The sequence below is a fragment of the Eschscholzia californica genome, unplaced genomic scaffold, assembly GCF_041429995.1.
Source record: "Eschscholzia californica isolate CP2 unplaced genomic scaffold, dmEscCali1.0.p SCAF_2, whole genome shotgun sequence".
NCBI lineage: Eukaryota > Viridiplantae > Streptophyta > Magnoliopsida > Ranunculales > Papaveraceae > Eschscholzia > Eschscholzia californica.
This window is the reverse complement of record NW_028238309.1, coordinates 35175442-35246805: the sequence shown is the minus strand read 5'-3', so window position 1 is coordinate 35246805 and position 71364 is coordinate 35175442. Positions and strand designations below refer to the sequence as shown.

The window sequence follows — 71364 nt, the reverse complement described above, 5'->3', positions numbered from 1 at the left end:
ATAAAACTAAAATCAAATTAAAGTAATGCCTATGGAAGACTATGATCCTTCTCGAGCCATCTTAGCAACTCTTGCCTCGTTTGCTTTTGACAGGTTCATCTCTTCTTCAATTAAATACTCGACTCCCACTTGCTCCTGTTATTCACAATGCTACGAGCATTAGGTATCACGTACTTAAAAGGGAATGTATTTGATTGAATCAACTTTTAACATTTATACCTGAATCGGAACTCTCAACTTCAATTTAGCTCTTCCAAGTAGTGTGGGTAGTTTCTTATCACATGAGATGCATCACCACAAAAGAAACAATTGCCATCAGCGAGGATATTTCTGAGTTTGGCAACTCGTTTGCCTCTTCTTCTGCCAGATTGTCTCCTTTTCCGAGAGCATCCCAGATTGTCGTCCTCTTGAAAACTATGAATTTCTTCATTAGTCTCAGGTACGCTGATTTTACTTTCAGTCACTTCCAGAATTGTGAGTAGACATTCCAAGGAAATATTCCCAAACTTTTGAAGGTCGATGTTATATCTTCAAAACCATCATCCAATGAGAGTAAGATTATGTCAACTGCCAAATTGACATCAATAGGAGCTCTAATCCATTCTATGTACTTAAAATGATCAATCATCTCTAAAACATGAGAACAGATAGGTTTCCCTTTTTCTAGTCTTTTTTTCTAGTACAACCTTAGAGATCCTATATCTCTACATTCGACACTGTATGCTGAATAAATCCCTTAGTTGTCGAATGATAGTGTACATCCATGTCAATGCATCTTTCTTGGTATCTCTTATCCATAGAAATTAACACTAAGCATGTTACTGGTGCAGACTTTCTTTGGATAATGTCTACTATCTCACGCTCCTCTTCGGATGAGATTTCTGAAAGTACCGGGATTGTTGTGTCTAGTACTTCTGCTTTTGTTCTGAGAACCTTTCTCAGATTTCTTTCCAATTGAATGAAGTTGGTGTCATTCAACTTTTTAAGTATTGTGTGGAGGTTGAAGATTTCTTTGTTTGTCATAATTAAACTATAGGAAAGAAATGCAAAGAGATTTAAACTTGTTATCTTAGCAAATTCTAATTATGCCACATTATTCAAGAAATTGTGTCCCTTTTTGAATAATATGATTCCAAGATCCAATTTTTTCGAGGTTAAGCATATTAGGGCACTGCTATTAACCCTGTCGTCCTGGGTGAGTAAACTCTTTACTCATCATACTCCTATGATTCTTGGTTGATGAGTTTCACATCTATGGGTCAATCTCATCATTTGTCGCAAAAATTCAAAACCCTTTTGCTAATTCGTTAAAAATAACCATTTAAATGCGTAGACCTTTTCATAGGTATACCCATATTGTCCCGAGGTAAAAGATGACACTCTGTGGATGCAGACCCACCATCGATGAACGAGGGCTCAACAGGTGTCTTAATCAGGCTAGGCTTAACTCAAAATTCTTTTTAGGGACTTTTACGTTCTTATCATGCATGCATTACTGTGAAATCTAATATAACCATTCACGACAAAAAACGTAAATAAATAAGTAAATGCGCACGAGACAATAAATCAAGCAGACTAGATCCTAGTATGACCATTAACCTAAAAGATCTAATCTTCTTAGGTAACTTCTTGTCTCGCCTTTGCTTCGTCTGGATCTCCATCCTTGAACCTCCGTTGATTTTTCTCACTTGAACCATGATCTCATCCTTCGATTCTTCAATGGATTTAATAGACCCTATACTCTAAGTACAAGACTCAACGATTCGCAGATCGTATAAAATTTGAAACTAATTATTACATCAGACACACACTTGTGCTTAAAAACAAGAATAGAGATTTTTATAGCCATACTAGTCTCCTCATTCACAAACATACATACAATAATATACATTTATAATATGATTAAGTATGCATTCTAAATTCGTTTCTAAAGTTGGAATCTAGGTTCGATATGGTCCGTATAGCTATTCGAGGGAAATTATTGACATCTATATGCCAAACGTGTACTTAATCCTATTTTCGTAAAATTTGGACTAATGGCATGTTTTGATATTATCCGTAATGATTTCTAAAAACAATTTTAGGAAAAACTCTGTTTAGGCCTTCGGATGGTCCGGTCATTATCGGAAAAATATGTGTGGAATTGGGAAGAAAAACACGAAAAACTCCCACTCGGGTTAAAGCCCAAAAGGGCCCGAGTCAAACTCAAAATACCCAAGTCAAACCTTAGTCAAAGCCTATGGACTAAGTCTCGGGCAAGCCCAAGATATGTCATGGCATGGGCCGGACACAGTCCGGACCAGGGACAACACATTCTAAACGTGCCCACCCCTTGGTCCAGACGCGTCCTAACCCTAGGTTGGACGCGTCCTACTGTCGTAGACGCGTCTGACCAAGGACGGGTCACAGGCCATCTCGAACACGAAGTCCAAGATGCCTTGAGACGTGCCAGACGCGTCTTATATCCGTCTGGACTCACGGCAAAAGTCTCGGCCCAAGGCCGAGATATGTTGGGACAGGCCTATGCCAACGCGAACATTAAGTCCGAGATGCATTAGAACGTGCCAGACGCGTCTGGTTTCTCGTTTGAAGTCTCGGCCCAAATCCGAGACGTGTTGGGACTCTAGACGTGTCTACGATGTCCGAGACTTTAGTGTCTCAAACTTACTGGTCCGTCTCGGACTCCTAGTCCGGTTGGGATTAGGAATCCCAGTCTGACTTGGACTGGGATGTCACAGACCGATATTCCCTCGTCTGGGGATATCCCCAAGACGTGCTGGACTGGTTCAGACGCGTCCTGGGTGGTCCGAGCAGTTTCTAAAAATTGTTTTAGAAGTTTCCGACCACCCATGGCCATTCCACCCTTTTTTATTGTTCCAGCTGCTGTTTGGTGATGATTCAACATAAAAAAAACTCAGATTTTTAAACTCTTTTAAAAAATCTTAAAATTTTAATCTTGTTTTCGAAAACTATTTTAAAAAAACCAAAAATCTAAGGTTTTACACCATTGAGACTTTTTCAAGTTCTATTTAACGATTAAGCCTAAATCCTATTCAACCTAATCAAATTTATGTTCGAATCTCTATTCAAACTTATCTATCTAACTAAATAAGTCTAAATCTAATTCGTCTAGTCAAAGTTAGTTCGTGAAAGAGGCTCTGATGCCACTGTTGGGTTTTAGTGTCACCTAGTGTTGTTAGTGGAATCTCAGACATTTAGTATGTTTAACACTAGTTTCTAGGATTACATGCATGAACTAATTATGAACTAGAACGGGAAGAAGAATACATCATTCGCTTTCCCTCGAACTTAGATTTTGTCGCCTTTTAGGAAGATTAAGAGCTTCAAAAGAGTAGTTCCTCTAATTGAGACACCGAGTAGGTTTACTTGAACTCCCTTCATTTAGTAGTTAGGACCTTGATGAAGGTTGAGACGAAGAACTCCTTTTTTACTAGATAGATAGAATGAGAGTTTTTTCTCTAAAATCACTCTCTCTTTAGTTGTTTCAGAGATTGATTTTCTCTTCAGAAAATTCCACACCTTTTATGTTTGTCTAACTGGTCCATATATAGAGAAACCGCAATAGGAATCCTATTCAGATTAGGATTTAATCTTGATCATAGAAAAGTTAAGTCTAAAACTCTTTCTGAATTGGGAATCCTAGATGGGAGGGATTCCCATCTATGGTTTTCTTTTAATGTGGTGGACCAGATCAGCCCATTAATGGGCTTGGCCTGGCCGACCATCATATGGACGACCCCCTTTCTTTCCGGGCCTCCCTTTCAGGCCCGATCCTTTCTATCTTTCTTTAGAGTTTTTTCGAATCTTTTGGGCCTATCAAACTGGATCATATCCATCTATTGGCTAACTCCCACTAGTCAGTTCTCTCTGTTCAAGCCACCACTCTTATGTGTAACCCGTTGTAGGATCTGGTCTATGTTAGCCGCGGATTATCGAAGTGATCTGGCGATCGTAAGCGGCTTCTAGCTAAGCATTACGATCCATAATTCGACCGGACTAGATTATTATCCGTATAAAGGTCACCGCCGTCTTATCCGCCAAATGCATTTCCATCTTGGTCGAAGGACACTCCTTCAGAAGGAAATTCCTTCAGACCAAAAGGACATATCCTTCACACCCATCTGTGCTTAAAACAAGAATGAAAGAAAATAACTTTTTATGGCCATACTAGTTTCTGCATTCACATCACATGCATTCATATAATATTCAAGGTTAACAATTATATATGCATGATTATCCGGGAGATACTTTTGTCGATAACTCTATGTCACATTCGAACCTTAAGTCTATATTCGAAGAATTTGACTAATGGTGCATTTCGGTTTTGACTTTTATGATTTTCAAACTCAATTTTAAGAGAAATTTCGTTTGCGCCCTCGGATGGCCCGGGTCAATTTCGGAAAAATTTGGGTGGATCCGGGAGAAAAATCGGATTTTAGTCGCAAAAACTCCTGCTCGAACTAAGATCTATAAACGAGCTCGAATAGGCCCGAGACAGGTCTTAGTCAAGGCCCAGGGGCTTGTCCCGGCCTAGGCCAAGGAAGGCCTTTAGCATGGACCAGGCATGGCACGACCCTAGGTCAGCATGTTCTGGTCCGAGCCAATCTCGGCTAAGTCGCGTCCTAGTCTTAGGCCCGGACCTGTTCAGGACGTCTCGTGTAAAGCCGAGACGTCCCAGGACATCCCAGACGCGTCTGGTCGAGTCCGAGATCCTAGCGTCTCAGTCACTAAGATCGAGACCTACTCGGATGTCCGTAGAAGCATCCGCGTCTGCCTAGGATGCGTCCCAAACGCATCCGGGCAAATTTTTAGAAATTTCCCGAATTTCAAAAGCTTCCCTTTTTTTCTTTGGTTTTCCTTCCATAAAATGTTGTTCCATTGATTCATGAAAACTGCTGTTTTTCTCATTTTCAAGACCAGAATTTCATGATTTTGAAATCTGATTTCCAAACTTTTTTATCCGTTAGATCCGTTTTCGAAAACCCTTCCCAAAAACATATAATTTTGACTATTCTATGAATTGAAACCCTTTCAAATACATGTTTGAAAGTGTTTTAAAGCTTTTCAAACTAATCAAAATTTCGTCCGAATCTCTTCTCAAAATAATCAAGAACATGTCCGAATCTTATTCAAACTATTCAAGAATGTGCCCGAATCTATATTCAAACTAATCTATCTAATCAATCAAGTATGAATCTAACTCGTTCAAGCCAAAACTAGTAACATGCAAACGCTCGTGATGCCACTGTAGGGTTTTGTACGTATCTAATACATACTAATGATCTAACTTGTGTTGTAAAAGGAATCTCAAACATCATATGTTTAACACTAATTAACCAGGATCATATGCATGAACTAATAATAAACTAGAAACTAAAAGAAGAATACCTGGATTCGCTTTCCCACGAACTAGATTCCAATAACTTTATCCCGAAGAAGATGAGAGCTTCATATGTAGCTCCTCTACTTGAGACACCCGAGTGAATAACTTGATCTACCTTCTTTATTGTCCGCTAGAAATCCTTTGAAGGTTAAGAAGAAGAACTATTCTTCTTTTGACTCCATAGATTGATTGGGAGTTTTTTTCTCTAAAACCCTCTCTCTCCATTAGCTGTATATTGTGAGAGAGATGAAGTTTTCTCTTGAGAAAAATCCACACCTTTTCTGTTCTCATAAGTGGTCTTATAAAGGCATTACCTTAGTACAGTTCTACTCAAATAAAGAATCCTAAAAAGTCCCTCAGAAAAGATAAGCACAAAAAGGAGTTTAAGTTATCCGAAACTCCTAAAATAAGGGGAAAACCCTAATTAGGGTTTCCCCTTGATGTGGTCGGCCAGAGCAGCCCTATATGGGATTGCTCTACCCGGCCCACATTCCACTAAGGGTCGGCCAGGGATCTCCCTCTAAGGGAATCCCTTGGTTGCTCTTAAAAGTGGGTTTTGCATTTTTCAGACTTTCTTTTCAAGCCCGATTCTTTCTATCTTTTTGGCACTATCAGGCTGGATCATATCCATCTATAGGCAAGTTCCCACGAGTCAGCTACCACTCTTTGGTGTAACCCGTTGTAGTATCCGGTCTATGTTAGTCGCGGATTACCGAAGTGATCCGACGATCATAAGCGGCTTCTAGCTAAGCATTACGACCCCTAATTGGACCGCACTAGATGATCTTCCGGATAAAATCATTGTCATCCTAACTGACAAATTTTACGCATTGCCACCTTAGTCGAAGGACACTCCTTCAGAAGGACAACTCCTTCAGACCGAAGGACTATATCCGTCACCAAGATCATCATGCATAAACTAATAATCAACTAAGAGTTAGAGATTACCTTAATCGCTAGTTTTCCCTAGAACCTTTCCAATCGCTTTGAGAAAGCCACGATCTCCAATTGTAGATCCTCTACTTGGGACACCAAATGGTCTAATTAATTTCCCACCTTGTAAGCTAGCTAGAACTCCAATGGTGGTTTGGTAATAAGAACAACTATTTCTTCTATATTTGACTAGTTGATAGCTTTTGGGAATTAGCCCACTTTCTCTTCTCTACTTGATGTTGTAGAGTAAGAAAACTCTTAGAGAAATTCCACACCTTATTCACTGCCCTGAGGGTCATTATATAGAACCATAATAAGAGTCCCACTTAAATTTGGTTTCCTAAAAGACCCTTTTGAATAAGATTAAGGAAATAGTCGAAAATAGAAACTAGTTTGTATTTGGGGACATTGAGTTCCCTAAAAAAAATTGAGTTTTGGTTAAAAAAGATTTATCAACTTTTTATAGGCTTCAGCTCCCTAGGCCATTTTTGTAAATCATCTAATATAGAGAAAAGACGAAACTGACCTTATTGCAAACCAAATTGCAAACTAGTTTGCAAAGCTCTGCAAACCAGATTGCAAAGCTTTGCAAGACAAACCAAATTGCAAAGTTGTGCAAACTAGTTTGCAAAGCTCTGCAAACTAGATTGCAAAGCTCCGCAAACCATATTGCAAAGCTCTGCAAAGTGTGTGCAAATTCATTGCAAGGCAAACCAGATTGCAAAGCAATGCAAACAGGAATGCAAAGCTCTGCAAACCAAATTGCAAACCAGTTTGCAAAGCCCCGTAAACCAGATTGCAAACCAATGCAAACTAGTTTGCAAAGCCCCGTAAACCAGATTGCAAAGCAGCGCAAACCAGTTTGCAAAGCTTCGGAAAGTAAGATTCTATGGCAATTTCGGCATTAGAAATGGGAGTGCTTTTAGAATTTTCCTTCAAAGACTATTTCCAAACTATATATGGGGCCTAAAAGGACAAAAAGATAATTTGTCTTTTTGACAAAAAAAAACATGAAATTGTGCCCTGTTCTATTTTCTCAATTCCTTGATGAGGGGACGTCCAAACAAGGCCGAAATTGGCAGATCTAACCTTCCCATTTAGGGGAAACCGTCCCTCCTATTTTCATCCCAATCTGAGCCCAAAAAGTCTCCTTTTTGTCTCCGGTCCAAAACCCCTCTTTTGGGCCTTTTGTACTATCTTTGCCTAAACTTGTTTTAGGCCTATGAGATATATTTATGGGACACTCCCATGATTATATATCTCATTCGCTCTAGTTATATCATCCTTTAAATAGCCATTCTTATATGTAACCCGTTGTAGGATTCGATCGAAGTTAGCCGCGAATTACTTCGTAATTCGACGATCGTAGTTGGTTTCTAGATAAACACTACGACCCCTAAATCAACCGGACTTGATGATCTCCTTCAGTTCGGGGTGATGGAGAAAATTCTACGGTCTTTGATACTTAAATTTGATAATGTTGTTATTGTTGTTGAATAATCAAAAGATTTGGAATCCATGACGGTAGATGAATTGATGGGAACCTTGCAAATCCATGAACAAAGGGTGAATAGAAACCTCTTCAAATTGTTCGGTTGATCAAGTACTTCAAACAAAACTCACTTTAGAAGAAAAGGAGTATACACCCAAAAAAAAGACTATGAGAGTTATGGTAGGGGTTAAGATAATCGTAAATGAGGCTATGGAATCCAAAGAGGAAGAAATTTTTTTAATAGAGGAAGATGTAGAGGAAACTTTACTAGACCTTATAATAGCCAAGGTAGAGACAAAGGGGATATTGAATGCTATAATTGTCACAAGCTTGGGCATTATAGTAATGAATGTTGATATAAAAATGAAGTTAAGGAAGAATCAAACCTTGTTGAAAATAAGTAGAAATTAATGTTGATCCTACAATGTTATTTTCTTGTGATGGTCTTGATGGATCACAAATAAATACTCCCTCCGTCTCATATTAAGAGTCCCGCTTTGGAACTTCAACTTCTTTTCATATATTTTGTTCTTCCATTTGTACCCTTATTTATTGTATAAGAAAAGTCTAAATTAAAGAGAGTCTCATTTTTCCACCTCACTAAACATTTAAGTGCTTTTATTGCAAAAACAAATTCCAACAAACTATAGTTGACTCAATGTAAGGAAAGGAAGCGGGACTCTTAATATGAGACATCTCTAAAAGGAAAGTGAGATTCTTAATATGAGACGGAGGGAGTACTTGGTATTTCGATACCAGTGCGAGTAATCATATTTGTGGAAAAAGAGAATTATTTGTTGAAGTAAATGAAAATGTAAAAGGGAATACAAAATTTTGGCGACTCCTCAAAGATTTTGGTGTTAGGAAAAGGTAATATTCTCATTCAACTAAAAAACGACAAACATATCTAGATCTCCGATGTTTATTATGTTCCCGATATGAAGAATAATATTTTGAGTTTGGGGCAACTATTAGAGAAGGGATATGATATTAGATTGAAGGATTTTCATCTCACTTTAAGCGATAGAAGTGGAACTCTTATTGTTAGGGTAACGATGGCAAAAAATAGATTATTTCCTTTGAACATTCAACATGGTGATGTAAAATGCTTAAACTCTATTGTGAAAGATGAATCTTGATTGTGGCACTTGAGACTTGGGCATCTAAACTTTGACGGGATGAAGACATTGGAGAACAAGAATATGGTAAGGGGTTTACCATGTATTGATCACTTAAACAAAGTGTGTGAAGGATGTATCTTTGGCAAACATCATCGAACAAGTTTTTCTAAAGAAGAAAGGTGGAGAGCATCTAATATATTGAAGCTTGTGCATACCGATGTTTGTGATCCATTGAAGCCAATGACAAATGGAGGTAATAATTACTTTCTTACTTTTATTGATGATTCTAGTAGAAAAACATGGGGTTATTTCTTAAAAAATAAATCTGGAGTATTTGAAGTATTCAAAGAGTTCAAGAACATGGTTGAGAGACAAAGTGGTTTTATGATAAAGAAACTAAGGTCCGATGTAGGTGGAGAATATACCTCAAGAGCATTTGATATGTTTTGTAGAGAAAATGGGATTGTTCATGAACTTACTTCGCCATACACACCACAACTAAATGGAGTTACCGAAAGGAAAAATCGCACGATATTAAACATGGCAAGAAGCATGTTAAAAGAAAAAAGTTTGCCTAGAGAATTTTGGGGTGAAGCCGTTGCATGTGCCTTGATGTGACACTAAAATATCACATTTAGAGAGCCTAACTTCGACTAATTATTCCTTTTCGAGTATTATCAATAATATTTTATGTGTTTTTCATGTTAGGTACCTATTTTGGAGTTAGACATGAAAATCGGAATAAAGGGAACGAATTGTCACTATCATTTCATGTGCCGAAAACGAGAGAAAAAGACTTCAAGCAAATCAAATGACAAGAGGAGTTAATGACGAGTCCGGCGGTGAAAACGAAATTCAATTCGGAGTTCGGACGGGGAAGATGTGAAAGATAGAAGCTAGGGTCTTTTCTTGAAGGCACCCCCTTTTTGTTCTAAATGTAGAGACAAGATGAAGGCACTCGCTTGGTTTCTAAACCAAGCCCAAAGCCCACACAAGCCCAAAGAAGAATGACAAGGAAGAATTATATGAGCACTCTCTCTTTATGGATTAGAGTCAACAAAGTCTAAATGAATTGACTAGGTCAAGGGACTCTAGGGTTTTAATAGTTTAGGCTACTATTCATCATCTTCTAGCTTGGAATCAATCAACACACAACTTGGAAGAGAGAGAGAGGCTAAAGGGGCTAGGGTTCTTCATCACCAAAAGAAGAGTTTGAAGAGAAAGACAAGAGAGAAGAAGAAGGAGGATCCGGCCAAAGCATAGGCCGGCCTAGCTTTGGCCAGCCGAGCAGCAGCTCAGGCTGCAGCACGAGCAGCTGCTCGGGAGCTGCTCGGGTCTTCAAGGTAGCAGCCGAGAGGAAGCACGCACAGGCACGAGAGCAGCAGGAATAGCACGGGAGCAGCTGCAGACGCGACCAGCAGCAGCTCCGGGACGCATCTGCAGCTCGGACGTCAATGGAGGATGCGGCTGCTGTTCCGAGACGCATCTACAGCTCGGACGGCCTCCACTTTCTCGGAACAGCAGCGTACGGCTCGGGAAAGCTTCCCTTTGGCCCGGATCTAAGCTTTTTAGCCTGAACTTCATCTTTTTGGCCGGATCTTGAAGCTTCTTTGGCCGGAATTATCTAGGGGTTCCGGCCACTTTCTTGGCCGGAAACATTAGGACTTTTACTCCCCATCATCTTGGCTAGCTTCCCATATGGTTTGATTTGATTTTGGGTTACAAATTTCTAGAGAGAGAAAGCTAGGGTTAGCTTTAATGGAGGTTGTGTTCTGAATGGAGAAGATGATGGTGGTCGCTATGGGGAACCCAAAATTTGCTAAGGGGAGATCGACTGAACCTTAAAGACTCATATTTTCCGACGATCTTAGCCTCGAATCACATCGAAAAAGGGGAATTCTCTCATCATTTTCTTTCCATTTCTTATTCAATCACCATGTTAGCTAACTTTAGTGTGTCGATTATATGAGATGAAATGTGATGAATTCGTGATTATGTTTAATATGATTTGATGTTTTGATTACAAATTGATGTTCATTTATTTCGATTATCGTTTCGCTCGTATTTTCATGTGTCTTGTCAAGCACTTCGCATAGTTAATAGACGAAACGAAGTATTCGATTTCGATCGTAGTCTAAGTCATAATTTCATGTGTCTTGTCATGCACTTCACATAGTTAGACGACTAGACAACACCCTCGATGACTCGGGTTTAACCGATTATGATGTTTGTTTGACTAAGTATGATCTCCGGATGTACGTAGTACTTAGAGACATCTACTTTAGGAGTCGAACATCGATTATACTTCGACACATTAGATTGGATCATACGTAGTCATAGGTTTATTATTATGGATTCCCGGACTTCGACACCTTGCTCACTTATTTGTCTCCCGACTCTTGTTGCTTCCCGACTCTTGTTCCTCCGTCTCTTCTCTCGAATCTCTCTCGCCCAATTACATTAGATTATCTAGTTAGCTTTACTTGTTTTCTGCTCTTATTACTTATTGATACTAAAAACCCCATTTATCATTGTTCTTTTCTTTTTAGTCTAAGGTAGCTTTTAATATCTAGACCGAGGGATAATACCCTTCGATATCTAAACTACCTTCCTATCCTTGGATCGATCCTGGCTTTGCCGGATTACTACTTGATACCTCCACTTGGGTGTGCAACCTTTTCGGGTGCATCATGCCTTATACTTGTTAAATAGATGTCCCACTAACAGTGTTTATATGAAGACACCGCAAGAGGCATGGGGTTATTATAAGCCTTGTGTTGCTCATTTAAAGGTATTTGGATGTATTGCTTATTCAAAGATGCCGGAAGCAAAAAGAACAAAACTTGATGACAAAGGTGAGAAATGTATTTTTCTTGGGTATAATGAGTAAACTAAATGTTACAAGTTGTTTAATCCAATTGTCAAAAAAGTTCTTTTTAGTAGAGATGTGGTATTTGAAGAAGATTTGGCATGGGAATGGAAAGGAAAAGAAATTACTCAAGTTGAACTTAGAATTTAAGGGGAAGAAGAAGATGCACCACTAAGAGAATTTCAAAGAGACCCACAAACATCATCATCCTCATCTCCATCATCCTCATCTCCATCATCCCCATCTACATCATCCTCATCTCCATCATCCTCATCATCGGGAAGAAGTTCTAATGAAAGGCCAATGAAAACTAGAGAGATTTATGAAGTTGTGGATAATGAAGAAGAATTAAACTTGTCTTGTTTTCTCATGGATTGTGATCCTATTAGTTATGAAGAGGCCATCCAAGAAGAAAAATGGAAAAATGCAATGAATGAAGAAATTAATGCAATTGAAAAAAATGATACTTGGGAATTGACAAGTTTGTCAAAGGGATACAAACCTATTGGTGTAAAGTGGGTGTATAAGACATAGAAGAACCGCAAATAGAGAAGTCCAAAGATATAAAGCAAGACTTGTAGCTAAAGGTTACAAACAAAGAGTCGGCATTGATTATAGTGAGGTATTTGCTCCCGTTGCTCGTATGGAAACAATAAGATTGTTAATCTCTATAGCGGCTCAATATTCGTGGAAGATATTTGAACAACCTTTGGGTTATGTTAGAAATGAAAAAGAAGATAAAGTGTATAAGTTGAAAAATGCCCTTTATGGGGTAAAGCAAGCTCCACGTGTACGGAATGCAAGAAATGATAACTATTTTCAAGAAAATGGGTTTGAAAAGTGTCCTCATGAGCACACTTTATATATGAAAGTGAAAGAAGAAAGAGGTAGGTTATTTGTTTGTCTCTATGTTGATGATTTGATATTCACCGGGAATGATTCAAGACTATTTATTGAGTTCAAGAAGAGCATGGTTAGGGAATTTGATATGACTGATATTGGGATGATGGGTCATTTCCTTGGTATTGAAGTGAAGCAAATGGAAAATGGCATATTTATTTCTCAAAGTGGATACGCTAAGGAAGTCGTTAAAAGGTTTAAAATGGAGTCATGTAATCCGGTAAACACCACTCTTAAAAGTGGAGTGGAATTGAGAAAATGCACAAGAAGAAGTGATGTCGATCCTACATATTTCAAAAGTTTGATTGGAAGTTTACGCTATCTTACATGTACACGACCGAATATTCCCTATGGAGTTGGGCTAGTGAGTAGGTATATGGAGACACCGGATGAATCTCATCTTAATCTTGCAAAGAGGCTCCTTCGATATGTTAAAGGTACGCTCAATGATGATTTATTTTTCTCTTATGAACAAGATTTTAAGCTTATCAGTTATTCCGATAGTGATTGGGGTACAGACTTAGATGAAAGAAAGAATACACCGGGGTTTGTATTTTTTATGGGTTACATGACATTTACTTGGTCTTCCAAGAAACAACCCATTGTGACTTTATCTACTTGTGAAGCGGAATATGTAGCCGCTAGCTCTATAGTTTGTCATGCAGTTTGGTTAAAAAATATGGTGAAGCATCTTCAATGCCCTCAAGTTCGTCCAACCGAAGAGTCCCTTGATAACAAACCGGCTATTGCTTTAGCCAAGAGTCCCGTTTGTCATGAAAGAAGCAAACACATTGATACACGCTACCATTTTATTCGTGAGCATGTTAAAGAAGGTGATATTGAGGTGATGTATTGCAAGTCTCAAGATCAAATAGTCGATATATTTACGAAGTCCTTGAAGCATGATGTATTTGAAAGATTGAAGTGGATGTTAGGTATGAGAAGCTATGGAAATTTGGTTTAAGAGAGGATGTTGAAAGTGTGCTTTTAAACAAAATTTGAGTTTGGGCATAATATGAAATGTGGGCTTGAGTAAAAGTTCTATCAAACTAGAAGGAGTAAAGAAGGAAAAAAGACTCCTTAAATTAATTAAAGAGATGTAGTAGAGTTTCTCATGTCTATCACTTGAATAAGCTTAGAGAGAGAAAGAACTAGGGATTTCTTTGGAGAAGGTCATTTGTGAAGAAATTTGATGTAATCAATTGGTATGTATCTATAACTATTATCTAATATTTTTAATGTCTCTTTTCTTTATTAATGAAAGGAACAACAACAATGTTAGTGTTTATGTTAAATGAAGATTTGTAATTGAAGGATAGTTAGTTTGAGCATATGGTGTTAGATCCTTTATGTTATAGTTGTTATCTTTTCTTAAACCTCCAACACAAACTTGGCTAGTCAGGTTTTTTTTAATCTATCTACTTCATCTTCATATAAAATACTGATCATTAACTATTTCTTTGATCTGTGTTTCTAATTTTGACTGCTAGCCAATTAAAATTTGTTTTCATTACCTAAACTTTCATGGTTGCTTTTCCGTGTCATAGCCTTACTATAGGATTATCATCACATTTTTCTATTGTTTAACATCAAATATTTTTAATCTTTGTAAGTTTTAATTAATTCCATGATTACAAGAAATTTCAGTTTCAGAGCGATTGTTCAGACATATAGTAAACCAATATCTGGTGGACAACCATAGGTTGGAAAAGTTACCAAGTTGGTTTCCGCGGTTGAGGTCCTGGGAGACACGCGTCATACCCCTTAAAGTATGTTGACAATTACAGAATAAAAAGAACCCCAGTGTCTAGAAATAGTGTTTAATGACATTAAGCCCGAAATCAATATTTTTTTACAATTTTGTGAGAAGCCCAAAATTTCTCAGTAATGGTATCAAAGCCCTGGATATAACAAGTTCCGGCGAATAGTTTTTCTAAGTTAAAACCATTATGTGAGGGGGAGTATGTTCGAATAATTCCAAATTGGTTGGGGAAGGGGCAAGAGGTCGGTTTATAAGTAAGCCTTACTTCGTCAGATGGCTTTTGTGGTGGGGGTGGCCAAAAACCACTGTATTGGTATCAGAGTCAAAGAACAAGTCTTAGCAAATAGTCTACTGAAGTTAAAACCAATATGTGAAGAGGAGATTGTTTGGATAATCCAACATTGGTTGAGGAGAGGGAGCGCAGAAAGAGTGGGGAAGAAAGTGATTTTCCCAACTATTTGATGGTAAAAAAAAATTACAGTATTTTCTGTAGACGGTAAAACGTCTACGGGTTGGAAAGTCTGACAGTCAACGGGTCGACAGTCAAAAGTCTTGTCGGGTCGGGTCGGATGCTTCGGGGACCGGCTACGTGTCGAAAAAAACCTGCACGCAAAAAGAGAGAAGAAATCGTGAAGCCTCTGGGACACCGGGATGGTACCGGCCTTAGGGGGCTCTGACGGTCAAGTCAGGTACTCGATCAAATATAAATAAAGTGAAAGTGGGCGATAGGGAGGTAACCGTCGTCGGAGCGCTTAGGTGTCGTGGCTCGTGGAGTTGTCGGAACAGATCCCCACGGTAATGATATACTTCCTGTAATTAAGAGGGTGATGGTAATGAAGTATTGTCGTTAACTCGCTGGTCGTAAAGGAGACTTGCAATAAGGTGCTGGTCGTAAAGGGATCCGCAATAGGGTGATGGTCGTAAGTGGATCGGACGGTGAGGATCGTTGGATGAATGAAGGCGATACGCCTAGCGTCTTATCGCTAGATCAATGATGCAGTAAGGAGGTGGTGGTATTGGGATGGTGATACGGCCAGCTAGTTACTGCTGGATGGGTGTTACCGTCAGCTCGTTACCGTTGGATGGGAGATGTATCAGACCAGAGAGCTCTTATGCAATAAGGTGGTGGTCGTATTGTGTTGATACGGTTAGCTAGTTGTCGTTTGATTTGTGACTATCAGACTCTTATCTCCCAACTTTTAAGACAATGAGTCAGAGACTTTGAGAGGATTAGAAGATCTTTGAGATGCTTATGAAGAGCAAGTGAGTAGAGAGAATGGATTAGGCTACTAGAGTACTGTTGTCGAATATGGGATGCCTTGTCTGAGTGTTGCTTCTCGTATTTATAGTGGTGGGGAGAGATTGCCTTGATGACGACCAGCTAGTAACCGACGTACTTATTTCGTGTCATTACTTCTGAGAGATACGTTAGGGGCTGGAGGATCTGACCATCAGATGAGTATTTGGATTCCTCGAGGAACGACCAGGATGTTGCTGCGTGTGCGGTAAGCTACTGGCCGGTAACGCCCGTCTTTAAGTGGCAGATACGGAATACTTATCACTAGTGCGGTTATGGATTGCGCAATGTTCCTCTGGCCGTAAGATTGCCTAGTACCGGTGGGTGGTTATCGCGTGACACGTGTCAGATACGCTTAGTGTCAAGCGGGTATAGATTCGGTGACCGGAGTAGCGACTTGGGCCATTATCGAGCCTTCTTATTTAGCCTCGCGGGTTTTACCCTTACAAAGCGGTTGTTCCTTTATTCTACAGGCACCTCGTGGGGCGGATATTTGCCCATACAATTTGCCCCCCACTCTCTAAGTCTGTATGCCGAGTTAAAGAGTAGTGAGGTACGACCGTGTCAGCGGAAGAGTGCGCATCTCAATCATATTTTATTAGCGGGAGTGCCACTTTTCATCGTAAGGATGGTCATTTCGAAGTTGAGTGCCTTGCCCGGATTTTTGAGGCGCTAAGTGCGAGTTTTCGGGGCGTGTTCAAAACAATATTCCGGAGACCGTCTTGAAAAATCAGAAAAAAAAAAACACACAAAGAGGGACGCAATGAAGAAAAGGACAGTTTTGGTGCCCTTAACAGGAACGTCGGGCGCCCATAGCAGGGGTGCCTGGCGCCGGGACGCCCAACGCGTTCCTGCGCGAAGGCACAGGAGCGCGCCACATGGCGCGCGTAGGGCGTCCTGTGACGCCCAGCGCGTTCCTGCAACATTGCGCAGGAACGCGCCACGTGGCGCGCTGCTGGGCGTTCTATGACGCCCAGCGCGTTCCTGCGTGAATGCGCAGGAACGCGCCACGTGGCGCGAGATGCGCGTAGGTATACGCCCAGCTCTCTTCCGTGGCCCTTGGGACGTCTATCTCGCTTTAGCCTCTTTCAAACGTCTAGCCTAGTTCTGCATCTTTCGGATGTCCGACTCTCTCTGAGTCTTTAGGAGCGTCCATCTTTGTTCCGAATATTTATCTCGGACGTACATCCTTCCTCTACGTCCCTGAGACGCCTGGCAATTTTTGTATTTGTTTAAGGTTTGTGAGTGGGACACTCTGCTATGGTGGTAATCTGTTCGAGGGCTCCTTGGCAGGAAGGAGGTAGGTGATGCCCCTCGATTCAGACCCTCTAAAAGGGGTGAAGGATCATTATTTTACTTGCCATTTGAAGTTTGAAGAGAGAGATTTTAGGGGTTCTCCACTTGTAATCAGGTATGTTTTCTCTCTCCTACTTGGTGTTGTTGAGTTCTTGAGTTGATCTTCAATTGATATTGAATATCCATGATGTTTCGATCTTTAAAGTTAGTTTCCTTATTTGTTGTAATGTGTTTTTGAGATTGCATACCTTGAGTTAGTTACTGCTAGGATCGATACCTTGAGTGAACTACCGCTAGGATCGATACCTTGAGTGAATTACTGCTAGGATCGATACGTTGAGTGAACTACTGCTAGGATCGATACTTTGAGTGAACTACTGCTAGGACCAATACCTTGAGTGAGCTACTGTTAGGATCAATACCTTGAGTGAACTACTGGTAGGGTTGATACTTTGAGTGAATTGCTGCTAGGATCGATACCTTGAGTGAATTACTGCTAGGATATGTTTCGTTTAGAGTTAATTCCTATATGGCCCCCTACTTTGTGACCAGCTTCCTTTATGGCCCCCTTTTTTTCGTAAATTCAAATATGGCCCCCTATTTTCATGGAAATGTCCTAACTACCCTTCCTTTAATTTTTTTTTCAAAATAAAATAAAAAAAACAAACATAATTCCACCTCACTTCCCTCTCCACCACTTATCTCTCTCCACCTCACCTCTCTTCCCAAATCATCTTTCTCTCTCTCCAACTCACCTTTTTCTCTCTCCACCTCACCTCTCTCTCTCTCCACCTCACTTTATCTTCTTCGATGAAGGTCGCCTGCCGGAAAATTTTCCGGCCGGCGACCTTCAACCTAAAAAAAAAAAAAAAAAAAATTTTTTTTTAACTCTCATCTCCCTCTCTCTCTAAAAACTCGGCGAAGGGGGTTCCCTTCGCCGGAGTACGGGTCTGTTGAAGAACAGACCAGATCGGTCTGTTCTTCAACAGACCAGTTATCGGGTCTGTTGAAGAACAGACCAGATCGGGTCTGTTGAAGAACAGACCCGTACTCCGGCGAAGGGAACCCCCTTCGCCGGAGTTTTTAGAGAGAGAGGGAGATGAGAGTTAAAAAAAAAAAATTTTTTTTTTTTTTTTTTTAGGTTGAAGGTCGCCGGCCGGAAAATTTTCCGGCCGGCGACCTTCATCGGAGAAGATAGAGTGAGGTGGAGAGAGAGAGAGGTGAGGTGGAGACAGAAAAAGGTGAGTTGGAGAGAGAGAAAGATGATTTGGGAAGAGAGGTGAGGTGGAGAGAGATAAGTGGTGGAGAGGGAAGTGAGGTGGAATTATGTTTGTTTTTTTTATTTTATTTTGAAAAAAAAATTAAAGGAAGGGTAGTTAGGACATTTCCATGAAAATAGGGGGCCATATTTGAATTTACGAAAAAAAGGGGGCCATAAAGGAAGCTGGTCACAAAGTAGGGGGCCATATAGGAATTAACTCTTTCGTTTATATGCACCCTTCAAGCTAGTTGTTGGGCTTGAAGCCTTATCCCTTTGTCCTACAAACTTTGCATCCCGAGATGAGTCATCATGGGCAAGGTAGTTCTTCTAGATCGCTTCGCGTGCCAGAACCTTCTGAGTTCCGGCGACAGAAGATGCTTGAACGGGTGGCCTTGAAACGCCCATCTCTAAATCCGGCTTCAACCATTACGGAGGGCGGATTACGGGATATACGATTTATGTTCAATATCCCCGACTTCATAGAGCTTAGGCTTCCGCAGCTTAACGAACTTGTTGACGAAGACCATGGCGGCTGGACCGCGTTCTACATGATTTCCTTCTTGATGGGATTTAGGTTTCCCATCCCTCGTTTGGTGCATCGGGTTTTGAGTTACTACGAGATAGCTCCTTCACAACTCATGCCTAGCGCGTGGAGACTTTTCTTGTGTTTGGAAGTGTTGGCCTACCTACAGCAGGTTGAGCTTTCAGCTAGCGATGTAATTCGCTTCTATCACTTGACGAGCCATTCTAGGGACAATGGTCGTTATGGTTTCAAATTGCGGAACCCCGGTGCTCACTTAATCACTAGAATGCCGGCTAGCGACCGAAAGTGGCAAACTTGTTACTTTCTTGCGCGCGGTGACCTTGTATATGGTGACCGGGGGGTAGAGCAGATTCCTTCCAGTTGGCAAGATGCTCGTAAGTATGTTATTGTTTAACTTAGAGTACCTCATGCGTTTGCGTTGCTGTAGCTTAAGTTTGTATTGTTCCCTTGACAGATTGTTCGTTCAACAACAAGCACGTTGAGCGCCTGCCGCATTGGAAGGAGATGATTTCAAAGTTGTTCGAGCGCCGTGATCCAGAGAAGAGTTCTTCCTACCTTCTGAGTCACTCTCTTGTTACAGGTACCCCTTTGTGGGACTTTGTTCCTGGTGCGACCCTAACAAGTCGTCCTCCTGCACCTGCAACGGCTATAGAGATTCGAGGTGCGCTTCTAGCCTACCAAGAGTTATTTGGTGCTCCGGTACTCTTTCCACCTCCTTCAGCAAGTACAGAGTCATTCGCATCGTCGCAAATGGTGGGATCTGGTTACATCTCTGCTCCTTACGCGGACATCCGGAAGGGCGGCCAGAGGAAGAGGTCCAAGGCAGGTACCGGTTCGAGTTCTCTTCCGCATTCTTCTTCGTCTGCTCCTAATACGGAGGAGGTCCCAGCTACGGAGCCGGTTTACTCGGCGATACCCCTATCTGAGTCTTCTGGTGGGGTTTCTATGTGGAGGCATCATCCTTCTGCTTCTCCCTTTGATGGTTCCACTTTTTTGTCTACTAGAGGGGACCAGCTTGTCACGGGGTAAAATCTCGGCTCTGCTATTTACTCCGTGCGGCACTTGTGTAGCTCATTTCCTAGCACAAGTCTAAGCCTTTTGACTAAGATGCCTTAGTAACTTGGACTATAAGGCAACTTCTAGCACTAATATGCTTCAACTAAGATAGCTTTCAAAGTATGCAAGAACACTCTAAGAGAACTTCCAGCTTTATTGCTGACTATAAACTCTTTCTACAAGTGGGCACACTTCCCAAGTCACTCACTCTCTCACTAGGATACCAACTTGGTTGCTACTTCTTAGTTGATTACAAATGAGGGTCTCACCCCTATTTATACTAATAAGCTTACAAAATCAATGGCTAAGATCAAGCCATGTGCCTATCATCTAATGGCTTGGAACCTTCTTGTCTTCTTGAGAAGCTTCTAGATAACTCTTGGTTCCACCATCTTCCAGAGTCTTCCAACCAGATTTGACTCCCTTATCCTCTAGATAATTCTCTTGGGTTGGGCCAAGGATGAAGCTTGAACCCTTCCCTAATGAACAAGGCAGCCCAGCCCCCTTTGTCCCATCCTTAAGTGCTGATTTTGGGCTGCTCTTTGGGCTATGCAAGCTGCTGTCCACTCCAACATGTAGCTGCTGTTTTGGGCACTCATGTATGGGCTGTTTGGCCTTCATTTTGGGGCGAAAATGCTGCTGTCCCGGTGTCACGGCCTTTTTGTCCCGTTAGGTCGACCCGGCATATTATGCTCAAAGACACGGGTCGATAGTGCGGAATATCAAATCCTAACGTACCGTGCGGCGCTATGAATTCCCTCCTAACACATAGCCAGCCTTCCCGAACATATTCGGAGCATCTCGACTATCAAGTCACCCTGGTTCCCAACCAATAATGCGGCATGACACCAACGTGTCCCAACTACGAGCATAGCTCGAGCCGTCCCGTATAACGCTTCCTTGAGTCATAGACTCTCGCCCACTATAAAGGATACCAACATATGTGCGGAGCACACCAACCTGCATATGCGGGTCTTGCCATCTAGTCTCAAGCATCCGGCACCTTATCATCTCGGCATACCATCCGGACATTGGGCATAGGAGCATCCATCTCTAATAAGCTACCTCATGCCCAACATAGCACATCAAGGCTTGGCCCCTTGAATAGCTCAATCCTCCTTATGGAATATGCTAGCACGACGCACGCCTCGCCATGGCATGAGAACATGCAACACACCTTCCAAAGGAACCCGCAGTAACCTATCTCCAGGTACTGTCCCGAGCCACTTCCTATGACAAGGGAACCCGTGCAATATGCTTCTCTCGCATACGCTAGGCCGGCCTCATGGGTTGCGCCACGAGGATGCTCACTTTCGTGCATACCATGCTAAGATGGGCGAGCTCCCATCCACGAGGTCTTGGCATATGCTGGATGCATATGAGGAAGGGAGACCACCCCCTCCTAAGGTGCAAACTTCTTGTTTTGCCTATTTCCACAAGGAAACATCAATCCAAATGACCCTTTGTATCCTTGACAAAGTCTTGAATGCCACGGATGTCCCCGTGCATGGCCTAAAGAAGCTTGCTTGGCACTCTTGCCCTACTTCGACCTCATATTCGGCCCTACGGCCTATATGCTCGTACGTGCTCTCCTAGCACTCGTCACGTCATATGCATGCTCAAGAATATGCACGTGACATACTCCCCCACTTGTAATGTCGACGTCCTCGTCGACTAAGTTTGGAGTACTTCAATCTTCTGCCTCCACTCCAATGCTACCACTGCACCTTCATGCCTTCGGCAGACCGCACCTCCGTGCAAACTCAACTACGCAGTCTCGTCGCGCAGGTTCCCCCTCCGGGTTTACTCAATACTCTGCAACGCATCCTCCGATGCGTTAGGATAATGGTCTTCTCTACCACACATCCATGCTCAATGTTGCCCTCTGGCCTCAAATATCGGCTCCCCCTCTGGTTCGCCTCTCCATTGCAGCCTCCGCCGCTCCTCGAACTCGGGTACCTCACCTCCTCGGCTTCACCTCGAGTTGGCATCTCGATGGTTACCTTACGCCTCTGCTTTCGTGACCAATCTTGCCATGCGTATCGCAGTAAACTGCGACACAACTCGTCACCCTGGTACCTCAGCAACCGTTGCCTTCACCCGAGTTAGCATCTCGACCCCACTGCGTCTTGCCATGTGCCTGCAATGTTTCCATCGCAAAGCAACTCGTCTTCAATGTCACTCACCTCTGGATCAGCCCCTACGTACCCATGTACTCCACGTTCTGACTCCTTGGTTTGCTTGTTCATTGAGACCCTTGTTTTGACCACTGTCTCCAACATCAAGTGCACTCTAGTACCTAAGTATCGACTACTTTTACCCTTGAGTGTATACCACTTGAACTCTTCGCAATGTCGCCCCTTCTCTTGACGACCCTTGCCTCGTATGCGCCTCCGCCCCTGCACCTCTGTGCACATCACAAACCCGCGCCTCCGCGCTTGCGCTACATGCGCCCGGCATCATCCGTGCCATCCCTTCCTCGGGAAATTATCGTGTTGCCTTCGATGTCCACTGAAACGAGCACGGTAGCTTCTCTCCGCGAGAACTACATGGTACCAAACCATCCACCACTGGCATACTCTTGGGAACGTCCTCTCTGACTACATCTAGACACACACTTGCCATTTAATCATTGGCGATGCTCATTAACCCGAGCATCTTGGTAGGCTCGTGTCCCTCTTGAACACATCCGAATGTACCACCGCATAAGTTCCAACACATCTCATGCAGCACTATACGGCTTACAACACACTGTCACACTCGACGTTGTCATATATCTCTGACGATCTGAACTTGGTTCCAACTATCCTCAGAATTGGACGATGCTTAATGTCACCACGACACACCATCCTGAAATCCCAAAACGTGAGCTGATCTCTTCTCAGTCACCACGTACTCATTGCACACTGTAGGCTTGAACTCGGTTCCAACTTACCTCCAATGCATAACTCAAACATGGGCCGATCCACTTCAGATACAACGACCCTCATATTACTTGACGGCTTGAACTCGGTTCCAACTACCATTAGTTTTATCTTGGTCTCGTGAATCTGTCATCTAGACTTCACACCAATATGACCATAAGCTTCAATGTTGGTTTCGGCTTATAGCACTCATGCGACATACCAATCACAACCACGCTGGCATATCCATGTCTCATCTCAAGTGAGTTCGTTCTATTTGGAACTCAAATGCGCTTACAATACACATAAGCACAACTTGATCTAGCACCAACTTGCCCCACGATGTACTCTGTCCATCTATCTTATTCTTGACCACTGTCTTCTGTAAGTAGCTTGAACTCACAACATCACAAGTCACTCGATGCTACCTTCGGCTTAAGCATAAGAGAGTATCCTTCAACACCTTGTTGCCATACCCTGCTCTAACGCTCAAGTAGCACTTGGATCAACATAGCTCCATTCTTAGATGCCAATCTAACAAGCTTACTCAGACTAGCTTACCACAAGCTCTCAGCCTGACTCTACTTGCCATCTTGGTACACTTCATACCAAGCCCGTTGTCCACTTCAAAGGACTCTAACATATGATGTACCCAACGCACACCAAATCGTACTGAGCATTACTGCACTAAGCTCGCACACGACTCACCGTGCCATTCTCGATTCATCCCATCTCTGCACTTGTCCTTACCTCTAAAGGACTCAAGTATATATGGTACCTTCTTGTACACCAAGTCACACTGAACTCTTGCCACTGAGCTTGCACATGACTTCTTGTGTCAATACGGTTCCATCTCATATCTCGCGTATGTCCTTCATCTCAAAGGAACATAGACCCAAGTATAGCTACCATCGTAGCATCCGTGCACACGGCCTATTCCTTCTATCAGAACTCTCGTCGCCTTATGCACCATGCATCCCTTAACAAGGTCCCTTCTTAGCATCATAGCTTCAGAGACCATATCCTCTTGAATGCACCTCACTCTGAAAGCCTTCTCTTGGAATCATGCTCTCAACGTAGCTCTTCATAGACACTCCAGTATACCACATACCATAGTGGGAGAATCACTAAGCTCTTCGTCACACTCGTCGAGCATAGGTACCAACTATCATGGGATCGTAGAACCATCCCTTTGAACCTGCCCTCCAGGCTCTAGAAGTATGCTTCCAAACATACCACATGTTCTTAGGCATAATCATGCTTGTCTCCTCAAGCTCCCAAAACATATCCATTTGCCACTATCACTAGGCTCTTGGAACATATCTCGTAAGCTATCAAGCTCTAAGTCCACCCATCACAAGGACCAGAGCAACATACTCGTTTGCCTATCACGTAGGCTATACCAATTGTTAAATGGTTATCAGGATGTAATATATTCTCACTTGTACATCTTCATCCTGTAGCTCAGGCTCTGACATCCATTTCTCATCTAGGATCAGAGCACAATACTCTAGCTTGCCCCTCAGGCTCTGATCACAGCTCTCATATGGGATCAGAGCACCATAGTCTATAGCCTGATATCCAGGCTCTGATACCAATTGTCAAATAGGTATCAGAGTGTAGTATATTTATAGCCTGCACCTTTTCAGGCTCTGATACCAATTGTCAAATAGGTATCAGAGGGTAATATATCTTTAGCCTTTCGTCTAGGCTCTGATACCAATTGTCAAATAGGTATCAGAGTGTAGCATATCTCTAGCCTGCACCTCTTCAGGCTCTGATACCAATTGTCACGGCCTTTTTGTCCCGTTAGGTCGACCCGGCATATTATGCTCAAAGACACGGGTCGATAGTGCGGAATATCAAATCCAAACGTACCGTGCGGCGCTATGAATTCCCTCCTAACACATAGCCAGCCTTCCCGAACATATTCGGAGCATCTCGACTATCAAGTCACCTTGGTTCCCAACCAATAATGCGGCATGACACCAACGTGTCCCAACCTACGAGCATAGCTCGAGCCGTCCCGTATAACGCTTCCTTGAGTCATAGACTCTCGCCCACTATAAAGGATACCAACATATGTGCGGAGCACATCAAGCCGCATATGCGGGTCTTGCCATCTAGTCTCAAGCATCCGACACCTTATCATCTCGGCTTACCATCCAGACATTGGGCATAGGAGCATCCATCTCTAATAAGCTACCTCATGCCCAACATAGCACATCAAGGCTTGGCCCCTTGAATAGCTCAATCTTCCTTATGGAATATGCTAGCACGACGCACGCCTCGCCATGGCATGAGAACATGCAACACACCTTCCAAAGGAACCCGCAGTAACCTATCTCCAGGTACTGTCCCGAGCCACTTCCTATGACAAGGGAACCCGTGCAATATGCTTCTCTCGCATACGCTAGGCCGGCCTCATGGGTTGCGCCACGAGGATGCTCACTTTCGTGCATACCATGCTAAGATGGGCAAGCTCCCATCCACGAGGTCTTGGCATATGCTGGATGCATATGAGGAAGGGAGACCACCCACTCCTAAGGTGCAAACTTCTTGTTTTGCCTATTTCCACAAGGAAACATCAATCCTTTTAACCAGGCATACTCTCGTCCAAATGACCCTTTGTATCCTTGACAAAGTCTTGAATGCCACGGATGTCCCCGTGTATGGCCTAAGGGAGCTTGCTTGGCACTCTTGCCCTACTTCGACCTCGTATTCGGCCCTACGGCCTATATGCTCGTACGTGCTCTCCTAGCACTCGTCACGTCATATACATGCTCAAGAATATGCACGTGACACCGGGCCTCCAAGGCTGCTGTTTTGATGCTCCAAAAATGGTCCGTGACATACTCCCCCACCTATTCCGCAGACGTCCTCGTCGCGGACTTGTTCGCAGCCCGCCTTGGCTTCTTGGCTGCTTCGTTGCCTCTTCAAGGCTCTCCTTTGTCTTTCCTTCTGACGCCTTCGTGCATTCTTCTCTTGCACACGTCCCTCGTTTTGAGCTTTCCCGCCCTTAGTAGTATATGAAACAGGTTTCGGTCCCCCATGATGCCTCCCTTTGCTTTCACCTCGCTGGAGTGAGGAAACCGTCCCAACTTTACTTCCTTTGGTGCGCTCCACTGGCACCACACACGGGAACTTCTCGTCCAACACCTGCAACACATTCAAGTGTGGTATCACGGAGGTCTTGGATACCTCGAGGAAATCCAACCCCAAGACTATCTTATGATCATCCATGTCCCCGACGTAGAAGTCCACTCGCCCGCTCCAAGCTCCCATCTTGAGCGACAGTTGCCTCGCTACTCCATGCACGGCCTTTGGGTCCGAGTTCACCGCCTTTATCGTTGAGCTACGGTCTCCCTCGATCTTCATTCCCAATCTTGCGGCCTCCTTTGGCGTGATGAAGTTTTGATTTGCTCCACAGTCGACCATTGCACGAGCCGACTGACCATTCAAGCTAAGGTCCACATGCATGAGACCTCTTCTCGCTTTCTTCTTAGGCATGGTGTCCTGGCCTTCCATCTTCAGAGCACTGAGGCATATAGCTCCCACCTGTTGGCCTTCATCCTCTTCCTCGTCCACTTTGTCCTTGCCTTTTCCTGCCTTGGCCGTCAAAGCATTGAGTGTACTCTTCTTCGAGCATTCCCACGGACGATGGTCTCCTTCATATTTCCAGCATCTCCTTGGCGGGTTGGCTTTCTCCTTGAACTTTTGCTATTTAGGTGCCTCCCATTTCCTTGTGTTCCTGTCGTGGTTCCGACCATCCCTTCCGTCCTTGTCTCGATCACCTACTCCCCCACCACGCTCCTGGCTACCCTCCTCGGGTTTCTTCCTTGCAAAATCCACCCTGAAATCTTCAAGCTTTTCTACTATGGCCAGTGCCGTGGGCAAGTCCTCTACGTCTCGACGTCTTAGCTCCGTCCTTGCCCAGTTCTGCAATCCGTGTAGGAAGAAGTAAAGGCAATCTTTGTCCGACATATCTTGGATGTCAAGCATAAGGGTGTTGAACTCCTTGACATATGCTGTGATAGACCCTGTATGCTTGAGCACCATCAACTTATCTCTTGCCCGGAACTCGCCATTCTCGGGAAAGAATTGCGCCTTAAATTCTCTTTTGAACTCCTCCCAAGTGTCGATCTTATAACGTCCTTTAGCCATCTCGTCCGTCTTCCTACGCCACCATAGCAAGGCGTCCTCGGCCAAGTACATTGCCGCCATCTCCACCATGTCTTCATTTTCAATAATCCCCATCGCTTTGAAGTACCTCTCCATATGCCATAAGAAGTTTTCTACCTCCTTAGCATCCCTAGCACCACCAAAGCATTTAGGGTCAGGAACTTTTACCTTTGCTTGGGTTGGGTTGTTCCCCATTTTGCTCACGACCCTTTCCATCACCAGGTACCGTGACTTAAAGTCTTCGAACTCAGCACGCATCCTCTCCGAGGCTTGTCGCATGCCGTCCAAGTCCCGCTTCAACACATCCACCACCGTGCCTACCGACATCTCGAACCCATCGAGTGCGTTTTGTTGACGGTCTAGGATGTCTGTTACGTCTCCTTGAAACTCTTCCGACTTCTCCACACGTGCTACCAACATGTCAAGCTTTCCTTCGATTGCTACCAACCTTGCCTCCATGGAAGCCTCCCGGTCCGACGATTTCTCTCGTGCAGACTTACCACTCTTGGTTTTGGGACGTCCTTCCTTCCTGGCTGCGTCTTGTGGTACGTTCTCGGCTTCACTTGACATGGTTCCGACGTAGCTCTGATACCACTTGTCACGGGGTAAAATCTCGGCTCTGCTATTTACTCCGTGCGGCACTTGTGTAGCTCCTTTCCTAGCACAAGTCTAAGCCTTTTGACTAAGATGCCTTAGTAACTTGGACCATAAGGCAACTTCTAGCACTAATATGCTTCAACTAAGATAGCTATCAAAGTATGCAAGAACACTCTAAGAAAACTTCCAGCTTTATTGCTGACTATAAACTCTTTCTACAAGTGGGCACACTTCCCAAGTCACTCACTCTCTCACTAGGATACCAACTTGTTTGCTACTTCTTAGTTGATTACAAATGAGGGTCTCACCCCTATTTATACTAATAAGCTTACAAAATCAATGGCTAAGATCAAGCCATGTGCCTATCATCTAATGGCTTGGAACCTTCTTGAGAAGCTTCTAGATAACTCTTGGTTCCACCATCTTCCAGAGTCTTCCAACCAGATTTGACTCCCTTATCCTCTAGATAATTCTCTTGGGTTGGGCCAAGGATGAAGCTTGAACCCTTCCCTAATGAACAAGGCAGCCCAGCCCCCTTTGTCCCATCCTTAAGTGCTGATTTTGGGCTGCTCTTTGGGCTATGCAAGCTGCTGTCCACTCCAACATGTAGCTGTTGTTTTGGGCACTCATGTATAGGCTGTTTGGCCTTCATTTTGGGGCGAAAATGCTGCTGTCCCGGGCCTCCAAGGCTGTTGTTTTGATGCTCCAAAAATGGTCCGTGACAAGCTGCTCTCTTCTGAGGATCATCAGAAGTTCCTTGCTTATGGTCCCTACGGGGGTGCAGACTATGGTGTTTCGCACCAATACCAGGTATTTGCCTCTTATTCAAGTTGCAGCTATTTCTTGTTATATTTACATGCTCATCTTTGTTTTGGGTCTTGGTAGGCTCTCATGGCATCGATTTCCTCCCGTCGTCAGTTGAGGGAGAGTGTGGACCGAGTTGCGGAGTTGACGGGATCATTCTCCAGGTTACAGACTCGTTACGACAGTCAGGTGGTTTCCTTTCAGGAGCAGGGTGACAGGATGCGTGCCCGAGAGAGAGAGAGCTGGAGGATCTTCGGGGGCGGTACACTGTGCTGGAGCGAGAAGCGGCGCACAACCAACAACTAGTTGATGAATTTCCCCGTGAGAGGGATCAGATTGCGACTGACGCGGCGTTACGGACCCGTGCAGACTTGTTCGTCGAGTACCGCGAGAATGGGCCCGACGGATGGGATATGGATGATAACATAGAGGCTTGGCGGGTTCATCACGAGGAGCTCTTGGCGGAGCAGCGGGCGGGAGAGATGACGATAGATGTGGACGAGGTGATGAGGGGCGATGATGCAACTGGAGGTGGTTCGCCTCATTAGTGCTTTCCTTTGTCTTGACTTGTTTAGAATATTATGTGTGTTGTTGATTTCTTTTCCTTAGTGACGAACTATATGTAGTCGTCGTCGTGTGTCGTTAGGCGCTCAGCCCTTTTGTTCGGACGACACGCGTCAGATATATGTTGTTTGTAGAGTTGACTTCTTGTATTTTGATGGTTCAGGTGAACCCACTGGATTTCTTTGAGACTCTTCCTTTAAGGATATATTGCTATGGTTATGTACCTGTTGTTTTTCTTCTTAGTTGAGTGGTTTTGATACCAGCTTATGTAGGGAAGACGACTAGCGCCTTATTGCGTTTAGGTGTCGGCCAACAATTTACTGTCTCATCTTGGATGGATTACCAATCCTAACTTATACAAGTGATACGGCCAGCACCTTACTGTGTCCAGGTGACGGCTAGCACCTTACTGTGTTCAGGTGACGGTTAGCAACTTACTGTCGTCCCAACTTGAATGGATTATAAATCCTAACTTACATACGGGATACGGCCAGCACCTTACTGTGTTCAGGTGACGACTAGCAGCTCGGCCAGCACCTTACTGTGTTCAGGTGACGGCTAGCACCTTGTTGTCCCAACTTGAATGGGTTACCAATCGTCTAGCGACCAACTGTTCCTCTTCAGACAAGTAATTAGATGACATCAATATTGATAAAGTTTGCACACACACGTAAGTACTGGATAAATACTTGAGATTTTATTTCTAGATTTTTGTTTACATTGGAAGTGATATCTTAGATTTAAAGAACATTACATTGAACTTGAGGAATAAGGGCAGGACTTTGTTCTTTTTAGGTTAATTTTGATGAACAGTACGTTGAACTCGTTGTTGTCAAATGAAGAAGTGTTCGTCATTCAACTTAGGTGCCTGGTGATTTTAGTTGCCTGTTGGACAGGTGAGGGTTGCTTAACCCGTATTGTTCTTGAGTTTCTTCATAGTCTTCTTATAGTATCCTCATGCCCCCAGTCGAAGTGCGGAACTCTTCTGGTGGTTTGGACTTCGACTCTGACTGGAGCCTCTTATTGTTTTTGCTACTTTGTTGTGTCTTGGAGACAGTTCCTGTCATCACACGTAGATAGTGAGGGGTGGTTGTTGGCGTAGCCAACAACCCTCCGACGCCCAAGTCAGTAGGTGGTCTTTTGGAAAAAAGGCAAAATAGGAGAAGTTTCAAGGTTAGAAGTAGTACCTTCGTAAGTGAATGGCATTCCAGTTATTGCCTATGATGAGGCCATCTTTTGATTGAAGTTTGTAAGCTCCTTGTTAATGAGGTATGGGCCCTCCCAAGTAGGGGCTAACTTGCCAGCTCCTGTTTCCTTAGTATTTTGAAATACTTTCCTCAGAACCCAGTCGCCAACTTTGAATGTACGAACTCTGACGTTCTTGTTGTAATGTTTGGCTGCTTTCTGTTGGTATGCGGCATTTCTGATAGCTGCCATGTCCCTTACCTCGTCTACCGTATCCAGGTTATGATTAAGTAGTTCCCAATTGCTCTCTTCTGTGGTCCACTGCTATCGGGCAGAGGGGACTCCTGTTTCAGCTGGTATTACCGCCTCACAACCGTATGCAAGGGAAAATGGGGTTTCCCCAGTTGGGGTCTTTGAAGTGGTTCTGTACGACCACAACACTCCTGGTAGTTCATCTGCCCATGCGCCTTTAGCCTTCTTGAGTCGTTTTTTCAGTGAGTTCATTATCGTTTTGTTTGACGATTCTGCTTGCCCATTGGATTGAGGGTATCTAGTAGTCGAAAAGCTTAGTTTGATTCCCCACTCTTTGCAGAAGTCTTGGAAATCAAAGCTGATAAACTGGGAAGTATTGTCTGTGACAATCTCCTTGGGAACTCCAAACCTGCAAATGACATGTGTCCAAACAAAACTTTTTACCTCGCGGTCTCTGATTTGGTGGTAGGCTTCGACTTCCACCCACTTGGTGAAGTAGTCTGTGACAGCAAGCATGTAGACTCTCTGGCCTGGGGTCGTTGGTAGTTTGCCTACTATATCCATCCCCCATTTCATGAAAGGCCATGGGGATAGAATTGAACTTAGCTTCTCTGGAGGGAGGTGGGAAGTTTGGGCGAACCTCTGGCAGCTGTCGCAACGTCTAGCATAGTCAGTAGAGTCTGCTCTCATAGTCGGCCAGTAGTAACCTGCAGTCAGTGCTCTGTTGGCCAAGCTGCGACCGCCAGAGTGGTTACCGCATTCCCCCTCGTGTAATTCCTTGAGGACATACTTGGCTTCCTCTTGGGTGATGCATTTCAAGTAAGGCCGAGAGTATGATCTCTTAAGGAGCTGGTCGTCCATGATGCAAAACCTTGCAGCTTTGACTTTGAGTCTTCTAGCTTCATTTCGATCCTGTGGCAACTCATCGTTAGTTAAGTACCTGATTATTGGTGTCATCCAGGTCTCTTCTGCATCTGTAACCGCTACCTCTGAAGGCTTTGTTTTCCATACTGCCAGCCACTGAAGTAGCGTTAGGGGGATTGTTTGTGCATCCTTGGTTGGAATTGATGACCCTAAATTGGCCAAGGCATCAGCGTGCCCATTCTCGAGCCTGGGTACCTGTTCAAAACTAACCTCGGTGAACTGACTTTGTAGTTCTTTTACATGCGACACATAGGCTGCCATCTTCACGTCTTTGGCCTGGTAGGTTCCTTGTAGCTGGTTAACTACGAGTTGGGAGTCTGATTTGATTGCAAGTTTCTGGGCTCCCATCTCCTTTGCCAGGTTCATTCCTGCGATTAAGGCCTCGTATTCTGTTTCATTGTTGGTGGCTTTGAACCCACATCTTATTGCTTGTTGGATTAGGTCACCTTCTGGGGAAGTGAGAACAACAGCAAGTCCGACTCCGTTCATGTTGCTAGAACCATCTACTGATAAGGTCCATTTGAGTTGGCTATGTTCCTGGAGATGGAGCAATTCTCCTTGTGCCTGCACTAAGGTGTTAGGTGTAAAGTGAGCAATAAAATCAGCTAGTACCTGAGATTTGATCGCTGTCCTTGGCTAGTAGCTGATGTCATGTTCGCTTAATTCCACTGCCCATTTGGTCAATCTCCCAGACAGCTCTGGTTTGTGAAGAATATTCTTCATTGGGAAAGTTGTAACCACTACAATTGGGTGGCATTGAAAGTACGGTCTTAGCTTCCTGGCTGCAGTAACAAGGGCAAGGGCGAGCTTCTCTAGCTGACTGTATCGAGTTTCAGCATCTAGCAATGACTTGCTTGTGTAGTAAACGGGCAGCTGCTTACTGTCTTCTTCACGAACAAATACTGCACTTACCGCTGTCTCGGCAACAGCAAGGTACATGAACCGTCTTTTGGTTTGGAGAGCAGTGGTGGGGATGTGAGGTATCTCTTCAGTATTTGTAGAGCTTCTTCACATGCGGGTGACCGCTCGAAATTTTTCCCTTTTCGCAGAGTGGTGAAGAACAGATAGCATCTCTCGGAAGACTTAGAAATGAATCGGCTAAGTGTCGTTACTCTACCTGCAAGCTTCTGGACGTCCTTGATGCATTTCGGGGAAGGAATACCCATCACCGAATTAATCTGATCTGGGTTAGCTTCGATCCCCCTTTGAGTCACCATATAACCTAAAAATTTTCCAGAGGACACACCAAAAGAGCATTTAGCAGGGTTTAGTTTCATATTATACCTTCTGAGTACCTCGAATGCTTGCTTGAGGTGTTCCAAATGTTGTTCTGCTACTAAGGATTTGACCAACATATCATCGATGTAGACCTCCATAGTGTCGCCTAGCATGTTGGCGAACATTTTGTTTACCAGCCTCTGGTAGGTGGCACCTGCATTTTTTAGTCCAAAAGGCATGACTTTGTAACAGAATATACCTCTTTCCGTGACGAAGGCGGTTTTCTCTTGGTCGTTTGGATGCAGAAGGATCTGATTCTAGCCCGAGAATGCATCCATGAAGCTCAAGAGTTCGTGTCCGGCTGTGGCGTCTACTAACATGTCGATGTGAGGTAGTGGGAAGGAATCTTTCGGGCATGCTTTGTTCAAGTCTGTAAAGTCAATACATACCCTCCACTTACCATTCTTCTTTTTTACAACCACCACATTAGCGAGCCAATCTGGATAGTGCACTTCTCTTACAGAACCGATGTCAAGTAGCTTCTGGATCTCCTAGTTGATCACTTTGTTACGTTCTGTTGCGAATTTCCTTCTTTTCTGTCTGACCAGGGTATGGGAAGGGTCTACCTGTAATTCATGAACTATTATAGAGGGGTCTATCCCTGTCATATCTGCATGAGACTAAGCAAAACAATCAGAGTTATCGGTTAGGAATTCAATGAGTTTTTCTCTAAGAGTAGGAGCTAGCTGTGCTCCAATTTGGACTTTGTGCTCTGGGATGTCGGGGTTAATTTGAACTTCGTCTAACTCCTCCATGTTCGGTTGGTTAAGGTTTGAGTTGAGGGGCACTTTGTTCTGTAATTGCTACAAGGGCTTCTTGGGAGCCTTCATTGTGTTCTTGTAGCAGTTCCTGGAAGCTCCTTGGTCTCCTTTGATTTCCCGCACTCCCCAAGGTGTTGGAAACCTCAATACTTGGTGGTATGTTGATGGTACTGCCCTCATCTCATGGATCCAAGGTCTTCCAAGGATCATATTATAAGCTGATGGGCAGTCCAGTACCACAAAAGTGGTGCTAAGGTTAATTCCTCCTGCATATACCGGTAACACGATTTCTCCCAAGGTATACTTTTGTTCTCCACTAAATCCTATAAGGACAGTAGAACGTCGGCAGATGCTTGATTCTTCTAGTCCCATTCCTAGCAAGGCATGAAGAAACAAGACATTAGTGGAGGATCCATTATCAATTAGTATGCGCTTAACTAACTTATTTGCAATAGTGAGGGAGAGGACAAGAGCGTCATGATGAGGGTTGACGAGCCCTGAGACTTCGTTGTCAACGAAGCTGATGGTTTGGTTGGTGAAAGTTGGAGTTGACGCCTCTGTCGAGTGGGCAGTTGGATTTGCTGCGATTCGCGCTCTTCTTTTGGCTGCTGAGTGGCTTACTCCACTCACTTCCGAGCCACCTATGATCATGTTGTAAGTCAACGTCGGGATCGGCTCCTCTGGTTCTTTGGGTCGGGCGTCTCCTTGGGACATAGTTTTCTTGCCTTTATCTGTCAGTAAGTCGGTGAGGTGACCCCTCTTTAGGAGCTCAGCAACTTCAAGCCTGAGGGCAATGCAATCTGCAGTAGTGTGCTCATGGTCCGAGTTGAATTCACACCACTTGCTACTATCCCTCTCGTCGCTTGGCGTCTTTGTCTTCCCTGGCCACCTTACCGTGTTACCCATCCCCTTCATTACTGCAATCACCTCACTTGGTTCAATGTTGAGGTTGTATTCTGGAATCTTGGTACGGATGGGTCCTTGCGGTTTCTCGTTCTGACGATTAGGTGGAGGGTTGAATGGCCTCCTATTCTCCCTTAGAATTGGTCGTCTGGTTGGGTACGGATCATTTCTCCTGGCTTCTAACCGTCGTTCGTATCTTCTTGAGTGACGGTCTCTTGACCTATCTTCCTGTGAGTAGTATCTGTTCCTGTGGGCTTCGTCTTCTTCCCACCTAATTTCAACCCAGGCTTTGGAAAGAACATCCTCCATCGTTGTGCAATTGAACTTGGTGAGTTCTTTGTACAACTCCCCATCTGGCAGTAATCCTTTCCTGAATGCAAAAACTGCTGTCTCCTGGTTGCAGTAAGGAATTGACACCTTCTCTCGATTAAATCTTCCCACATACTCTCTGAGTGGTTCACCTCTTCGTTGTTGGATTCGGTAGAGGTCACCAGAGAGTTTCTCCAGCTTCTTACTACTTGCAAATTGCTCGACAAAGGTGTCTGTGAGCTGGGCAAATGAAGCAATTGAGTTATGGGGGAGGTTGGTGTACCATTGCGGAGCTAGGCCAATCAGACTAGACCCGAAACTCTTGCACATACACGCTTCCCGCAAGTCCCTTGGAATCGCAGCAGTAAACATCCTCTATTTGTAAGAGGCTATGTGATCGTCCGGATCAGAGGTGCTGTCATACATCTTCATGTTGGGAAAAGTGAACTTTCTAGGCATCTCTACCAGAGCAATTGCATCGACGAACGGAGAATCGGCATAACTTTGAGGAAGACTCTTCTTGAAGGGGGTCGGGACTCCTGGAATTCTAGTGATCAGGGCCTCCATTTCAGCTAGCCTCTTTGCTAAAGCTTGCTCTAAAGGGGTACCTGTATGTGAAAACAATAAGGGATTAGAAGCCATGGTGGGCTGAGTAGGCATAGGGAAGATGGTAGGCATAGCAATAGTAGAAGATGAGTAAAGAGGAGCAGCCATGGTCTGATGTTGAGTGAAAGCTTGTTGAAAAGTTTGTGTTGGAGCTATGAATGGAGCACTTGCGGATCCTGTCCCTCCTTGGCTGGTGGAGTTGTCGAAACAGATCCCCACGGTAATGATATACTTCCTGTAATTAAGAGGGTGATGCTAATAACGTATTGTCGTTAACTCGCTGGTCGTAAAGGAGACTTGCAATAAGGTGCTAGTCGTAAAGGGATCCGCAATAGGGTGCTGGTCGTAAGTGGATCGGACGGTGAGGATCGTTGGATGAATGAAGGCGATACGCCTAGCGTCTTATCGCTAGATCAATGATGCGGTAAGGAGGTGGTGGTATTAGGATGGTGATACGGCCAGCTAGTTACTGCTGGATGGGTGTTACCGTCAGCTCGTTACCGTTGGATGGGAGATGTATCAGACCAGAGAGCTCTTATGCAATAAGGTGGTGGTCGTATGGTGTTGATACGGTTAGCTAGTTGTCGTTTGATTTGTGACTATCAGACTCCTATCTCCCAACTTCTAAGACAATGAGTCAGAGACTTTGAGAGGATTAGAAGATCTTTGAGATGCTTATGAGAGAGCAAGTGAGTAGAGAGAATGGATTAGGGTACTCGAGTACTGTTGTCGAATATTGGATGCCTTGTCTGAGTGTTGCTTCTCGTACTTATAGTGGTGGGGAGAGATTGCCTTGATGATGACCAGCTAGTAACCGACGTACTTATTTCGTGTCATTACTTCTGAGAGATACGTTAGGGGCTGGAGGATCTGACCATCAGATGAGTATTTGGATTCCTCGAGGGACGGCCAGGATGTTGCCGCGTGTGCGGTAAGCTACTGGCCGGTAACGCCCGTCTTTAAGTGGCAGATACGAAATACTTATCACTAGTGCGGTTATGGATTGCGCAATATTCCTCTGGCCGTAAGATTGCCTAGTACCGGTGAGTGGTTATCGCGTGACACGTGTCAGATACGCTTAGTGTCAAGCGGGTATGGATTCGGTGACTGGAGTAGCGACTTGGGCCATTATCGGGCCTTCTTATTTAGCCTCACGGGTTTTACCCTTACAAAGCGGTTGTTCCTTTATTCTACAGGCACCTCGTGGGGCGGATTTTTGCCCATACATTTTCCAGCTTTTTTTTCTAATAGAAAACTACTTTCTCACTCTAGGGACTGAATCAAACGATGGAAAATGAGTTTTCTTAGGAAAGTCGTCTTTCCCATCCCATTTCACACGTATCAAACAAACCCTTAGGGTCCGTTTGATTCATGGGAAAATGTATGGGTAAGAAAACCATCTATTTCTTGTGGGAAAGAAGATTAAAATTTTCTTAAGAAATACACTTTTTTAAAGTGTTTGATAGAGAGTAAGAAAATAAGAGTGCCTGTATAATAATTTATAAGTTGCACTTTCAAAGAGTGTGCCTTCAGAAATTGAGACAAATAATGGACTTTCCGTGGGGGTGCTCTAGGGTTTTCGATTTACCAACAAAACAGGGGGATCTTCAACAAAAAAAAAAACTGAAGGAACAAATTGGGTCAGGGTTTTCGGTTAGTGTTTTAAGATGATTCTTGTTTGCTAATCGCACTTGTGTTGAAGATAGAGGTTGGCTAAAGATAGAGAGGTACAGAGATGATTCCAAATCAATTTCCTTTTTCAATTTCACTTGTTATGGGATGGTTCTTGCTTCGGGATGATTCTATCTAGATTGATTTCTCTTTTTCAATTCATTTCTTGTGGGGTTAATTTTGAAATCTTGTGACCTAAACTTACCTTCCCTACTTGTGTTGATGTATTGAGATTAGCAGTTTGAGGAATTAGGGGTTTAAGGATTAGGAAATTTTTGTTATTGATTCACCAAAGAGTTTAAGGAAGTAGAAACCCTATATGTGGGGTCAATTTCAATTGTTATGGTTATGCTATTGATTCATCAAAGAAGATCTGGAATTAGGAGTTTAAGAATCAGTTGAATGATAGTTCATTTAATCACAACAATTGGAGAAGCTTTTGGACTATAATTGGATTTAAAGTTTCTAGTTTTAGAGCAATTATTAATGCTCTTGGAGCCATGGGAGATGAAGATGTAGATAACAGAATTGAAGAGAGAGCTGAGAGTTTGAGAGAGAGACGGAAGAGGAGAGAGAGCGCGTTCTAGGAGATGGTGGGAATTAGGTTTTCCCACATTTTTTTAAAGCAAATAAAACACCTTTTTTCCCACTTTTTTTTCCATAAGAATTCAGTTTTCTCACTCTTAAGGACCAAACAAACAGCAGAAACTGATTTTCTTACCCAAATCAGTTTTCTTACCCACTTTTCTCACGAATCAAACAGACCCTTAATAAAAAAAAGCTGTGTCAACTAAATAGTCTTGTATAATAAAACTATAGTGGTCTTTAACAATTGTCATAGTAGTTACTCAATGTTTGTAGTTTTTGTACTTATTTTTAACATTATTTTAACTTAAAGTTATTTCCTTTTTGACCCCCTACTTTGTGATCAATTTTCTTTATGACCCCCTGTTTTTCGTAAATTTAAATTTGACCCCCTTTTGTTAACACCGTCTGTTAACTTTGATGGTTAACTTCTTTGTTTCCATAATTGTGCTTGTTATATAATTGATTTTCTAAATTCAAAATTGACCCCATTTTAAATATGGGTTGATTCCCAAAAAAAATTCAATTTATTTTAAACAAATTAGGGGGCCAAAATGAAAGTTGTTTCAAAAAGATGAGAGACACCTCATCACTCCTCCATTTCATCACCTGTCTCCTTCACTCATGTATCTCGCCACCTCATCATTTTCTCCGATGAAGGTCGCCGGCCGGCCAAAATTTCTGGCGACCTTTCAAACTTAAAAAACATATGTTGAACTTTTTCTCTCTTGCTCAATCAGCGAACCAGACCTTCGAAGGTCTGGAAAGGTCTCTAAATCTGACGAGCGAACTAGACCTTTGAAGGCCTGGTTCGCTGGTCCACCAGACCTACGACGAAGACTCCATTTCGCCGGAGGTCTAAAGAGAGAGAGAGAATAAAAGAGAGATGGAAGAAGAGAAAGAGAAGAAGAGAGAGAGAGATGGAAGAACAAGAGAGAAAGATGAAGAAGAGATAGAAAGTTCAAGACTTCTTATTTTTTTATTTTTAGTTTGATGGTTGCAGGAAATTTTGGCCGACCGGCGACCTTCATCTGAGAAGATGGATGAGGTGGCGAGATACATGACGTGGAGGAGACAGGTGATGAAATGGAGGAGTGATGAGATGTTTTTCATCTTTTTAAAACAAATTTCATTTCGGCCCCCTAATTTGTTCTAAATAAATTGAAATTTTTTTTAGGAATCAACCCATATTTATTTAAAAGGGGGCCAATTTCGGATTTACAAAATTAATTTTTTACCAAGGGAAATTATGGAAACAAATAAGTTAACCATTAAAGTAAATAGACGTTGTTAACAAAAGAGAGCCAAATTTGAATTTACCAAAAAACAGGGGCCATAAAGGAGGCTAGTAGGTCACAAAGTAGGGGCCAAAAAAGAAATAACTCTTTAACTTTTTTTTTGTTGAAATATATTGCATTAATTAAATCAAAACGTTATTACAATATTTATTTGCTAAAATACACGGTACATTCGACCACACTTTGTTACGTTGATTCTTCCTCGCCCATTTAGCCAATTTGTCTGCATTATGATTCAGCTCTCTCCTGGTGTAATGGAATTTGATCATCTGAAAATCTGGAATATATGTCTTGATTTTCTTTATATGATTGATAGATTGCCATTGAACTGCATGTTTTGCATTGTGGAGATGATAGATAAGGTTGATGTTATCACTTTCTATGATGATGGAAAGGTGATTCATCTCTTTAGCCCACTCAATACCAAGTAAGATTGCCTTAGCTTCGCTTTCTTCGCTGTTTCTCGCTCTGCTAGATTTAACTTGTGCACCGATGAATTTAGATTTATCATTATGTGCAATTATGCTAATACCCATATTAGATATGATATTCGTAAATGAGGCGTCAACATTAATTTTTATAGCAGTATTTGGCAGGGGTTGCCATTTTTCATCAGTTGAAGGAATATTCTTTCTATCGTTAATTCTTGGTTTTTTGATTAATTTTGGGTAGTTTTCTATCAGTTTAATTACGTGATGCAAATCATTGATCTCGTGTTGGAAGCAGTGATCACACCTAACTTTCCATAACACCCATAGAACTGTAGTGAGATGAATATTTTCTTTGGTGTAGCAAAGATTCCCATTATCTTCCCAAGAGAAAATCCAGTCTGAGATGGATAGAATATTCTCCGAGATGATGTTAAAATAGAACCATATGTTTTTGGCTAATGCACAGTGTAAGAGTGCATGTTCTATAGATTCCGTGATGTTACAATTGGGGCAGTTATATTTGTTACCAATGTATTTACTAATTCTTCCTCTCACTGGTAGAGCTTCGTTGCAGACCTTCCAAATAAAATTCTTGATTCTCAGAACAGTAGGGAGGTTCCAAATGAACTTCCAGTTGCGTATATTCGGGTTGATCGCTATATTATTGCTGATTAGGTACTGGTACATCGAGGCTACTGTAAATCTGCCCGTCTTGGTTAGCTTCCATTTCAGTTGGTCTTTTCCTTCATTATTGACTGGTATAATTTTGATGAGTTCTTGCGTGTGTGTATCAAAGTTCGCCCTGAGAATCTCTTCGTTCCAGTTTTTATTAGTGATCAATTGAGCAACTTTGGTAAGCGGGGAGTTGTTGGCATTATTGATAGGCACATTAAGATCTGGGATCCAATTGTCCGTCCAAATATTCACCTCCTGCCCTGAATTCACTTCCCACGTGGAAAGATCACTAATCATATTATATTGCTTTCTTATAGTTTTCCAGTTCCACGAGTGATGATTTTTGGCCGGTCCCGGAATACTCGTATTGGGGAAGTATTAAGCTTTGATAAGCCTGGCCCATATGGCTTCCGGTTCAGTCTTAAGCCGCCACGCCATCTTAGCGATAAGAGCACTATTATCTAATTCCAGGAGATGAATACCTAATCCTCCCTGACTTTTCGGGAGGCATATATATGACCATGCTTTGGTGCATATACCTTTAGACTTACCCCACCAGAAGTTCCTTTGAACGGACTTGATGCTTTTCGTAATTCCTTTAGGAATTGCAAAGCACTGCATCTGATATCGGGGTACGGCTGCAGCTATGGCCGATATGACCACCGTGCGACCAGCTTGGGAAAGGAAAGAATGACTCCACTTATTCAACTTGTTATTAATTTGATCAAGAATATCTTTGAACACTTTAGTCTTCTGTGCACCTATAAATAACTGCGCTCCCAGATATTTCTCCGAAGTAGCCGCCTGTCTAACTTTCAGAGTCCTCATAATGATACGCTTAAACTTGGGATGGAAGTTCTTCGAATAGAAGATATTTGATTTGGCGTAGTTAATCATTTGACCTGAAGTTTCACTGAAATCCTGTAAAATATCTTTAAGATTGTGAATGTTATCAATAGAGTTCTGACAAAAAATGATACAGTCGTCAGCGAAGAGTAGATGAGTTATCTCCTGATCCAAGTGAGGCGTAGGAAACCCCTTAAAGTTATTCTGGCCCGTCTGTGACATTAATCGCCTACTGAGCCCTTCCATGGCAATCGTAAACAGGAACGGAGATAGCGGGTCCCCTTGTCTAATGCCCCTAGTGGGGTAGAAAGTCTTCCCCGGCCTACCATTTATAAGGACAGACATAGAAGGGGTGGAAATACACGAGTGAATGAGCTTGATCCACTGATCATCATATCCTAGACTACGCATAACATCCATCAGAAATTTCCATTCAACCCTATCGAACGCTTTCGACATGTCTAGCTTAAGTCCAAAATAGCCCTGTGCTCCTTTCAACTTTTTAAACGAGTGGATAATCTCTTGACCCATAATGATGTTATCAGCGATCTGCCTACCCGGGACATAGGCCGCTTGAAAAGGAGAAATGATAGGGTTCAACGTGGCTTTAAGTCTCTCTGCTAATAACTTGGTAATAACTTTGTAGGTGGTATTGAGAAGACTAATAGGACGATAATCTGCTGGAGTTTGAGGGATGGGAGTTTTCGGGATGAGACATATGTTGGTGTGGTTAATACCCGGAGGAAGAAAACCCGTGGGAAAGAAATTTTTGACCAACTCATAAATATCCTCTCTAATTGTATCCCAATTAGATTGGAAGAAGAAGGGGGGTACCCATCCGGACCCGGGGCAGCCTCCTTCTTCAGACTCTTGATAGCTCAATCAATCTCATCCGCATCAGGGATGGTAATGAGGTTATGGTTTTGTTCAGAGGAAATGGTGTGATGAAACATACTATGGATTTTAGTATCTTCTCTGGGATTGATGGAGGTATTGATGTTGAGTAGATGAGAAGTAAAAATATCTTGAATATCCGTGATCTCCTCGATCCATTCACCATTATTATTCTTAATCGCCCTGATTTTGTTGTGTCTGTTCCGTTGAATAGCTTGGGAGTGAAAAAAATTTCGTGTTTTTATCTCCTAAGTTAAGGAAATTATCCCTAGATTTTTCCTTCCAGAGGCTTTCTTGATGATTGTATAACTCTTCTAGCTCCGAATTAAGATTGTCGTATGCTTATTTATTCTTGGTGTTTTGGAGCTCTTTGATAATCCGGTTAATATTATTATCTATATTACCAAATACTCTTTTATTCCAGATAGTTAGCTTAGAACTCAACTTCTTAAGATCTATCTGGATATTATTCTGAGTATTATTGTTCTTGGTCTTCTTCCAATTGTTCTCTATATAATGAAAGCAGTCTGGATGAGCAGGGCCGGCCCTAGGTTTTAGGAGGCCCAAAGCGGCAAAGCGGTGACAAAATTGGGGCCCTATTAAAAGAAAAAAAAATCTATTTTTTTTCGCAATGTAAAATCTTATTGTAAAATTACAAAATAAAAAGCTAGCAGTACTTTAATTGAGATAAAAAGAAAAAACTAACTTTTATTTAGATTTTGGATATAAAATATTTTTTTCGATTTAGAGTTATTTCATTGATTTCCTTGCTCCGACTTATTTTAGGAATTTACGAAAAAATAAACTTAATAGATTATAGTAATTCTAGACATATATTCAATCTAATGTTTATATGCCATCTCATCTTAACATCCAATTTATTTATACTAATTGACCCCTTCCCTAGTATAGAATTTCTTTTTTGAGTTAATTCCTATATGGCCCCCTACTTTGTGACCAGCTTCCTTTATGGCCCCCTTTTTTTCGTAAATTCAAATATGGCCCCCTATTTCCAGGTAAATGTCATTACTACCCTTCTTAATAATAAATTTAAAACATTAAAAAAAAAATTATTTCCACCTCACCCCTCTCTCTCTACACCTCACCCCTCTCTCTCTCTCTCCGATTCACCTCTCTCTCTCTCCAACTCACCTCTCTCTCTCTCTCTCCAACTCACCTCTCTCTCTCTCCAACTCACCCCTTTCTTCTCCGGCAAGGTGGCCTGCCGGAAAATTTTCCGGCCGGCCACCTTCAAACCTAAAAAAAAAAAAAAATTCTCTCTCCTCTCTCTCTCTAAATTTTTTTTTTTTAAAAAAAATCTCTCAACTCTCTCTCTCTAAAACTCCAGCGAAGGGGGTTTCCCTTCGCCGGAGGATCTGTTCGTGAACAGAGCTGTTCACGAACAGGTACTCCGGCGAAGGGAAACCCCCTTCGTCGGAGTTTTAGAGAGAGAGAGAGTTGAGAGATTTAAAAATAAAAATAAAAAATAGAGAGAGAGAGATTTTTTTTTTTTTTTTTAGGTTTGAAGGTGGCCGGCCGGAAAATTTTCCGGCCGGCCACCTTGCCGGAGAAGAAAGGGGTGAGTTGGAGAGAGAGAGAGAGGGGTGAGGTGGAAATAAATTTTTTTTAAATGTTTTAAATTTATTAATAAGAAGGGTAGTAATGACATTTACCTGAAAATAGGGGGTCATATTTGAATTTACGAAAAAAAGGGGACCATAAAGGAAGCTGGTCACAAAGTAGGGGGCCATATAGGAATTAACTCTTCTTTTTTTTGTTGTTGAACTCCCTAGTATAGAATTTAATCTACTTAAAAAGAAAAACTAGATGAACTTCAAAAGAAGGAAAATGTAAAGAGGAAAGGTGTAACTATGTTTGCTAGTAAAATGGGAAGAGACCGTGGGGAGACTTGAACACGGGTCTAATGGGATATTGCTCAAGCACTTAACCACTCCGTCTGTAGCTCCTCTGGTTTTTAGTATAGACCTTCTCTAAATATATCTATTACTAGTACACTGGGCCATTTCCAAACTCGGGGCCCAAAGCGACCGCTTTGGTCGCTTTGGGCCAGGGCCGCCCCTGTGGATGAGACATCCAAGTTCTAATGAATTTGAAAGGTTTGGGTTTACTAAATCTATTATCTTTATTTTCTAGGAGAATAGGTAAATGGTCCGACCCCACCGTGTCAAGGTGAGAAATACTGTAAGTGTTAAAGTTATTGAGCCAAGAAAGATTAGCTAGGGCCCTATCTAATCTCTCCTGGATCAGATTCTCACCATATTGCTTATTACTCCAGGTGAAGGGATTGCCCTGAAAGCCAATATCAAGCAGATCGAGCTCACTAATAATTTCCTTTACTCTATCAATGTTAGAGTTAGAACCCTTGCTGCCTCCATTCTTCTCTGCAGTGTGAAGAATGCAATTTAAATCCCCAATCATAATCCAAGGGGAGTCTCTATCTGAGTTAATGTCTCGGAGGGTCTTCCAAGGTTTGAGCTTATTCTTGCTATAAGGGGACCCGTAAAAGCCCGTGATATTAATATGATTGTGATTATTAGGGTCTCGAAGCACTACCTGAATAATATTACTATCCGAGTAGTCTATGTGAACATTTAAATGATGCTTCCAATATAAAGCAAGTCCACCAACTTTGTTCATTGGTTCCACCATATAACTAGCATACTCCTTGGCAATAGGAATATTCTTGTTAATGGTGGAAGTTTTGTTCTTCGTCTCAGACAAGAAGATAAGGTCAGGTTGGTGTTTACGAATAAGGTTAAGCAGATACTTTTTGGTCCTAAAGGCGGAGGTGCCTCTAATATTCCAGCTCAAGATAGTTGGGTGATCCATAGGGCCCAAACCAAGGCCCCAAAAGAGCAAACCTAACTACTAGAGGCACACCAAAACAAACCAACAGACTAGGGCTCCAGAACATAAACCAAAACCACCTCCACCCACTCAAAGCACGAGACAAGACTAATAAAATAATATGAAACAGAAGAGGATGCAGAAAGAAAGAACAACAGAATAACAGAGCACAAGGTCTAACAAGAAGAAGGAAAAAACTAAAGATCCTTATACACAGAACTAGTTAGGTTAACCAACTTCTACATTACTGTTTACACTAGAATGAGAATGTTCCATTATCAACCAACAGTAAACTATTAACGTGAAATTACTACAAAGGCCGAAACTTACTAAGCAAAAGGTACCATTACGTACCACATCTAAGAACAAGTATAATCTGCTAGCAAGAACCAAGAACAAAAGTATTCGACTATCTTATACTAGTCGACACAAAAAACCTGCAACTATCTGTTTAGACTAAGAAACTATCACGCAAACAAGTACTGGAAATTAAAAATTACAGAAGAAATAACCAAACTAAGCCCACACACTATCACTGAACCAACAAGTTAAGATTGAGAATTGGACTGCCCATCTTCACCCTCTCCCTTTGCAATCGAATTATGCTCAGGTGACTCTAAAAGAGAGTCAGCAAATAGATGCCTCCTTCTTTCCTCCTGGCTGTCCACTGATTCTGGAGGAGGGCAATACCAGCTAGCTGGGATGATGGAGGAAAGACCCAGTGAATCAGATGAGGTACTGGAGGACCTGTTGACTTTCCTCGTAGCCTCTGAAGAACTACCTCCTCTCATCATCTCTCTATGGGTTCTATGTCTGAAAAAAAAAATTGTCTATCGACAAAATATGTTGAAATAACTTCTCAAACAGATAATTTTTGAAATATGTTTAAATAAATTAAAATTTCCTGAAATATTTGCGAGATTTTTAACATTATTTTGAGTTATTTGGTTAAAATCAAGATATTTTATGTACGGGTTTGTGTCTGGATTTTGTTATTCGACAAAATCTGTTGAAATAACTTCTCAATAAATAAATTTTGAAATATTTTTAAAAAAATTAAAATTTCCTGAAATATTTGTATATTTGTGAGACATTTCGCCCATGAAATATGGGCCAATGTCGTCTTTATCCATTACGGCCTCTTTGTTTTGGAAATAACTTAAACTTATACGAAAAAAAAGGAGCACAGAAAGAAAGAATTTATACTCTTCAGTACTTCCATCAATGGGAATGGGATGACTAAATAAACATACCATTTTTAAGATAAAACTTCAATGAATTTCTTATTTATAGATGCAATTGGAATCAAGAATGGAGTCCAATATCCTATCAAAATTCATTTTTATATTGAACCTGACTCATAAACTGGTCCACTCAGTGATCAATCTTCTTTATTTAAATTTAAATATAGATAGATTTAAAAGGAGGAACTCCAAAACTTCCCAAGTGCTTTCCTCCTCACTTTGTTCTAGTTAGAGAGAAAGAGAGAGTGCAAGAAAATGGTGATCAAGAATCTTCTTCAATCAAACTTGGCTACCCAGGTCTTTTTTTTTTAACTATTTCACTTCATCTTCATATAAAATACTCATTAACTATTTCATTTATCTGTTTTTCTGGTTTTAACTCCTAGCCAATTAAAAGAAAATTTGTTTTAATTACCTAAGGTTTCGTGGTTGATTTTCCATGTCATAGCTTTTACTATAGGATTATTATCACATTTTTATTGTTTAAGATCAAATATTTTTGATCTTTGTAAGTTTTAATTAATTCGATGATTAGAAGAAATTTCAGTTTCAGAGAGATAGTTCAGACATAGTAAACCAGTATCTAGAAATAATGTTTAATACTACTAACCCCGAAATCAACAATTTTTGAGAAGCCCAAAACCTCTTAGTAATGGTATCACAGCCCAAGATATAACAAGTCTCAGCTAATAGTTTTCTAAGTTAAAAGCATTGTGAGTTTTAGGCCATTTAATTTCGTCGGGCTTTAGGCCATTTATTTTGTTGGTTTTTTTAGTCCAGTAGTAATTTGGCAGTTATCGTGATTATCACATCGTATGTATCAATGCCTTTGTAATGACCATTGTAGTCAATATTCAGAAAAAAAATGTTAAGACTATTGTGAGCGGGAGTATGTCGGAGTAATTCCAGATTAGTTGTGGAAGGGGCAAGTGGCTAAAAACCACATAACATTGGTATCAAAGTGCAGGAACAACTGAACAAGTCTTAGCAAATAGTCTATTGAAGTTAAGACCGATGTGTGAAGAGGAGATTGTTTGTGAAGAGGAGATTGTTTGTAAATTCCCACATTGGTTGTGGAGGGACTAGTGGTCAGTTTATAATCCTCACTTCATGAGCTACCCTTTGGGGTGATAGGGCCCCATGACCACCTAACAGAAATATAAATTGTTCACGTTTTGACATAAAATTAGATTGTTATCATTGAGTGGAACTATAGCATGACAATTAGTTCTTCAAGAGCCGTCTATGTTTGTCCACTTGTTATGCCCTGTAGCTGCAAACCTCAATGTACTACTATTATGCTATCTTATTCCAGACCGTGTTTGTAGGGCGGTCAACGTCTAAGAAGCGCTGCAACCTCAGGAGGTTTGCAAGAAAACTTGCATCAGTTTTGTTCATTTGCCCGGTGGAGCAGTACAAATTCTGCCGCACCTAAGGATGATTCAGCAGCAATAGGTTCAAACAATAATGGGTATTATGTCGTTCTTATCTGAGATTGCTTTTTTTTATTTTTCATGCTCTTTCTCAATCTTATGTCCATGAAAATGTTACACGGGTATTCGGTTTCATACGTTTTTGTCAAGATTTAGTAAAAACAAACAAAGTTCATACACATTAGTATATTTGATAAGAATAGTAAGTATGTTCAAATAGTTAATGTTACAATTTCAGGTTCAAGGGACATGATATGTTAGCACCGTTTACGGCCGGTTGGCAGACAACTGATTTGGATCCTTTAGTTATTGAGAGATCCGAGGTAATTTCGCGGCTCATCACTATTTGTTTGCTGATATTGTTATGATAATTTCAGTCATTGTAGAAAGAATAAATGAATCAAGGTGAGAATTACATATACTTATTGCTTCGGAACCTCAAGTTACCATATTTTGAAGTGATATGAAATTAAAAGAACTACTTCTTGACTAATCGGTGCAGGGTTCTTATGTTTATGATACCAATGGGAAGAAATATCTTGATGCTCTTGCTGGTCTCTGGTGCAATCCATTAGGTCAATCTCACGTCTATCAATCATGTTTCATCTCATTAATATTCTAAGCAAAGTTTATTTCTTTCTTCTGAGTAGTCATCAAATTGGACTCTGACTCCTAACCAGTTAGGTTTTTCACTTACTCTTAATAAACTATATGTTAAGTTGACCTATGAACAGAACCTACCAAGAAATCTTGTTTTCTGTGTCTCTAGTGAAATTGTTTAATCTCGAAGCTATTATTTAAAAGGGTATGTCAGCTTCTAGTATTTCGTTCGTTTGAGAAAGCTAGTTATGTCAATTGATGATCTGTTTACGATATCTGCAGGTGGAAATGAACCTAGACTCGTTGAAGCTGCTACGAAACAATTAAACACCTTGCCGTTTTACCATTCATTTTGGAACCGTACTACTAAACCTTCATTGGTATTAATGCGCTATACCTTTTGTTATCTATTTGTTTACTTACTTTACTAACCTGCTACAAATCTTAAAGGGATATTTAGTGTTTGGGTCAAGGATAAGTACCGGTTTTAGTGTTTAGGTCACAAGTTTGTCCGTTATAGGGTCTGGGTCACGGACTAACAGTTGACCCCTTGACTAATGACGATAGCTAACTACCGTCATTAGTCAACATGGTCAATGGTTAGTCCGTGACCCAGACCCTAAAGCCGGTATTTATCCTTGACCCAAACACTAAACACGAGCTGATGTGAGCCGTTCTAAGTCCCATTTGTTGCTGCCATGAAAACCGAGTTAGTCCATTGAAATCCCAAACTCCAGGGTGCTTCCATGAACGTCCAAGCTGCTGCCACCTTCCATGAGTCGAGCTCAACTCCTTCTTCCCGTGTCGGCGTAAGCATTGGCCGGTCGGCCAAGCTTTTGCCGGTCATCTCTCTCTCTCTCTTTCCCTCTTTTTAAGCTCTCTTAAACCCTAACTCTCAAGAACCCTGGAAAGCCCCCAACTTCAGAAAACCCTAGCTTTTCCCCCCTTTTCATAATAAAAGGTGAAGATCTGTTCATTTACTCATCTAACAACTTTCGATACAATTGTCATGGATTCGCATCTAAAAAACAAGGTAAAATCAGATCTAGAATCTTTTATTAAATTAAAACAATTTTATCATCGATTACGTCTTGTTTGGAAACAAAGCTATCTTCTTCGGTCTTCCATAAACTGGAAAATCATCATTCGTTTCCGCCATGGCTAAATTCCAGAACTACGATATCTACGATATAAATATATCAAATGTTACTGATGATCGATTCTGACCTAAAAATGCTTCTTCTTCAAACAACAAAACGATTAGTTATTTTTATTAAAGATTTAGATCTATATTTGAATGAGAAATCAACATCTATAAGTTTATCAGGAATTTTGAATTTCATGGACGAAATTTTCTCTACTTGGTTGAAGAAAGAATCATGGTGATTACTATGAACAACAAAGACCAAATTGATCCATCAATTTTAAGACCTGAAAGAATTGATGTTCAAATCCTTTTTGTTATTTTAATGCGTTCAAATTTATTTCCGTCTTTGGAACGGCTCACAACAACGCTATTTAGTGTTTGGGTCAAGGATAAGTACCGACTTTAGGGTCTGGGTCACGGACTAACCATTGACCCGTTGACTAGTGACGCTAGTTAACTGCGTCATTAGTCAACGTGGTCAATGGTTAGTCCGTGACCCAGACCCTATAACGGACAAACTTGTGACCTAAACACTAAAACCAGTACTTATCCTTGACCCAAACGCTAAATATCCCAATCTTAAACTTAGAATAAGGTTTTCATTTTATGTTATTATTTACGCACTACTTCAATTTTTATTAATTTTTTCTCTTGTAAATCGGATTATACAGAGTTCTTTACTTTTTTAGCAACACAGTTTTCTACAGTCATTATTCGATATTTTACTTTCACCTTGTTCCAAAATTTCCCTCACATGACAGGAACTAGCGAAGGAGCTTCTCGATATGTTTACTGCGAGAAAAATGGGAAAAGTCTTCTTCACTAATAGTGGTTCAGAATCAAATGATACTCAGGTTGATTGCTGCATCTAGAATACAACTTTTACTTATTTATTTTTGATAGTGCAACTTGAATCACATTATAAATAAGCTATATGACTTGGATTGGTACGCGTATAAGTATATCCCCACAGAGGTGTTTGATAAGCCGGCATAGAAGAGCTCTCGAACTTTTTTAGCACTCTTATAATTAAACTCTCGATGAAAAACCTTCAAACACAACCATAGGATACGACGAAGAACTCTAGGTATCTTCAGTTGAATATAAGTATCTGATCATGTAATTCCTTCATCACTTAACAATCATTTGGTGGCTTGAGTCAGACTCGTCATATTGAATAACTGTAGACCCCGAAAACTTATCTCATCCATGGTTTACTTGTCCTGTAAAATCTGGCATAGTCATTAATAGGAAGATTACAACTCCAAGACACCTCACAAATCCTTTACGACTGCTATGAGTCGCATTAAAATGATTTTGGACGAGCAGAAGCAATATCTTGTACACCTTTTAATTGGGGATATGCATGATAACGACTTTGTGCGAATTAAAGTTTTTTTCTTGTTTTCTTCTCTTGTAGGTGAAGCTGGTTTGGTATTACAATAATGCACTTGGAAGGCCAAAGAAGAAGAAATTCATAGCACGATCTAAATCGTAAGTCCTTGAGCAATCTTATTGGTTTAATTCTCGATTCTTTCCTTTACAGTGTTATCTATAAGTTTATACCAACTCTCATTTTTAATTTGACAGATACCATGGATCTACTTTAATAGCCGCTAGCCTTTCTGGGTAAGTAACATAGAGACGTTCCAATTATAATCTTCGAGAGAAGAAAAGAAACTGTGTTAACCTTGACCGTTTCAACTGGGGACTCAAATCGGTGGCTCAGTTATACCTTAAAAGATCTTGTATCGTTCTTTTGCTAAGTTTCGGATTTTTTTTCTCAGTCTTCCAGCCTTACATCAAAAATTTGACTTGCCAGTAGAATTTGTCTTGCACACTGACTGCCCACATTACTGGCGCTTTCATTTACCAGGTTTTTATCTTAGCTATGTATCCCTTAAGCCTGTCTTATTCCACCTCCACTGTTATTACTCTAACATGCTAACGTTTCTAGGCGAGACGGAAGAAGAATTTGCCACCAGATTGGCCAATAACTTGGAGAATCTCATTCTTAAGGAGGGACCAGAAACGGTAGGTGTTGTAATATTATTTTACTATTTTACTCCTGCACGTTATTCAATTACATTAGCCTACAATAGGACCTTCATCAATGACTTATATTTCTGATGTTCTTGTTTAGTTTCCTGTTGTGTCCTTTCGGGAATACGCAAGATCGTACTGAAAAGTCCTGAAGGATAAAAAGTACGAGTTTAGTGCTCCCCCTTTAGCGTCCCATCACCCATATGGGCGAGGCTTGCTTTTAACCTATGCGACATGGACAAGTACATGCTTTTAACCCATGACAATAACCTAAAAATCCTAATACATGTATACGGCTCATAGTTCCTGTCCTTATCATCCTTTCTTCTTACTTGTAATTTTTACTTTATGGAAAAAACTTGTTATATTACTCGTTTAAGATGTTATCCTAGAATAGTATTTTATGGTCCTAACACAGTTGTCTGTTAGTACACCCAAGATGTACGTTCGAAATCCAATATTTTACCCACTAAAGAAAATGTGAGTATTCAGACATCTAGTATGAGTAACCGTTAAATGATACTAAAAGGAGGTATTAGTTTCATGTAGCTTTTACCCCTTTTTATGTATAGAGAATAATCACCAGTTGTAATCTCTCTGTAGTTTCAAAATGAATCAAATTATTAAATTCGGTCTTTTCTGCAATTTTGTTTGTCTAACTGGACGAATGTTTATATCAGATTGCAGCGTTCATTGCAGAGCCTGTCATGGGTGCTGGAGGTGTAATTCTTCCGCCAGCAACATATTTTGAGAAGGTACTCAACCTTTTCCTATTATGACCTCGAAATACTGTAATAATATAATTTTATAGATATTTCATAGTCTATGCACATTTAGGGCCTGTTCACATGCGCTCATACATTTTTCATAGACCACTTGTACTTCCCAATAATGTGTGGATACATAGATAAGCGCTTCATTTATCCGGATGTTAATTTAATTATGTGTGGATACATAGATAACCCTCAATGAGTATTTGAATTACTTTCAGTTATCCCAGTTGTCTATTTCTTTCTGTTGTCTTCTTGACGCCTTGGTCGATACATTATACTTTTTGTAAAATACTCGGATTATCTGCTATTACTTACCTCAAGCTTGGACCTCTTCTTTTGATTGTTGTATTTTCTGTGTATAATGAAGGCATTCTTGCTATTGCTTCTTGAATATCTTTGTATTTCCTTCTATTGCTTTTGATACGGGAATTAATACTTTTCTCTTCACTTATCGATTTCTAACTTTCAACAGGTTCAAGCTATCGTGAAAAAATATGATATCCTCTTCATTGCAGATGAGGTAATTCTAGTCCTTAATATTTCCACTTTCCTAAACTATCTTAGGTCATATGCGGATCTATGTTTTGTAAATTCAGATTCTTATCTCTATTTTTAGGTCATATGCGGCTTCGGGAGGCTTGGAACAATGTTCGGTTGTGACAAGTACAATATTAAGCCAGACCTTGTTTCCATAGCAAAGGTAATGTCTAAAAATGCGGCTATGGATACCTCATCATGAACATAACTAATTGATTCTTACTTTCTTGAAAATATGACTTCACAGGCTCTTTCATCTGCATACTTACCCATAGCTGCTGTTCTTGTGAGTCCTGAAATTTCCGAAGTCATACATTCTCAAAGTAGCAAGCTTGGTAAGAAAATGTTATGTACTTCGAGATTGTCAAACTACATCCTTTGGATATTATATTTTGAGTCTTCTGGCGTAATACATTTTCTCTTCAGGTTCGTTCTCGCATGGATTTACTTATTCTGGACATCCGGTTTCATGTGCTGTTGCACTAGAAGCACTCAAAATCTATAAGTAATTTCTCTTACATGGTCGTAAAATTTTGGAATATAATTGGACTTTTCATTCGTCTAATTTTTTTTCTGGACTCATTTATCTTCAGAGAAAGAAATATTGTTGAGAAAGTCCAAGAGCTTGCTCCCAAGTTTCAAGATGGCCTCAAAGTATATTCTGATAGTCCCATTGTAGGAGAGGTAACTAATGCTTTTACATTTTTTCAGATAAGGCATTATGAGCCGTTTCTAGACATTTACTTCTAACTCTTTTTACTCTTGCAGATTCGAGGAATCGGACTGGTATTTGGAATGGAGTTCACTGACAATAATTCGCCCAACGATATATTTCCTCCAGAATGGGGTAGGTTAAATATTTGAGGCATTGTTCTTTCTCCTTTGCAAGAGTTGGGTTTTGTTTTAACTTACCCTTCTGGAAAAAATGCGTAGTTGATGCCCCATTTTTTATTGGTAATTACAGTTAACCCCCGCCCCACTTAAAAAATTTCTTATGTGACCGAACTACCCTTTTATATTAAATCGAACTCGTGCAAAATCCGAGTTAAATTTTCAGAAGTTTTTATATTACGAAACCCGTTACAGAAATTACTCCCATGATATTTTGATATGTCGGGTTGTTTTCTGATTGTACCTGAAACTAATTTTTAAGAACGACCCACGAGAAATGTTTCTTTCCGTGATACCTTTTTGTTGTATTTCTTGTTAAACACTAAAGAGAATGATTTGCATCCGGATTGCAAACTAAATATTACTGCAGTTCGTTTATAAATCCGATATCTAAATTCTTGTTGTTCATATTTGTCAATATCTGATAATGCAGGCATAGGTGCATATTTTGGAGCAGAGTGTGAGAAGCGAGGAATGTTAATTCGTATTGCAGGAGATACCGTAATTTTGTGCCCGCCGTTTATAATCACTTTGGAAGAAATTGATGAGGTAAGTGAATTCTTTATGGTATTATTAACTAAAATAGGAATTTTCTTGTCTTATCATAATTGATGGAAAAAAAAATCTCAGACTTATAAAGGGCTCATTTGATCACTTACCCGAAACATGTTTTCAAAAACTAATTTACAACTAAAACGGTCAACTTTAGGTGCAGTGTGCAGTCCTAACCTTTGGTTGAGGGTAGTAGGCTTTAGTACAAATAAATCGAACCATTCCAATCGTGGAAAGAAAACCATTCCAATGATTATTAACCGAGCAGATCGGTTGGACAGAACCAAGTTCAGCTTTGTACCTGGACCAGGTAAATGTTTTGGATTGGACTGAACCAATCCATTGTACGTGAAGATTGGTTTGTCAGTGGTCTATATGTTTCCTTAACGATTTCTTTTATTGATATAAGACCTGTTACCGTTTTGAAATATCTTAATGTGGTCGAGACGGTTATTTTGATCAGTTAATAAGCATCTTTGGAGAAGCATTGAAAGCTACAGAGGAGAGGGTGAAGGAACTCAAGTCTAAGCAGTAATAACAATAAATTTTTTCTTTCCATATTTTGGTGGTTCGTGTTGGTGGGTTGGATTAGATAATGTGGAAAATGTAGATATTTGATATCTGCACGAAAAATAAAGTCATCCATTTTGTTCTCCGGTTATTCTTTAATTTTTTTTTTTCATGCCTACTTTCAGATTTCTTTATATATCATACATCTTTGGGAGTCGTCGTTCTTTCGTTTTTAAACATGTTGGGGAAGGGCTTGGAAGCCAAGTTTCTCTGTAGTCTAGATCCTAGTTTTCTGAGCGTTTTACGATCTCCATTATTGTTCTATGGAATTGCAACCAGAGACCAGTTAGTTGTGTTAAATACTAGAGGAACCACCAGAAATTCATAATTTGCATCGAGGTTATGTAAAAATCGTTTGTTCACCACGTCTCAACTTCGTTACTTTTTTTTTGGTGAAAGGAGACTTAACTTCGTTACTAGTTACAACACTAATTTCAGTTTCTCAATTAATTTGGTATTATCCATTTATATTTCTTATATATTCTGACAATTTGAACTCAATGTTATTAAGATTAATTGTTGTTAAATACAAAACCTTCCCTGTTATGTCCAAATTTGAACTCATTGATGGTACAAACTAGGGGTGGGAATCGGGCGGGTTCGGTCGGGCTCGGACTCTTGCTTCGTGGGCACAGGCGGATTGGGCTCCAGAGGGAAAGGTCCGATCAGACTATCGGGCAAATCGGGCCAGACATATATGAGTATCTTTGTGCCCGTGGCCGGGTTCTGTCCGAGAACCCGCTCGGGCTCTAACGGACTCGGGCGGACGGGTCGCGGGATTTTTGAATAAAAAAATAAGATAAAATAAAATTTAATAAAAAAACTTAAAATCATCCATTAATATTAGTGAGACAATTCTCTCGTACCCTAGAATGGGATCCTACCGATCCCTAAAGTGGGCAGTTAGAAGAGAGAGAAAGAGCCGGGTGGTAGAAAAGTATTTGATTCCGTTTTAGGGTGGCGCCTCCTCCATGGGGTAGTTACCCATATTTATCTTTCCATGTTTTTAGTTTTTCCCTATTTTCTTCTTCCCTCTCTCTTTCTCCTTCTCGCCTTTTCTCTCTGTTTCTATAAGGATATTATGGGGTGGTGTGTTGTGATGTTTGGTGGTGATCGATTTGCTCATGGAGGTGGTGGTAGAGTACGGATTTGCTCTAGGCAGGAGCTGGTTGTGGTGTGTGGTAATGGCAGGCATTGAACTTCGGCTTTGGTGTGATTAATGGTTATAGTGGCTGTGGTGGGGGTGCGATTGGTTTTGTGGCTACATCCGATGGGGTTTCGTGATGGTGGTTTGGTGGAGACATGGGATCAGTGGTGATGATGGTGGTGTCGGACAGGAGGGTCTGGTAAAGGGTGGCGGTGGTGGTATTTGTGGTGGTGTTAAATGATTATAAAGGGTGGCGGTTAATGGTGGCAGTGGTGGTACGGAGACAGGTAGAACAGAGAGATTCTTTCTATGGTGGCGGCGGTTTTCCGATGATGACGACGGTTTTCTGGCGACGGCGGTAGTTTGCTAGTGACATCGCTTGTTTTCATTTTTTCCAGTTATTTTGTCGACCTTTAGAATCTTTTCATTCGCGACCTTTAGGGTCTTTTCATCCGTGATCTTTAGGATCCTTTCATTTTTCGACCTCTAGGGTCATTTTATTGAGTCTGTCTAGTCCAATTTCTTTCTCTTCATGAGGCACTTTGCATTTAAAGGTGTGTAACTCTCATGAAGTTTTCAGATGAGAGAAATAAGAATTCATTCATTTAAACATTGTGATTTAATCGTTTATTAATGAAAATTGTTCCCTTGGTTTCAAAAAAAAAAATATTAGTAAGACAAAAATACAACAAAGTAAAATAGATTACATCAAAAGTTTGGATTAAAGAAAAAAAAACTACATCCATCAATACTGAGTAAATATCACATCCAACAAAGAAAGATAGATTACATCAAAAGATCAAATATGTTACTTTAGGGTTACCTCTACCATCTAAGTATGCTACTTTTAGGGTTATTTCAAGGTTGTTTTTGAAGAACATCAAAAACTATTACAATAGAGATTTCAAGGTAGCAAAAGCTTAAGTTCACTCTTTTTGAAGAACATAAAAAATAATGTTACTAACCATTTCTATCTTCAAAGAGCAAAGAGAGAGAGAGAGATTCACAGAAGCGTCGGTTTTGGTTACAAAATAAAGAGAGAGAGAGAGAGAGAGAGAGAGAGAGAGAGGGAGAGAGAGATATATTCATATAAGGTTCGATTTTGATTGTTGAATAATCAAGATCTAAGAGAGAGAGAGATATTCAGAGAAGTGAGAAGGGGGCGATAGGGATGGGTTTATTGTAGTTAGGGTTTTGAGGGTTATTTATAGATAGGGTTCCTGAAATGTTTTGATCCAACGACTGGGGATGTATCAGCCGTTGGATCATTTAAAAGGTCCAGGTATTTGACGGGCGGTCGGGTAAGGCCAACAGGCAGACGGGTAGCGTGTAGGATCAGGCGGACGGGCAGGTTGAAGGATCGGGCGGGCGGGTATCGATCATGTAATGGGTCGGGACTCAGGTAATAGGCCTTACCCGTGTCCCGTCCACTTCCACCCGAAATTTTGGGTCGGATACGCTCGAGCCGGGTGCTTCTCCGCCGTCAGGTCGTCTCGGATCGATTGGTTAGGGTCGGATTTTGGATTTTCGGACCGTTTTCCTGGCTCTACAAACGGTAAGAGGTGCTCACATAAACTTATATTGTTCTTTGAGCAAATTGAGATGGCTTATATCTAGCTTGATGGTCTGGAGACATATTTAGATGGATGTTACCCTGCAAAAGAAACTGAAGGAGTTGAAGGAGATGTCCTTCGACCAAGGTGACAATGCGAACAATTTGTCGGATAGGACAATTGATGTAGAAGATCATCAAGTCCGATTGATTTAGGGATCGTAGAGTTGTAGCTAGAGACCAACTACGATCGTCGAATTACGAAGTAATTCGCGGCTAACTTCGATCGGATCCTACAACGGGTTACACATAAGAGTGACAAATTGATCTAGGATATGACTAGTGGGAGTGAGATATAATCATGGGAGTGTCCCATAAACATATCTCATAGGCCTAAAAAGGAATTAGGCAAAGATAGTACAAAAAGGCCAAAAACAGGGTTTTTGGGCCTTAGCCGATTCGGGCACTTCTAGGGATCGGATTGGGCTGATTTTTGGTGGGACGTTTCCTTATGTTATGAAAATTAAATCTGCCAATTTTGGATGGGTTTGGACGTCATCTCCTTAGGGAATTGAGAAAATACCAATAGTTGCTATTTTCGACTATTTCCCTAAATCTTATTCTAAAGGGTGTTTTAGGAAACCTAAAAGGAGGTGGATTCTCATTAGGGTTCTATATAAACACTTTTAGGGCAGATAATAAGGTGTGTAATTTCTCTCTAAGCTTTCTTACTCTACCACATCAAGTAGAGAAGAGAAAGTGAGCTAATTCCCATTAACTATCTATCTAGTCAAGAAGAAAGGAGTTCTTCTTTCAACCACCATTGGTGTGCTAGCTATACAACAAGGTGGGAGATCAAATTGATTGCTCGTGTCCCAAGTAGAGGAGCTACACTTGAAGCTCTAGGTCTTCTTTAATCAATTCAACTAGTTCGAGGGAAAAACGATTAAGGTAATCTATTATCTCCATTAGTTTAATTACTAGTTTTGCATGTGATCCTGGGGATACTAGTGTTAGACATTAGATGTCGTTATCCGCTATAAACACTAGTATAAGGGTTTAAATCCCTTCAGTGGCGTCAGAGCCTCTTGCTATTAACTAGTTTTTGCTAAGAATCGAACTAATTCATATATGATATGCTTGATAGTTTGAAAATTGAGTTTATAAAAGTATTTTAAAAGGTGTTTTAAAAGTATTTTAAACTCATAATTTGATGGGATTCAATAAATTTTCAAATTGAGAATCAAATTGATGATTGAAAGTGTTTTAAAAACTCAATTTGATTGAATTTTGGTCTAATCCATGCTTGATTAAGTTGATAGTTATGTTTAAAAGTTTTTTTTAAAAACATAATAATTTGATTGATTTTGAATGGGATTCAAGAATTTTAAATAGATTTCAAAATTTGTTCTTGAAAGAGTTTCGAAAACCTAGATTTTGATCCAAAATTGGTTTGATTAAGAGTTGTTTTTAAGTTTTGGAAACTTTTGAAAAACAAAAATTTGGAATTTTAGAAGTGTTCTAAAAAGAGTAGTTTTGAGTTTAGGAAACTCCCAAAACAAATTTGGAAAAATTTAAAAGTTTCTAAAAATTTTAGAAGTGTTCTAAAAGGAATTTCTAAATTTTAAGAAAAGTTTTAAAATTGGAAAATAGCAACTTAGAGTTGCATAAGAAAAAAAAAAGATTTTTTTTGGAAACTAGGGTTTTGAAAAACCCTAGTATCCTGCCAGGAAGCTCCTTGATGCGTCCTCTGGACGCGTCCAGAGCAGCTGCGACAGAAGCTTCTGGACGCGTCTTGGAGACGCGTCCAGAGCAGCTACTGGGGACGCGTCTTGGAGACGCGTCTGGGAGGTTCTGGGTGTCTCGGACTAGTCCGAGACACCTAGTGCTAGTCCGGTCCAGCACCAGACACGTCTAGGACGCGTCCGGTGCATGGACTAGCGTCCTGGCTCCGGGCCAGGACGAGACCAGGCCTTGGTAGGCCTCGGCCAGGACATGCCGGCCCATAGGGCCGTGCTATGTCCGGACCTTGTCCGAGCTCTTTTGTGGGCTTGGGCCGGGACTTGTCTAGGACTTGTCCCGGGCTTTTTCGAGGCTTTTCGGACCACGAATAGGGACCATCATTCGAGTGGGAGTTTTTGCCAAATTTTCTTCCGATTCCAACCAAATAATTCCAAAATCAATCCGGGCCATCCAGAAGGCCAAAACGGATTTCTCTTTAAATTGATTTATGAAATCATTAAGAACCGAACCAATATTTTTTCCGAAACTGACCCGGGTTTTCTCGAGCCCAAAACGGAGTTTTTCTTAAAGTTGATTTTAGAAATCATAAGAGATAAAACGAGAACGCACCATTAGTCGAATTCTTCGAATTTAGACTTAAGGTTCGTCATGTGACATGTGATGTCAACAAAAGTATCTCCCAAGATAATCATGCATATATAATTCTTAGCCTTGATATATTATCTGATTGCATGTGATGTGAATGCGGGAAACTAGTATGGCCATAGATTTATTTCTTTATTCTTGTTTTAAGCACGGATGGGTGCATGCTTTGTAATTAAATTTAATTTCAAGTTTATACGATCTGCGAATCGTTAGAGTCTTGTAATTAGAGTTTAGGGTCTATGAGTCCATTGAAGAAACTCGAGGATGAAATCCAAAGGCGAGTGGGAGAAATCAATGGAGGTTCAAAGATGGCGATCTAAAACGAACCAAAAGGCGAAACAAGAAGAAAACCAAAGGAGATTAGATCTTCTAGGTTAGGGGCCATACTAGGAACCATGTCTGCTTGATTTACATTCTCGCGCGCATTTACTTACTTATTTACGCTTTATGTCGTGGATGTTAGTTAGGCTAAATAGTTCATTATAACAAACGCCAGACTAGCGTAAAAGTCCCCAAAAGTAATCTTGAGTAATCGCCTATCCAGATTAAGACACTCGTTGCGCCCTTGTTCGAGGAAGGTGGGTCGGCCAAAGCAGAGTACCTCCTCTACCATGGGACAATGCGGGTAGGTCTATAGAAGAGGCCTACACGTCTAAATGGTTCTACTCAACGAGATCAGCAAGAGAGTCTTGGATACTCGAGGCAAAAGGATAGATTAGTCATTCATCAATGACTATCTATCAACCAAGAGTCATAAGGGTATGATCAGTGAAGTAGTTCACTCACCTAGGACGACGGAAGTGGAGGGCAGGGCCAAAGTCCGCTTCACTCCGAAGAAGTGGGATCTTGGAATCACTTATTCAATCGGGGACGATTTTATTGAATAATGTGGGAAAACTAATGTTTTTTCAAAACTAAAAGTTTTTCAAAAAACGATAACGAGTTTTAAAACTTTGTCATTTCTTTATGTAGTTTTAAGATGACATGTAGAAACGGTTTCAACATTGAATCACACCTAAGGGAGGTGTTGATCCACTTCCTAGAATGGAAGAATGAATCCGAGAATAGTTCTCAAATTCAAAAGGAAGGTCACTAGAATACCCAATCCCAATGTTAACTCATACAAGAGAAGGTCAAAAGCCTTTTGCAAGCAATCGTATAAACATTCTCTTTGAAAGAGCAATGGATGCTAGCACGACCATTAAGACAAACTGAGGAAGAAATTCCTACAAAAGTCATAAATGGGGAGGTACGAGACCTCTAAGGCAATCTGAAAGTCATCCTAAGGGAAGACAACAGAATACATCTATCACCCAAATTCAATATCGATTGAACAAAGATAGATAAGACCTTAAATGAGTCACTCAGATTGTTACGAACAAACTGAGCAGAACATACGGGAATATCTAATCTAAGAAAGGTTCTTGAGATTTGGTACAAAGAATCTAAGAAAGAGCTCTTGAGATTCAAAAGGGCAAAAGGATCAGTCAAGTGAGACAAACATTTGATCAAAGAAAAGTAGTTGTCGAGTACATGATCAAGAGTATTTCTCATTACTGTGAATGTTTCTAAACAATGGCTAGACCATTTAAAAGGAAACTACCCTTAGCACCTGGAGAACAAAAGGAATGAAATTACGAATTCCGGTTCCGTATCCTTGTTAACAAAGTTAAAAACAAGTATCGTAAAATTCCTTCATCAGGTATTTAAGACCAGATGAGCTGCTCAGTGGGAGCTTAAGGGAATTACATACTTGACTAAAAGAAGTAAAGATCCAAGAGGGAGCAGAAGCAGTAATGCTAGGGATGCTGAAAGGGATCAAAGTCTTCTTTTAGATACTGATCTAGCTTAGAACTTAATAGTGATTATTTTGTTCTTCTAGAAACATATGATGTTTTAAACCAGTGGTATAATTAACTGAAGGTTAACATTGATAATGGCTAAAATCAAGAGATTCAAACTCATTAAACTTCAGCATTGTCAATTAGGTCTTAAGGACTGAATTGACAAAGTCACCCTTTTCAAAAGGCATAGAGACTGGTAATCTATTAGGACTCATACAGTGTTATGCAAACCTATAAGTTTACTTGCAGAAGCTGACGAGAGAAACTTCAAATACGTACTCTGACAACTTCATGAAGTATGGAAACGTACAAATCATAAAGTATAAGTCGGAATGTTTGAAAGGTTCAAACAAAGTACAAACCGAAGTAAAAGAATCATTTTGACAAGAGAGTTTAAGTCATCCGATTAGATTGGAGTGATAAAAACTTGAGTCAAATACTAAATAACCATCAAAGGAGTTGAGAAAACGTTTCCCAACTCGCTCCATGGAACACATCTGAGGGATGGTGGATTCAGTGGGAGTAATCGAACATTGCTATGCATAATTCGATCAAAGATGGGTTTAAGCCAGTCTTCCGAATATTTTGGGCCATATTCTATAAACGATTGTTTTCACACTTACCAAAGTCTGTCTAACAGCTAAGCTTGTAAAAGCATTACAAAATTAGCTAAAGTCTGACGCAATTTCTTTAGAAGAAATTTGGGCTTTTTCCACAACCAATCAAGAGAACAAAGTGTTTGTTGCTCATGATAGTATTCTTCTAATAATTAGCACACCTAGTAGTCTGGGAGAAAAGCACTAATTATTACAAGAATAAGTGGGAGAAAAGTACAAGTCCATTTAATTCGATCATGAGAAAAATCATGAAGAGTCATGAAGAACAATCATGAAACTTGTACAAGACGATTAAATTCGACCAAGAGCAACAAACTGCGGCTCCTCGAAAAAGGAAAGGTTAAAGATATGATCTTGTAAACCCAACGCACAAAAGCGAATGTCATTCGCAGGAGAACTCTCAAAGCGAGTGAAAGTGTCTCTAAAGGAATATCTCAAAGTAGTTGAGAAAATTCCAAATTGTTGTTCAAAAGCCCTGAAAGGTCAAAATAAAATCTTAAAGACTCAGAAAATAAAGGTTATTTCTGAAGAGATAAAAGACCTGCGTAGAAACGGAAACTGACTCTAGTTTTTGGCTAGAAGCCAAAATCATCGTGGAATCCATATCTCATCAAGACATGAAGCTTGATAATTTAAGTCAACAGAAAACCTAAATTGGTTTTCCAAAGTTGAAAACTAAGAAGGATGGAAACATTCATGTTTCCCGAAACTAGACAAGAAGAATAAGATTCTTCCAATCAAGTTATGTCCATAGGCATGCTTCAGAAATCTATCGACGGATTAAAAGCACGCAAGAGTTAGAATCTTCGATTCAAAAAGGCAATCAAAGAAGTTTGATTCCTGAGGAATGAAGAAAATCTTGAATCACGAGTTTCAAATGGTAAGTGGGAGAAACAAACCTTCCGGGTCCGTATGCTGAGTACATACAAAAGATTGAGTACGACATAAGATGTTGTGTAACAGTGAACACACTGACTCGATAAAAGGACCACACACAAGGATGAAATGCCATTTTGGGCATCTGAAGATCTATAAGCATAGATCAAAAGGATGATAGGATTGGAGAGACTCAGTACGCTGAGATGCTTGAGATCCGAAACAGAAAATCTAAGACTCGGAAAGTCTAAAAGAACTTCGACCCAAAAACTCATGACTAAGAGCGTTGCTAAATCGGAGTTTGAAAAGACACCGATGTAGCAAACAAGCATGAGAGGGAGATTTATGTTCGAATACATAAAGTCAATCATATTGGATATGATTAGCATATGAATATCCAAATTCGGATTTGAAAACCGAAACACTACATAGAAACATCCTAGAAGGCTAAAGGATGAAGTAGTACAAAAGTTGAACATGTCATCGTAGCAAACTTCCAGACATGGAAGGAAAGTAGGCTAAAAGAGTTTTAAGCCGGGAACTGTTGCAAATACTACATAAAGAATTAAAAGCCTTAACTCTAGTAAAAGTTACTAGAAATTATCAAGGTTGAAGAAAGCAATCTTCAAATTAATTGATAATTAGCAAAGGTTAAACGGACTACATACGTAGTCAAACTAAACTGTCACCTAAGACATAGTATGAGACTCATACACAGTCTAAGGCATGAGGTAAATTTGGAATAAACCTCGACGAGTAAAACTGAATGGGTAAAAAGAATTTTACGGAAGAGACTCAGATTTACAACTCTCGTTATCAGAAATAATAGAGTTATTTCACAAGTCGTCTACATTTGGTTTAGTATTTAAACGACAGTCCATTGATGATAAAACGTTCCGAATAGGTTTGTCAGATACGTGATCTGATGAATGAAACCCTATTAAGTGAACTTGGAATATTTATTATCAAAAACCCTGGTCCAGGTCATTGCATGGACAACAATGACTCACGAAGACTAGCACGGGAGTCGATGGGATAGCGCAGTTTCATGGGCTATAGGAATAGTATATTCTATTCGACTACGTGGGTGTGTAAAAGGTTTATACACTGGATAACCCTCAAATGAGAAGTACATCACTCGTGATGAACGTCAATACTTCTCATAAAGACAATTGGAGAGATTCCTCAAAACATGAGTGCTCCACTCATCTTATGAAAGGAATGTCCGACTTTGGTTCCGTCAAACGCCGCGCCGTAAAAGGAGGTTATAAAGACGGATACTGGGAAGGACAGGATAGACATGAAGTTAAGTGGGAGCGCAAGAATGGATTGTGTCATCCTAAATCACATTAGGTACAAAGTGTCTCAAGGCCACTTGATGAGCAGCAACTGAAGATGCGTGGCCGCGCTCAAACGGATTAAAAGTTAATCGTTTGTCTTTTACAGTTGTACTCGGATATCAAGAAAGTCTGAATGACGTGACGTATCAGATGGGATACTAAATTGACACGGGAATCGAGGCATTGCACTTGTTCTAAGTCCAAGTGGGAGTCTGAAGGAGTTGAAGGAGATGTCCTTCGACCAAGGTGACAATGCGAACAATTTGTCGGATAGGACAATTGATGTGGAAGATCATCAAGTCCGATTGATTTAGGGATCGTAGAGTTGTAGCTAGAGGCCAACTACGATCGTCGAATTACGAAGTAATTCGCGGCTAACTTCGATCGGATCCTACAACGGGTTACACATAAGAGTGACAAATTGATCAAGGATATGACTAGTGGGAGTGAGATATAATCATGGGAGTGTCCCATAAACATATCTCATAGGCCTAAAAAGGAATTAGGCAAAGATAGTACAAAAAGGCCAAAAACAGGGTTTTTGGGCCTTAGCCGATTCGGGCACTTCTAGGGCTCGGATTGGGCTGATTTTGGAGGGACGTTTCCTTATGTTATGAACATTAAATCTGCAAATTTTGGCTGGGTTTGGACGTCATCTCCTTAGGGAATTGAGAAAATACCAATAGTTGCTATTTTCGACTATTTTCCTAAATCTTATTCTAAAGGGTGTTTTAGGAAACCTAAAAGGAGGTGGATTCTCATTAGGATTCTATATAAACACTTTTAGGGCAGAGAATAAGGTGTGGAATTTCTCTCTAAGCTTTCTTACTCTACCACATCAAGTAGAGAAGAGAAAGTGAGCTAATTCCCATTAACTATGTATCTAGTCAAGAAGAAAGGAGTTCTTCTTCCAACCACCATTGGTGTGCTAGCTATACAACAAGGTGGGAGATCAAATTGATTGCTCGTGTCCCAAGTAAAGGAGCTACACTTGAAGTTCTAGGTCTTCTTTAATCAATTCAACTAGTTCGAGGGAAAAACGATTAAGGTAATCTATTATCTCCATTAGTTTAATTACTAGTTTTGCATGTGATCCTGGGGATACTAGTGTTAGACATTAGATGTCGTTATCCGCTATAAACATTAGTATAAGGGTTTAAATCCCTTCAGAAACACCTATTGGTCAAATAAGGTGGTTGCTACTTACAGAGCTACTAAGAGCTATTTAGATAGTTGGTTATTTGTAGATACACTTTTTGGTATTTGCAGAGAGTTTAACTTTATCACAACTTATTAGGTATTTTGAATTAGACTCTTATTTTGCAGATAGGTACTTCCCTCTATCTAGAACCCTTAATCTCTTCTCTCAAAAAATTCTTAAAGCCATTCTTCAACTTTTACCTTGATGTGTTAGGTTTCAAGGCTTCTTTAGGTAGTTTTCAAAGAAATCTTGTTATAGATTTATCTTGAATCATATACACTCATTGAAGTAGATTTCTCTTTAGCTCTTTAGGTAGTTTTCAAAAAAAATCTTGTCATAGAAGGAGATGAGATTTTGTTGCCATATTTTTTGTTGTTTCTGGCCGAAAAATTTTGATTCAAAATCCATCTTTTTTTTTTTGTTGCCATATTTTTCTTATAGTTTTCGTTGTTTTTCACCAAAAATGTTCATCGTTCTAAGCATTATTTCACCGAAAATTTGAGTCGTTCATAAAAGTTAGAAAAAGATGTTGACTTAGAAATCTAAATTTTTTGGGAATAATCACCACAAATTAGTTTATCTTACCTTTAAAGTTATGTCTTCACTTAGAATGTTGTCATATGAGCCCAATGGAGAGTTGTACTTGAGTTCTTCCATTACTAGTGTTTCTGGTAGGTGATTGTGACTTGATTGTTCATAGTTGTGGTGGTGGAAGGTGTTGGTGGTTGAATTTAGAATGAAGGAGATAAAATATCTTCTACTCTACAATCAATACTTTTTTTTTTCAGTTTCATCCTTATCAAAATTTGATTTTAGTCCCTATGTGCTCTGTAAATAGCAAAGTCTTATTTACAGAGAAAGTGAAAAGATTTCAACTTTTGAGCTTTCTAAAGAGCCAAAGTAGCTCTGTAAATAGTTTTGGCCGTCAAATAGCTACCTCAGCTAATGTTGTCAAAAAAGAGTGGTGATTCAATGAGCTCAAGCTCATATCAACAATTATGAGATTGAGCTCATTAGCCGTTGATCTTCTAAGATCAAAGAAAGGCTAAAAGGTACTACTCATATAAGAGAAAATACAGTTGTACTCCTTGCACATGGTTTAAAACGAGTCACAATTAATTTTCTTAATTACAAAACTGTTATGGTGTGTTGTCTTATTAAGGTGTCATTTGCCAACACTAAAATAAGTTATTTTTTTTGCTTATTTAAGTAGAAAAGTAAAAAAGTTAGTTTGGAAACGTGAAAATTTCCGACTTCACTTAAGTTAAAATTTGGCTTTCTTTTAAAGTTCATATTTTTAGCTTTTAACTTTAAAGTTAAGCAACTTTTCTTCAACATATGCACGAATTTACTTTACCAAAAACTTTTCTTTGTATATTTTTGCTCAACCGCCACAACTAAACTTCCAACACACTGTTGTACCACCAACCACCACAAATAGCTGTTTAATGTGAACTTTTTCTCTGTTTAATGGAGAACTTTTTCTCGTTTAGACTAAATAGATAGCTGTGAACTTTTTCTCTATTTCTGTCTTCTACTTAATGTGACAGAGTTACAAATTTACTTGGGAAAACTGCACACTTGTTTCTGTTCTAATGAGGTCCTTATATTGAGAGTCCTAGAGTTAGAATCCTAATCAAATTAAGGTTCCGTAAGGACCACAAATACAAAAAGACTCAAAGTCCCAATCTGAGTAGAGTTCCCATCTGGGTCTCTTTGGTCTGGCTGGCCAGGCAACCTTTTGCCACGTTTGCCCATCATTTGCTATCTTGGTCCGGTCTTTTTCAAGACCATTTTAGGCACTTTTATGAGCCAGATCATAATCCAAGCCTTTTAACCATGTTCCCTCTAGTCATATTTTTTTATTGAGTCGACACTCTTTCGTGTTACCCGTTGTAGGATCTGGTCAACAGTTAGTCGCGAATCATCTGAGTGATTCGTCAACTGTAGTTAGTTTATAGCTAAACATTACGATCCCTAAACGACAAACTTGATGATCATCTTCATCATTTGTCTTATACGACAAATTGAGTGCATTATCATCTTGATCGAAGGACATCTTCATTTTTTTCAAAAACAAAAAACTTAGAAAAATGGCATTTTCTTTTACCTTTTTTTCTTCTACAAACTGAGTTTGTAATACTTTTTTTGTAAACTGAGTTTACATTTACAATATTGATGATGAAGGTTAACAAGAGTAATTATTTTGACGAAATCAAGAGATCAACTCTTAAATGATCTCAAGCATTTCAAATGCCTCAAATTCTCTACGACCCAATATTCTCTCGAAACAACCTTCAATGTCCGACCAAATTCAAACATGAAACTTATGCTCATCAATTGTCAATTAAATGAAGCTCTATTTGAGATGTCAAAAGAGATTTTTGAAAGCTATTAGAGAGGGGGAAAGAGTTCATGAGCTTATGGTTAAAACTAGTTACCTCATATTTTATCTTGCAACTAGACTTAATGTTTTACAAAAATTTGATTGACTAAATGATGCACAACAATTGTTCGACAGAATGCGTGAAAGAAATGATGTTTCATCTCAAAGAGGGTTTCTTTTGATGTTTTGTAAACATGTTCATGGGTTCGTTTATGGCAAGCAAGTCCGTTCTTTACTTGATTTTCGATTGGAGTTATGAAATACGGAATATTGTTGAAAGTATAATGGTGTATGTGATTTGCTCGTACTTCTTATATCTAAGTTGAGAACTCCCAAACCTTTGTTTTGTTAGTAAGTTACATTGTTCCGTTAGTTTTCAATAAGATCAAATGAAGAGGAGATACGAGAAGGGGTATGAGAAGCAGATGAAGAAAAAACAAGAAATGGTGATTGCTAGTGTTTCAAAAAGGATAAAATCAATAAGATCAAGGGCTTGAAATTTATTACATTGATGATGTTGGAGTATGCATCATGTGTGAGGGCTTTTAAAAACCAAGTGAGGAAGAACTCCAAACAAAACCGGACAATGGTTAGTAATTGTCGAAACCAGGCAATGGTTGATAATTGTCAAACTTCTCTTCAATAGAGAAAAAAAAATAAACAACAACAACAAAATACAAGATACAAATACACGAGAAACCTCACAATGATGTCTCCATATCAATTACAAGTCAAAATCTACTATTTTTTTTACAGCAAACTCATGAATTTTCACTAGCAAAAGTCATTCGTTTGAGGGAGAGTATTATAATAGTTATATAGTCCCACATAGTACAAATGTTAAAACTTCTCTCTTGTAAAACTCTTTATAAAGATATTATGTAATTGCTAGAAACATCAAGTCAATTCAATACAATTCTCTTTTCTTTCACAAACTCAGTTTGAATTTTCGTTTAGTAAATTGAGTTTACACAAGTTTACAGTGGCAAACTAATGAGATATCAAAATTCAAACAAAGACAAACATTTTAAAGTTCAAAATTCAGTCAATTAAGACCTCGAGTCAAATACCATATTTGGCATAGAAAAAGAACGAAGGGTCCAAGTGAAGAAATCTGAGCAGTTTTAAATATACGATGGAAAAGCAACGCTGGATAGTACAAGACTGTTCTTAGATAAAATTCTCAGAATCAAAACTGAGCAAAATCAAAAGAAACTATCTTGATCCAGAAATGACATAATTCGTTCTTGGATGCTCGAGGTGTAAATATGTTGACGAGCATGAGTCGATATTGTCCTGATTAAACTGTGGCTCCGCCGGACTGCAGCCCGGGTGGTTGGATAGATGATAAGGAGAAGTGGTGCTTTCTTTCATAGGAGGAGCTGTTGCCAAGTGGGAAGAGTTGGGAAGAATAAAACTTGGAACTAATTCGTCAAGAGTTTGAGACCCACTTGTCTAATCTTTTTGCAATTAAATTTTGAGCTAAGGTAGTGTTTAGTTAGGCATGACCTTTTGTACGAAGAAAATTCGGTAGGAAAAATCTGTTTCATTCGTATTTTCCTAATCACCAATATCTTCAATTTGTTTCTTTCATTCTATATTACAATTCTTAATAATCATAGCTACAAATCTCATATATATATTGTAACTGTAAATTGTGAGAGGCCAAGATGCCCTCATTAGGGCAGACTCAATTTCATTTATAGAAAGCTCTCATTGTACAAATTACAATAATAGACATAATGAATAAAGAGAATTACAACTAAATACAAATTCATATTGACACCCCCCCTCAAGCCGAACCGCGTTTACCAAGGGAGAGCTTGACACATAAATCTTGGAACCTTGTAGTTGTTAAGCCCTTTGTAAAAAGGTCGGCTAATTGTGATTCGCTTGGAAGATAATGAACATGTAGATTTCCTTTGGTGACTTTTTCGCGAACGAAATGAAAATCAATTGCCGAATGACGTGTCTCCGAGTGCATTATAGGGTTGACCGCCAAGTAAGTTGTACTTATGTTGTCGCAATAGATAATTGGTGAAGATGTATACGTGTAACCATCTTTACTGCGAGTTATCATCGGGTGGGAAGAGAGTGAAGTAGGAACAGAGTTGTCGGAGGTTGTGGAAGGTAGTGGTAAAGGAAGAACAGTAGAGAGAGAAGGAGTTGGTACGATGGTTGCAGGTTCTGTAGAATTAGGGCTGGGAGGAGAGAGAGAATCAGAGGTGTGGGAGACAGGAGATGACACCCGTTGGACCACAGGGACAGGTGTATTTTGGGCAGAGGAGAGATAGGATGAACGGTTAGGATTAGAAGACCGTTGGACATCAAGGTTTTGGGAAGATGAACGAACAGGATTAGAAGGATGAGAACGAGAGGATGGAAGGGTGAGATCAGTTTGTCGTTGGTCCAAAGGGACAGATGTTGGCCGATTAGTAGATAACGGAAATGAGCGGTCAGGATTAGAAGGATTGACTGTACAAGGAGCCGTTGTAGGATTTGAATTAACGGTCCAATTTAGGGTTAGAATGGACGAAGAAGGTGAAGACGAATTTGGGGATTTCGGATTTGGAAGGGAGAAAGGAAAAATTGATTCGTCAAAAATGACATTGCGAGAAATATAAACTCGATTTGAGGATTCATCTAAGCAGCGGTAGCCTTTATGATCCGGACTATAGCCAATGAAGATACATGATTTGGTCTTAGAATCAAGTTTATTGGATCTGTAAGGAGTGAGCAAGGGATAACAACGACAACCGAATACTCTAAGAAGAGAATAGTCTGGTGATTTTCCTGTGAGCAGTTGATAAGGAGAAAGGTTGCCCAAAATTTGAGAAGGAAGACGATTTATGGTATAGATGGCAGTAGAGAAGACATCAGGCCAATAAGAAGCAGGAACAGAGGCCTGATGAAGAAGACAAAGAGATGTCTCAACCAGATGTCTAATCTTTCTCTCGGCCACCCCATTCTGTTGGGGGGTATGGGGACAAGATTTTCGATGGATTATACCATTTTGATGAAGAAAATTCGAGAAAGATGTGCTAATAAACTCACCACCTCCATCGGTTTGAAACATTTTGATGGGTTTGGAAAACTGTTTTTCAACCATTAACTTAAAATTTCTAAAATGAAACTCAACTTCTGATTTTTGCTTTAAGAAATACAACCAAGTGAATCTCGAATAATCATCCACAAGTATTAGAACAAATCGAAAACCAACAAAGGATATATAGCTCCTATGTTTTGAGTACTAGGTGGTTATTAGAAGAACTTTTTCATGGTATAACTTGTAATATTATATGAGCAGAAGTAGTATTTATTATTAAAATAGTTTGATTCGTTAGAATAGGTTCCTACATTTTTAGGTAACAAATTAAAATTTATTAGATATACAAGAGAAAAGAATTTATGCCGCTTGATAATTGAGTTTTTTTCTTTATTTGTTCTAGTTTCAGCCCGTCCCTTAGTTAATTTCTGACTCCCGCCTATGCAAACGTGTTGAATATCAAATATGAAAATTAACATTAGATCATACTGATATCACCAAGACAGCTAAATTTTCTTTCTATGTTTATCATTACTACTAATTTGGTAAGTGATTTAAACCAAGAATAATAGGAGGTTTATTTTTCAAAGGGAAACGAAAAACAAATCCAGTGGGGTTCAATGCTTATTTTGTTAATTGTTGCTAACTGCTACTTTAGATTAGTTATCATCTAACTATCATACAAAACGCTGTTTTTCAGTATTTG

General features: G+C 40.4%; 4 protein-coding genes across 5 annotated transcripts; 2 read left to right on the top strand and 2 right to left on the bottom strand.

The window, feature by feature from the left end:
• The first annotated feature begins 14969 nt into the window (after window positions 1–14969).
• Window positions 14970–29208, top strand: LOC147557576 (uncharacterized). The gene is made up of 4 exons (XM_086664193.1): window positions 14970–17189; window positions 19334–19896; window positions 28344–28427; window positions 28503–29208. The coding sequence occupies exons 2-4, from the start codon at window positions 19384–19386 to the stop codon at window positions 28725–28727; spliced, it is 822 nt and encodes a 273-aa protein (XP_086520319.1). The 5' UTR covers window positions 14970–17189; window positions 19334–19383; the 3' UTR covers window positions 28728–29208.
• LOC147557577 (uncharacterized) lies at window positions 20072–27904 on the bottom strand. The gene is made up of 2 exons (XM_086664192.1): window positions 25637–27904; window positions 20072–20574 (listed from the first exon to the last, which is right to left on the bottom strand). Exon 1 carries the CDS (start codon window positions 27588–27590, stop codon window positions 26559–26561), a length of 1032 nt encoding a protein of 343 aa, XP_086520318.1. The 5' UTR covers window positions 27591–27904; the 3' UTR covers window positions 20072–20574; window positions 25637–26558.
• Window positions 29209–30494: 1286 nt separating the features above from the next.
• On the bottom strand, window positions 30495–34597 carry LOC147557575 (uncharacterized). The gene is made up of 5 exons (XM_086658894.1): window positions 34111–34597; window positions 32464–32568; window positions 32085–32332; window positions 31063–31910; window positions 30495–30831 (listed from the first exon to the last, which is right to left on the bottom strand). The coding sequence occupies exons 1-5, from the start codon at window positions 34595–34597 to the stop codon at window positions 30495–30497; spliced, it is 2025 nt and encodes a 674-aa protein (XP_086515020.1).
• Window positions 34598–45826: 11229 nt separating this feature from the next.
• On the top strand, window positions 45827–54344 carry LOC147557574 (vanillin aminotransferase-like). Of its 2 annotated transcripts, none has more exons than XR_015235306.1 (19): window positions 45827–46012; window positions 47044–47186; window positions 47387–47471; window positions 47651–47723; window positions 48031–48128; window positions 49657–49749; window positions 50316–50389; window positions 50486–50524; window positions 50683–50771; window positions 50853–50929; window positions 51619–51693; window positions 52184–52231; window positions 52328–52411; window positions 52496–52583; window positions 52675–52753; window positions 52842–52932; window positions 53017–53138; window positions 53573–53688; window positions 54155–54344. XR_015235306.1 is itself a non-coding variant. In XM_086664178.1 (19 exons), the coding sequence occupies exons 1-19, from the start codon at window positions 45971–45973 to the stop codon at window positions 54224–54226; spliced, it is 1545 nt and encodes a 514-aa protein (XP_086520304.1). In that variant the 5' UTR covers window positions 45846–45970; the 3' UTR covers window positions 54227–54344. The 2 variants fall into 2 exon arrangements, 1 of the variants encoding a protein (XP_086520304.1); XM_086664178.1 differs by having other exon boundaries at window positions 45846–46012; window positions 53017–53095.
• The last annotated feature ends 17020 nt before the right edge of the window (window positions 54345–71364 follow it).

Bases quoted from the DNA above. Each gene is read 5' to 3' on its own strand.
- LOC147557574 (XM_086664178.1), top strand. From the start codon at position 45,971: ATGGTGATCAAGAATCTTCTTCAATCAAACTTGGCTACCCAG. The intron at 49,750-50,315 runs GTTGATTGCTGC...CTTCTCTTGTAG, and splicing joins CAGAATCAAATGATACTCAG to GTGAAGCTGGTTTGGTATTA. The intron at 52,933-53,016 runs GTAACTAATGCT...TTACTCTTGCAG, and splicing joins ATAGTCCCATTGTAGGAGAG to ATTCGAGGAATCGGACTGGT.
- LOC147557575 (XM_086658894.1), bottom strand. From the start codon at position 34,597: ATGGAGGATGTTCTTTCCAAAGCCTGGGTTGAAATTAGGTGGGAAGAA. The intron at 32,569-34,110 runs GCAAGAAAACTA...GAAAATTTTTAG, and splicing joins CGACTTACTGACAGATAAAG to GTTATATGGTGACTCAAAGG. The intron at 31,911-32,084 runs GTTACAACTTTC...ACCTTAGTGCAG, and splicing joins AATGCCACCCAATTGTAGTG to GCACAAGGAGAATTGCTCCA.
- LOC147557577 (XM_086664192.1), bottom strand. From the start codon at position 27,590: ATGTCAAGTGAAGCCGAGAACGTACCACAAGACGCAGCCAGGAAGGAA.
- LOC147557576 (XM_086664193.1), top strand. From the start codon at position 19,384: ATGATTTCAAAGTTGTTCGAGCGCCGTGATCCAGAGAAGAGTTCTTCC. The intron at 19,897-28,343 runs GTCACGGGGTAA...GTCCGTGACAAG, and splicing joins CTACTAGAGGGGACCAGCTT to CTGCTCTCTTCTGAGGATCA. The intron at 28,428-28,502 runs GTATTTGCCTCT...GGGTCTTGGTAG, and splicing joins GTGTTTCGCACCAATACCAG to GCTCTCATGGCATCGATTTC.